The sequence below is a fragment of the Hyperoodon ampullatus genome (assembly GCF_949752795.1).
Source record: "Hyperoodon ampullatus genome assembly, chromosome: 18".
Classification (NCBI taxonomy): Eukaryota; Metazoa; Chordata; class Mammalia; order Artiodactyla; family Ziphiidae; genus Hyperoodon; species Hyperoodon ampullatus.
The window spans coordinates 48131789-48203877 of record NC_136931.1 but is presented as its reverse complement, the minus strand read 5'-3'; the positions used below and the strand labels follow the sequence as shown (position 1 = coordinate 48203877).

The 72089-nt window shown below is 39.7% G+C and overlaps 2 pseudogenes across 2 annotated transcripts; one reads left to right on the top strand and one right to left on the bottom strand.

Annotated features, from left to right (window-relative positions):
* Window positions 1-34516: 34516 nt before the first annotated feature.
* On the bottom strand, window positions 34517-35116 carry LOC307066108 (large ribosomal subunit protein uL22-like; annotated as a pseudogene). Its single transcript has one exon. The product of its transcript is annotated as a large ribosomal subunit protein uL22-like (transcript).
* Window positions 35117-40480: 5364 nt separating this feature from the next.
* LOC307065996 (vesicle transport protein SFT2A-like) lies at window positions 40481-40825 on the top strand (annotated as a pseudogene). The gene has a single exon. The product of its transcript is annotated as a vesicle transport protein SFT2A-like (transcript).
* The last annotated feature ends 31264 nt before the right edge of the window (window positions 40826-72089 follow it).

The window sequence follows — 72089 nt, the reverse complement described above, 5'->3', positions numbered from 1 at the left end:
CAATACTTCTCAAATTTTCCCCTCAAAAAGAAAAAGAGGGAACACTTCCTAACTCATTCTATGAGGCCAATATTACCCTCATATCAAAGCCAGTTATATACATCACAGAAGAGAAAAACTACAGACCAATATTGTTTATGAATATAGATGCAAAAATCCTCAACAAAATACTAGCAAATTGAATCAAGCAGCTTATTAAAAGAATTACTGTATGCACCATGACTAAATGGAATGTATCCCAGAAATGCAAGGCTGGTTCAATACTGGAAAATCCATTAATGGAATACATTATATTAACAGAATGAAGGAAAAAGGGCATGTATGAAAATACCTATAACTGATATCACACTTAATGGTGAAAGCTTTCCCTTCTAAGACAAGAAACAATACAAGAATATCTGCTCTCAACAGGTCTCTTAAACATTGTCCTGGAAGTTCTAGCCAGGGCAATTAGGCAAGAAAAAGAAATAAATGGTATCCAAATTGAAAAGGAAAAAATAAAACTATCTATTCACAGATAATATGATCTTACAGAAAACTCTAAAGAATCCACTAAAAAACCATTAGAGCTAATAAACGAGTTCAGCAAAATTGCAGGATACAAAATTGATATACAAAACTCAGTTGTATTTCCATACACCAGCAATGAACAACCCAAAAATGAAATTAAGAAAACAATTCCATTTAGAATAACATTAATAAGATACTTAAGAATAAGTTTAACTAATGAGGTATAAGACTTGTACACTGAAAACTACAAAACATATTGTTGAAAGAAATTAAAGAAAACCAAATAAACAGAAAAACATCCCATGTTCATGGACTGGAAGACTTAATGATGGTAAGATGGCAATACTCCCCAAAGTTACTGCAGAGTCAGTGCCATCCATATCATAATCCCAATAGCCTTTTTTGCAGAAATGGACAAGCTGACTCTAAAAGTCATATTGTTATTGCAAAGGAATGGCCAAAAATATCTTTTATCTTGAAGAACAAAATTGAAGGACTCACATTTCTTGTTTTCAAAACTTACTACAATGCTACAGTAATCAAACCAGTATGGTACTAGCATAAAGACAGACATAGAGATCAATGGAATTGATGTTGATTTTTTTTTTGGCTATGGTGTGTGGCAGGCAGGATCCTAGTTCCCTGACCAGGGATTGAACCTGGCCCCTGCTGTGGAAGTGCAGAGTCCCAATCACTGGACTGCCAGGGAAGTCCCAGCTCAGTGGAATTGACTTGAGAGTCCAGAAATAAACCCATACATATGGTCAACTGATTTTCAGGAAGGGTTCAAGACTAGTCAATGGGGAAAGAACAGTCTTTTCAACAAATGGTGCTGGGACAATTGGGTATCAACAAGCAAAAGAACTAATTTGGACTTCCACCTCATACTATATACAAAAATTGATTCAAAATGGATCAAACTTAAATGTAGGAGCTAAAACTATAAAACTCTTAAAAGGAAAAATAGGTATAACTTTTTGTGACTTTGCATTATGTAACTATTTCTTAAATATGACAGCAAAAGCACAAGCATCAAGAGAAAAGAATAAATTGGACTTCATCAAAATTAAAAACTTTTACACATCAAAGGACACGAACAAGAAAATGAAAATACAACCCAAAGAATGGGAGAAAATCTTTGCAAATAATATATTCATAAGGGCCTGGGATTATATAAATAATTATTACAACTCAAACACAAGAAGATAAACAATCCAATTTAAAAATGGGCAAAGCACTTGATTAGACATTTCTCTAAAGAAGATATACAAATGGCCAATAAACACATAAAGAGAAGTTCAACATCATTAGTAATTAGGGAAACGTAAATCAAAATCACAATAAGATACCACTACACAGCCACTAGCATGGCTATGATTAAAAACAAAACAAACAAACAAACAAAATATGGGAAATGACAAGTGTTGCTGAGGATGTGGAGCAAGTGGGACCCTCATACATTGCTGATGGCAAGAAAAAATGAATCTATGGAAAACAATTCAGCAGTTCCTCAAACAGTAAAACAGAATGATCATATGACCCACTAATTCCACTCCTCCATATATACCCAAAAGAATTAAAAGCATATGCTCAATGAAAAACTCGTACATGAATGTTTATGGTAGCATTATTCATAAAACCCCAAAACTGGAAACAATCCGAATGTCCGTCAACTTAAAAATGCATTTTAAAATGCTGTATATCCATACAATGAAATATTGTTTGGCCATAAAAAGAATGAAGTACTAATATATGCTACAACATAAATGAACCTTGAAAACATTATGCTAAGGGAAAGAAGCCAGACATAAAAGGGCACATATTGTCTGACTCCTTTTATATGAAGTGTCCAGAATAGGCAAATTTATAGAAACAGAAAGTACATTAGTGGTTGCCAGAGGCTGGGGGAGGGAGAGAATGAAAAGTGACTGCTTAATAGTAATGGGGTTTCTTTCTGGCCTGATGAAAATATTCTGGAATCAGACAGTGGTGATGGTTGTACGACATTGTGAATATATTAAAAACTATTGAATAATATACTCTGAAATGGTTAAAATGGTGAATTTTATGTTTTCTGAATTTTACCTTAATAAAAAAAATTTTTAAACAGAGTGATTCTTTGGAAAAACATTTTAAACAAATCTTTATTTTTTGAAGGTATATACCATATAAAGATGACACAATATCCTAGTCTAGGATTTACTTTAAAATACTTCAGGACTGTGTGTGAGGGAGCAGGGTGGAACAGAGGAAACAAAATTCATCATGAATTGATTACTGAAGCTAGATGATGGGGACATGAGTGTTTGTTACACTGTTCCATTTCTGTATTTGTTTGAAATTTTCCACGTACATGTAAAAATCCAATGTACAAGACAATACTAAGCCCAGTTTTTTACAAGTTTTAAAATACCCATCAAGGGACTTTCCTCATGGTCCAGTGGTTAAAACTTTGCCTTCCAATGGAGGGGGTACAGGTTCAATCCCTGGTCGGGGAACTGATCCCACATGCCTCGTGGCCAAAAAACCAAAACATAAAACAGAAGCAATATTGTAATAAATTCAATAAAGACTTTTAAAAAAATGGTCCACATCAAAAAATCTTTTAAAAAATTAATTTAAAAAAATACCCATCAATTCTACTCCTAAGTATATACCCAAGAGAAATTAAAGTATATGTCCACACAAAGATGTGTACCCAAATGCTCACAGCAGCTTTATTCATAACGAACAAAACCTGAAAAACCTGGAAATAGCCCAAATGTAAATGTCCATCAACAGGTGAATGGACAAACTGTGGTTCATTCAAACAATGGAATACTACTCAGTAATAAAGTGAAGGAACCTCTGAATACATGCAACAACATGGACGCAGACATTGAGTGAATAAAGTTCTATATGAAAGATTACACATTGTGTAATTCCACTTATATGATATTCTATAACTTGCAAAATCAATCTATGGTTTTAGAAGTCAGGATAGCGACTCCCTTTGTGGGCAGTGAGTGGAAAGAAGCATGCAGAGGTCTTTGGGGAGGACTGAAAATGTTCTATTTCTCCATCTAAGTGCTGTTGATCTGTCCTCTTTTCTGTATAAATACTAATAAATGTCATACATCATTAAGCCTGATCCATGTTGTGCACCTCAGCACCCATGCCCTGGCATTCGCCCTGGCCGTGGAAGGCACCTGCATGTGCAGAGCCCAATCCTGGAAGCCTCTCCCTACAGTGCACTTTCTGGTGCGTCTGCAGGTGGACTCTCTGACTGAAGCCCTTCCCACACACGGCACAGGGGTAGGGCTTCTCCCCTGTGTGCACCCTCTGGTGCCTCTTGAGGGCCGAGCGATGCCTGAAGTCCCTCCCACAAGCCTCACACCTGTAGGGCCGCTCTCCCGTGTGGACCCTCTGGTGGATACCCAGGTCCTTGCTCCAGCTGAAGCACTTCCCACAGGCCTCGCACCGGAATGGCCTCTCCCCAGTGTGGACACGCTGGTGCAGGTAGAGGCTGGCTCTCTGGCTGAAGCCCCGGCCACATGTGTCACACACATAGGCCTTGTCTCCTGTGTGGTCCTGCTGGTGTCGTGCCAGCGTAGAGCGTGAGGTGAAGCCCCGGTCACATACCTTACAGGCATGGGGCTTCCTTCCTGTGTGGACACTCTGGTGGATCTGCAGGGCTGCCCTGCGGCTGAAGTCCTTGCCACAGTCACAGCACCTGAAGGGTTTCTCACCTGTGTGGATGCGCTGGTGGATAGAGAGGTTGGAGCTGCGGCTGAAGTCCTTCCCACACACACCACATCTGTAGGGCTTCTCGCCTGTGTGTATTCGCCGATGGATGGACAGGTTGGAGCTACGGCTGAAGTCCTTCCCACATTCCTCACATGTGTGAGGTTTCTTTCCCATGTGGTCCTTCCTGTGCCTTCTCAGAGCAGATTCTGAGTTGAAGACTCCGGAACACTCCATGCATCGGCAGGGCTTGTCTCCTGGAAGGAGCACAGGAAGGTTAAGGTCTGTTGTCCTTTCACTGAAGGCTCTTCCACCCCCGTCATATGGAGAGGGCTTCTCTCCCGTACGGGTTCACAGGTGAATTAGAAGGTTTCTGAGCTGGCTGAAGTCTTGGGCACACTGGGGACAGCTATAGGGTTTTTCTCCTGGAGATACTGGCCAAGAGAGAATCCCATCATTCTCATCCCTGACTCCTGGGACAAAGAAAATTAGATGACAAAAGTGAGCAGAGGTTTTGTCTGAGGCTTCACGGTACTCCTGGACACACTTAGGCAGTACTGGTAAGGCAAAGAAACTTCACTGAGTGAAGAAGTGTTGCTGCTGGTCTCTGTCCTCCTGACATTAGGTTTTTCATTTTTGCTTCAAGGGGAATGGGAAGATATTGGGGACCTTTTCCTTAGTCAAGGAAACTAAATGTTACTAGAAACACCAAGTCAAATTCCATGAGCTACAAATGGGTTAATGTTGTCAAAGTATAATTACCAAAAAGTTAAAAATATAACTTTCATACAATTATGGAGTGAACAACTGTCAAAATTTTAATGAGGAACTAAGAAAATGGTAATGCTGGTTCCAAGTGAATTTGAGGAGCTTGGGCATTTAATGCTTTCATAAAAAAAGATATGTGGGGGGACCTTCAAGATGGAGAAGGAGTAAGACGTGGAGATCACCTTCATCCCCACAAATATATCAAAAATACATCTACATGTGGAACAACTCCTACAAAACACCTACTGAACACTGGCAGAAGACCTCAGGCTTCCCAAAAGGCAAGAAAATCCTCATGTACCCGGGCAGGCCAAAAGAAAAAAAGCAAAAACAGAGACAAACGAATAGGGATGGGACCTGCACCTCTGGAAGGGAGCTGTGAAGGAGGAAAAGTTTCCACACACTAGGAAGCCCCTTCCCTGGTGGAGATGGGGGGGTGGGCGGGGGGGAACCTTCGGAGCCACAGAGGAGAGCACACCAACAGGGCTGCAGAGGGCAAAGCGGAGAGATTCCCGCACAGAGGACTGGTTCCGAAAAGCACTCACCAGCCCAAGAGGCTTGTCTGCTCACCCACTGGGGCGGGTGGGGGCTGAGAATTGAGGCTTGGGCTTCAGAGGTCAGACCCCAGGGAGAGGACTGGGGTTGGCTACGTGAACACAGCCTGAAGGGGCCTAGTGCGCCATAGCTAGCTGGGAGGGGGTCCGGGAAAAACTCTGGACCTGGCTAAGAGGAAAGAAACCATTGTTTCAGGGTGTGCAAGGAGAGGAGATTCCTTCCCTGTCTGCCCACGGAAGGCAGATTACCGCCTAAACAAGCTCCAGAGATGGGCGCGAGCCACGGCTAACAGCTCGGACACCAAAGACGGGCATGAAATGTTAACACTGCTACTGCAGCCACCAAGAATCCTGTGTGCAAGCACAGGTCACTATCCACACCCCCCTGGGAGCCTGTGCAGCCCGCCACTGCCAGGCTGTTGCATTGTCAATTCCAATTACACCTACCGTACCCCTCCCTCCCCACCCCTTGCCCCCTGCCCCCCCCCCCCAGCATGAGTGAGCCAGAGATCCCTAATCAGCTGCTGCTTTAACCCCATCCTGTCTGGGCGGGAACAGATGCCTGAGGGCAACTTACATGCAGAGGCGGGGCCAAAACCAAAGCTGAACCCCAGGAGCTGTGCGAACAAAGAAGAGAAAGGGAAATTTCTCCGTGCAGCCTCAGGAGCAGTGATTAAATCCCCACAGTCAACTTGAGGTACCCTGCATCTGCGGAATGCCTGAATAGACAGTGAATCAACCCAAACTTGAGGTGGCAGACTTTGGGAGCAACTGTAGACTTGGGGTTTGCTGTCTGCGACTGACTTGTTTCTGATTTTTACGTTTATCTTAGTATAGTTTTTAGCACTTGTTATAATCGGTGGATTTGTTTACTGGTTTGGCTGCTCTCTCTCTTTTTTTTTTTTTTTCGATACGCAGGCTTCTCACTGCAGTGGCCTCTCCCGTTGCGGAGCACAGACTCCGGATGCGCAGGCCCAGCGGCCATGGCTCACAGGCCCAGCTGCTCCGCGGCACACGGGATCCTCCCAGACCGGGGCACGAACCCATGTCCCCCTGCATCGGCAGGAGAACTCTCAACAACTGCGCCACCAGGGAAGCCCTGCTCTCGCTTTTTTTTATTACTTTTTAAATTTTTTTATTTTAATAATTTTTTTAAAAATTTTAAATTATTTTATTTAATTTTCTTTCTTTTTTTCTCCCTTTTCTTCTGAGCTGTGTGGCTGACAGGGTCTTGGTGTTCCGGCTGGGTGTCAGGCCTGAGCCTCTGAGGTGGGAGACCTGAGTTCAGGACACTGGACCACCAGAGACATCCTGGCCCCAAATAATATCAATCAGCAAGAGCTCTCCTAGAGATGTCCATCTCAATGCTAAGACCCAGCTCCACCCAACGGCCAGCAAGCTCCAGTGCTGGACGCCCTATACCAAACAACTATCAAGACAGGAACACAACCCCACCCATTAGCGGAGAGGCTGGCTAAAATCATACTAAGTTCACAGACACCCCAAAACACACCACAGGACGCAGCCCTACCCATGAGAAAGACAAGATACAGCCCCACCCACCAGAACACAGGCACCAGTCCCCTCCACCAGGAAGCCTACACAAGTCACTGAACCAACCTTACCCACAAGAGGCAGACACGAAAAACAACGGGAACTACGAACATGCAGCCTGTGAAAAGGAGACCCCAAACAGAAAGTTAAGCAAAATGAGAAGACAGAGAAACATGCAGCAGATGAAGAAGCAAGGTAAAAACTCACCAGACCGAACAAATGAAGAGGAAATAGGCACTCTACCTGAAAATGAATTCAGAGTAATGATAGTAAAGATGATCGAAAATCTTGGAAATAGAATGGAGAAAATATAAGAAACGTTTAACAAGGACCTAGAAGAACTAAAGAGCAAACAAACAATGATGAACAACACAATAACTGAAATTAAAAATTCTCTAGAAGGAATCAATAGCAAAATAACTGAGGCAGAAGAACGGATAAGTGACCTGGAAGATAAAATAGTGGAAATAACTACCAGAGAGCAGAATAAAGAAAAAAAAAAAAAGAAAAGAATTGAGGATAGTCTCAGAGACGTCTGAGACAACATTAAATGCACCAATATTCGAATTATAGGGGTCCCAGAAGAAGAAGAGAAAAAGAAAGGGTCTGAGAAAATATTTGAAGAGATTATAGTTGAAAACTTCCTTAATATGGGAAAGGAAATAGTCAATCAAGCCAGGAAGTGCAGAGAGTCCCAAACAGGATAAATCCAAGGAGAAACATGCCAAGACACATACTAATCAAACTACCAAAAATTAAATACAAAGAAATAATATTAAAAGCAGCAAGGGAAAAGCAACAAATAACATACAAGGGAATCCCCATAAGGTTAACAGCTGATCTTTCAGCAGAAACTCTGCAAGCCAGAAGGGAGTGGCAGGACATATTTAAAGTGATGAAAGGGAAAAACCTACAACCAAGATTACTCTACCCAGCACGGATCTCATTCAAATTCGAAGGAGAAATTAAAACCTTTACAGACAAGGAAAAGTTAAGAGAATTCAACACTACCAAACCAGCTTTACAACAAATGCTAAAGGAATTTCTCTAGGCAGGAAACATAAGAGAAGGAAAAGACCTACAAAAACAAACCCAAAACAACTAAGAAAATGGTAATAGGAACATACACATCAATAATTGCCTTAAATGTGAATGGATTAAATGCTCCAACCAAAAGACATAGACTGGCTGAATGCATACAAAAACAAGACCCGTACATATGCCATCTACAAGAGACCCACTTCAGATCTAGGGACACATACAGACTGACAGTGAGGGGATGGAAGAAGATACTCCATGCAAATGGAAATCAAAAGAAAGCTGGAGTAGCAATTCTCATATCAGACAAAATAGACTTTAAAATAAAGACTATTATAAAAGACAAAGAAGGACACTACATAATGATCAAAGGATTAATCCAAGAAGATATAACAATTGTAAATATTTATGCACCCAACACAGGAGCACCTCAATACAAAAGGCAAATGCTAACAGCCATAAAAGGGGAAATAGACAGTAAATAATAGTAGTGGACTTTAACACCCCGCTTTCACCAATGGACACATCAACCAAAATGAACATAAATAAGGAAACACAAGCTTTAAATGACACATTAAACAAGATGGAGTTAATTGCTATTTATAGGACATCCCATCCAAAAACAACAGAATACACTTTCTTCTCAAGTGCTCATGGAACACTCTCCAGGATAGATCATACCTTGGGTCACAAATCAAGCCTTGGTAAATTTAAGAAAACTGAAATCGCATCAAGTATCTTTTCTGACCACAACGCTATGAGACTAGATATCAATCACAGGAAAAAAACTGTAAAAAATACAAAAACATGGAGGCTAAACAATATGCTGCTAAATAACCAAGATATCACTGAAGAAATCAAAGAGGAAATCAAAAAATACCTAGAAACAAATGACAATGAAAACACAACAACCCAAAACCTATGGGATGCAGCAAAAGAAGTTCTAAGAGGGAAGTTTATAGCAATACAATCCTACCTCAAGAAACAAGAAACATCTCAAATAAACAACCTAAACTTACACCTAAAGCAATTAGAGAAAGAAGAACAAAAAAACCCAAAAGTTAGCAGAAGGAAAGAAATCATAAAGATCAGATCAGAAATAAATGAAAAAGAAATGAAGGAAACAAGGGCAAAGATCAATAAAACTAAAAGCTGGTTGTTTGAGAAGATAAGCAAAATTGATAAACCACTAGCCAGACTCATCAAGAAAAAAAGGGAGAAGACTCAAATCAACAGAATTAGAAATGAAAAAGGAGAAGTAACAACTGACACTGCAGAAATACAAAGGATCATGAGAGATTACGACAAGCAACTCTATGCCAATAAAATGGACAACCTGGAAGAAATGGACAAATTCTTAGAAAAGCACAACCTCCAAGGCTGAACCAGGAAGAAATGGAAAATATAAACTGACCAATCACAAGCACTGAAATTGAAACTGCGATTAAAAATCTTCCAAAAAACAAAAGCCCAGGACCAGATGGCGGCACAGACGAATTCTATCAAACATTTAGAGAAGATCTAACACCTATCCTTCTCAAATTCTTCTAAAATATAGCAGAGAGAGGAACACTCCCAAACTCATTCTGCGAGGCCACCATCACCCTGATACCAAAACCAGACAAAGACGTCACAAAAAAAGAAAACTACAGACCATTATCACTGATGAACACAGATGCAAAAATCCTCAACAAAATACTAGCAAACAGAATCGAAGAGCACATTAAAAGGATCATATGCCATGATCAAGTGGGGTTTATTATAGGAAAACAAGGATTCTTCAATATATGCAAATCAGTCAATCAGTTTGTTAATACACCATATTAACAAACTGAAGGATAAAAAACATATGATAATCTCAATAGATGCAGAAAAAGCCTTCAACAAAATTCAACAACCATTTATGATAAAAACTCTCCAGAAAGTAGGCATAGAGGGAACTTACCTCAACGTAATAAAGACCATATATGACAAACCCACAGCCAACATCGTTCTCAATGGTGAAAAACTGAAACCATTTCTTCTAACATCAGGAAAAAGACAAGGATCCCCACTCTCACTACTATTATTCAACATAGTTTTGGAAGTTTTAGCCACAGCAATCAGAGAAGAAAAAAAAATAAAAGGAATCTAAATCGGAAAAGAGGTAAAACTGTCACTGTTTGCAGATGACATGACACTATACATAGAGAATCCTAAAGATGCCACCAGAAAACTAGAGCTAATCAATGAATTTGGTAAAGTAGCAGGATACAAAATTAATGCACAGAAATCTTTTGCATTCCTAAACACTAATGATGAAAAATCTGAAAGAGAAATTAAGGAAACACTCCCATTTACCACTGCAACAAAAAGAATAAAATACCTAGGAATAAACCTACCTAAGGAGACAAAAGACCTGTATGCAGAAAAGTATAAGACACTGATGAAAGAAATTAAAGATGATACAAAGAGATGGAGAGACATACTATGTTCTTGGATTAGAAGAATCAACATTGTGAAAATGACTATACTACCCAAAACAATCTACAGATTCAATGCAATCCCAATCAAACTACCAATGGCATTTTTCACAGAACTAGAACAAAAAATTTCACAATTTGTATGGAAACACAAAAGACCCTGAATAGCCAAAGCAATCTTGAGAAAGAAAAATGGAGCTGGAGGAATCAGGCTCCCTGACTTCAAACTATACTACAAAGCTACAGTAATCAAGACAGCATGGTACTGGCACAAAAACAGAAATATCGATCAATGGAACAGGATAGAAAGCCCAAAGATAAACCCACACATATATGGCCACCTTATCTTTGATAAAGGATGCAAGAATATACAATGGAGAAAAGACAGCCTCTTCAATAAGTGGTGCCAGGAAAACTGGACAGCTACATGTAAAGGAATGAAATTAGGACACTCCCTAACACCATACACAAAAATAAACTCAAAACGGATTAAAGACCTAAATGTAAGGCCAGACACTATAGAACTCTTAGAGGAAAACACAGGAAGAACACTCTTTGACATAAATCACAGCAAGATCCTTTTTGACCCACCACCTAGAGAAATGGAAATAAAAACAAAAATAAACAAATGAGACCTAATGAAATTTCAAAGCTTCTGCACAGCAAAGGAAACCATAAACAAGACGAAAAGAGAACCCTCAGAATGGGAGAAAATATTTGCAAACGAAGAAACTGACAAAGATTTATCTCCAAAATATACAAGCAGCTCATGTAGCTCAATATCAAAAAAACAAACAACTCAATTCAAAAACGGGCAGAAGATTTAAATAGACATTTCTCCAAAGAAGATATACAGATTGCCAACAAACACATGAAAGGATGCTCAACATCACTAACCATTAGAGAAATGCAAATCAAAACTACAATGAGGTACCACCTCACACCAGTCAGAATGGCTATCATCAAAAAATCTACAAACAATACAAACAATAAATGCTGGAGAGAGTGTGGAGAAAAGAGAACCCTCTTGCACTGTTGGTGGGAATGTAAATTGATACAGCCACTATGGAGAACAGTATGGACGTTCCTTAAAACACTAAAAATAGAATTACCATATGACCCAGCAATCCCATTACTGGCATATAGCCTGAGAAAACCATAATTCAAAAAGAGTCATGGGGCTTCCCTTGTGGCGCCGTGGTTAAGAATCTGCCTGCTAATGCAGGGGAACCAGGTCCAGGAAGATCCCACATTCTGCAGAGCAACTAAGCCCATGTGCCACAACTACAAAGCCTGCACTCTAGAGCCCGCAAGCCACAACTACTGAACCCACGTACCACAACTACTGAAGCCTGCACACCTAGAGCCCGTGCTCCGCAACAAGAGAAGCCACCACAATGAGCAGCCTGTGCACCTCAACGAAGAGTAGCCCCCGCTCACCGCAACTAGAGAAAGCCCACACGCAGCAACAAAGACCCAACGCAGCCAAAAGTAAAGAAATAAAATAAATTGAAAAAAAAAAAAGACTCATGTACCACAACGTTCATTGCAGCACTATTTACAATAGCCAGGACATGGAAGCAACCTAAGTGTCCACTGACAGATGAATGGATAAAGAAGATGTGGCACATGTATACAATGGAATACTACTCAGCCATAAAAAGAAAGGAAACTGAGTTATTTGTAGTTAGGTGGATGGACCTACAGTCTGTCATACAGAGTGAAGTAAGTCAGAAAGAGAAAAACAAATACCGTATGCTAACACATATATATGGAATCTAAAAAAAAAAAAAAAATGGTTCTCATGAACCTAGGGGCAGGACAGGAATAAAGACAAGACATAGAGAATGGACCTGAGGACACGGGGAGAGGGAAGGGTAAGCTGGGACGAAGTGAGAGAGCAGCATTGACATATATACACTACCAAATGTAAAATAGATAGCTAGTGGGAAGCAGCTGCATCACACAGGGAGATCAGCTCAGTGCTTTGTGACCACCTAGAGGGGTGGGATAGGGAGGGTGGGAGGAAGACGCAAGAGGGAGGGGATATGGGGATATATGTATACATAGAGCTGATTCACTTTGTTATATGGCAGAAACTAACACAACATTGTAATGCAATTACACTCCAATAAAGATGTTAAAAAAAAAAAGAAAAAAAAAGAAATTTGCCTCCAATCAAATAAATATTTAAATATTTTCAGTTAAATTATCAGCATAAAAAGTCAAATAATATATATTTTTGAAGTTGCTACCCATCCCTTCATGGATTCATAGGATTATTAATGGCATTTTCTCCTGGCTGACTGGTTCTCACCTGAATAGGAGCTTCTTGGTATTTTTTCCTCCATCCACACATCATCTTCTTGTTCAAAATGGGAAATCATTTCTGGTTTGGACAGCAGATGTCCTGCTTGAGGGGAAAGACAGGTGGATTAGGGCAATATGATGTGGACAAGGACCCTGCCACAAGTCAATCTTATCACTTGGTATTCGTGAAGGTCCTATGAAGACTGGGAAAGGTGAATAAAACCACTGTGCATCAAAATCACATTTTATATTTATATATATGTAGGCACACACACACACACACACATAAATAAACAAACAAACAAATAATTTCTCCCCCAGAGAAAAAAATGGTTCCAGGAGTTCCAGGAACTTCAGTGAAGAGACCTATTTGCAATATACAACAGTAATAATTCTCAGTGGGGTGAACAGGCAGTAATGATTGTGTGTCCACCAAAGAAGCACTGTCCAAAGTGTGGTTTGAAGAGACTTATCAAAAATGCAGACTCCATCCCAAATCCACTGAATCAGTAGCCCTGGTGATAGAACCTAGGGACGTAGGTTTTTCGGATAACCTTTTATTTTAGAGAAAAATAGCAAGAGTGATACACAGAACAGAATGCCTGTAGAACCCTAACCCATAGTCACCAATTGTTAATATTTGGCCCATTTACTTTATTTTCTCTCTCACACAATTCTTTTTTAAACCACTTAAGAGAAAGTTACAGGCCCCATGGCTCTCTATGACTAAATTCTTTCAGTATGCATTTCCTAAGAACAGGGACATTTTTTTCCATAACCACAGTACAGCCATCAAAATCAGGAAACTTAACATTGACGCAGTATTAGTAGCCAGTTCACAGTTAATTTGTAAATGATGCCAATTGTCTCAAATATGTTCCATTTAGCACTATTTTCCTAGATATTTTCTATCTAGAATAAGACACTGCATTTAGTTGTCTTATCTCTTTAGTCTTCTTTAATTTGGACAGGAACTGGCATTTCTTGCCTTCACCTCAGGTATTTCTATGCACTCTCAAATCTGATACCCACTACCATTAAGGGATCTGGAATATGTGGACCCCCCAAATGCAAATCCTCTCAGGATTTACTCTATACAACTGAACCCGAGAGAAAGCAGATGGGTTCAGGTAGATGCTGTTCTCACCCAAGGAGATGAGATTCCCATAGTTCTCCAACATCACTTCTCTGTACAGGTGCCTCTGAAAGGGATCCAGATGCTCCCACTCCTCCTGGGTAAAGTCCACAGCCACATCCTGGAACGTCACCAGCTCCTAAAACAACAAACAAAGTCACCCTCAGACATACCCATTCCCACAGAGGAATGCAGCTGACAAGCATCAGTGACATCTATAAGTGGCCCGGAGAGTTTCCAGGGTCCTGAGTTAGACTAACTTCGGCACACATCCATCCACTTGATTGTGTTATATCATGTAGAAGATTGAAAAGATACATGAGGCACATTTTTTTTAACGCTTCAAGCCCTTAAAGTCTCTTTGGGTGAGAAGACTCGAACTTCAACCACAGTACACCAAAAGCTACACAATTCCAGAGGTGTCATCCACACAACATTCTATGAATCAGAATAAGCTTGCGATTTACTTGGGGAAGGGTCCAGAGAAGGAGTCCAAGGTGGGTTGGGGCCATGAGGGCAGGTACCATGGAGAAAGCCAGTTACCAGCCTTGTGGGATGGTTAAAATGTGAATAGAGGGAAGGGAGGCGGGGAGTTCCAGTTGGCAAGAAAAGTAAGTGGATAGCTGTGTGGGAAGGAACAAGACATAGATGAACAATAAGGACTCTTTGGTTAATAAGAAATGCTATATAGGAAACCTCCCTCTGATAATTATATATTAACAATGTTTATTATGGGCCCCAAATCCCCACTCACACATCCACAATAGAAAGGATATATGAACTCTGGCACAGTCACATGAAAGACTAATATTCAGTACCAATTCCCAAACTGTGGTTCAGGGACCCATGAGGTTCCCCAAGACCCTGTCAGGGGGGTCTGTAAAGTCAATATTATTTTCATAATAATTCTCAAGGCTTACACACTCTCATTCTCTTACAACAATATGGAGGCTACATGTCGTGTGATCTTGCAACTGAGAAAATGTTGAAGCAGATGTGAGATTCCAGCTGTTTTCTATTAGGTCAGACATTAAAGAGATTAGCAAAAATATAAAACATTTCCATTCTTCTTTTTTATTTTTTTTTGTTTTGGAAAATTAAGTATTTTTCATAAAATGTGACATTAACTATAATGTATTAATTTTTGAATGGATTAATAAATATTTTAAATTTTTGTTAGCTTGAACCGCCAATCTGGTAATATTGATAACACACATAATAAAAGCCATTTTTTAAAGTGTAAAGGGGTCCTGAAACAAAAAGTTTTAGAAACTACTGCTATACTGAAATGAAAGTGAACAAACTACATATACATGAAACAATATACATCAATCTCACAACATAATATTGAAAAAAAACAGGCACAAAAGAGTACTGTATGTACTCTTGATTCTATTTAAAAAGTTCAAAATCAGACTAAACTAATCTACAGTACTAGAAGTCAGAATAGTGGCTACCACTGTGGGGAAGAGGGAGTTCTCTACTAGGTAGGGGTTTGTTCAGAGCATGAAGAGAGAGGAGAAGGCACAGAACAGCTATAGATTAATTTAGCCTGTTCTAGAACTTCATATAAATGGAATTGATACCAACTGGGGTTCTTCTCCAATCAATAGAAATTGACTAGAGGCCAGATAAGAAATTCAGGCTAGGCTTTATTGGGGCCCCTGCTGCAGCAAGGGGGAGCAAAAACAAACAACAGTTTCCCTTGCTCCCAGAGTGGGGAAGGCGAGCTGGTTCCTTATATGGGGTGAGGGTAGGGGTGTGTCCAGAGGTCAGTCCAGAGGGGTGGCTTAGGTGTTTTGCCCAACCCTTTGGTGGTGCTGAGTGCAGGGGGCATGTGCAGTACCCTGCTTTTGCTCCCAGCTCTTCAGAAGTGGCAGCTGAGTTTTTTTGGTCTTTTTGTATCTTTTGTCCAGAATTTGCCCCAACATGCATGCAGTTATTTTTAGTCCCTTATAGTTCTTTGTATTTTGTTGCTCAAGGAGACGTTTGTCCAGGTGCAAGCACTGCAGCACTGCAGCTAAAGGTCGAGGGCCCAGCCTGTCTCAGAGTCACATAGTATGTACTCTTTTGTGTCTGGCTTATTTTTTCTCAGCATAATGCTTTTGAGATTCATTCATGTTGTTATATGTATCAGCAGTTGTTTCCTTTTTTTTTTTAATGAGTAGTTCTTAATTATATGGATTAACACATTTTATTTATCCATTTATCAGTTGATGGACATTTGGGTTGTTTTTAGCTCAGGGCTATTATAAACAAAGCTGCTAATAGTCACATACAGATTTTTGTGTGGACATCTATTTTCATTTCTTCTGGGTAAATACAGTGGGATTTCTGGGTCAATGGTAAGTGTGTGCTTAATTATATAAGAAACTCTAAAACTGTTTTCCAAAGTATATTGCACCATTTTGTCACTCCTACCAGCAATGTTCAGACTTTTTTGAGAAACTGAAGTAACATATCTCTAGCCCAGGGCCAGCACAATACACGTGTTATATTGCTCTCCTTCCCCAATCCCCAAAATGAGGTATGTGGGTGATATTTTCAGGGAGAGAAGGTGGACTCTAATTTACCTGTAATTTGGGCATTTCCTCCTCTTCCTGAAAAAGGGCAGAAACCTCAGACGGCAGTGCTGGGTAAGAAGAAAGAAGCAGTGAAAAATGAACTTGGCTCACTGAAGGAGACCAGTATCTTAGTTACCAAGAAGGGAGAAGGGGCATATTGTATTCAGCTGGTAACGCTGGTCCTTGTTTACCATTACCTGACCTTTCTAGGCCCTCCCCTAGAAAGCCTTTTCCTCTCTTTCTACTTTTACAGATGGCCCTTCGACCCAGACACTTTCTCCCTCCCTCCTTGCAAAAACCTACTGAATACCTACTGTGTGCCTTGGTAATGATTTAACTCTCACCTTTCTCCTTACTCTTTGAGGTCACTCCAGCTTCTACATGGTCCCACATCTTGCCCTCCCTGTTAGGAGGGGAATCCCCTCAGCCCCAGTGGCTCTGCTGAGGGAATCTCTCTTCAGCCTCTCCAAACTCCACCTGGAACATCCAGAGGGACTTTCAGGAGGTGTTGTCTCCACCAAAGATGGAACTCCTGCATGTGGGGGACCTCCTGCAGCCTTCATGCTCAGGTAGCTGTTTTGTTCCTGTAGGCAGGAGAGGAGATGTCCCAGCAGCCCAGACTTCAGGCTGGGTCCCGGACTTCTCTAGTTAAGTGAGAGCACAGTTAATAAACTAAAGCACAGTTAAGGTGATAAACATTTACTAAGCATCCACTGTGTACAAGGCATGACCCTACTTCCTAGGGGTACCCAGCTCTGACTTTCTCAGGACTGTAGCTTCACAGGTTGATCAAGTCACAGGGCAGCAAATTCTGCCTCCTCTGTGAAGATTTCCTGGAAACCTCCCACTTTGGGGATACAAATCCACAATTCTCAAAAGGGGAACTGGTGAAATACTTGAATTTCTCTTTTTAGCTATCAGATCAGTAAATGTTTTAAAATCTGAAAACCTTATCACTAGTGAGGCTGTAGGAAAATGATCAGTCTCATATGCTGTTAGAACATAAATAGGTACAGTCTTCTGGGGGGGAGCAATTTGATTGTATCCTTCAAATTGAGGGGGCAGGGAGGGTCAGGAAGCAGGGGTTACAAAAGTGAACCAGGAAACTTTGGGGGGTGATAAGATACATTGATTATCTTGATTGAGGTGATGGTTTCATGAGTGTATAAAAATGTCAAAATTGAATATATTCATATATATTCATGAATATATATATGAATATAAAATTGAACACTTTATGTGCAGTTTATCATGTGTCAATTAATCCTCAATACAAAAAATTCAGTTCACTAAAAAAAGTGTTTTTTATTGTACAGAACATCTTTGGTCCCACACTTCCAATTCTAAATGTCAGACTTGCACAAGAGCATGAAGATATGAATGCAGAGATATTTATTGTAGTCACATTTGTAATATTGAAGAACTTTCAGTTATCTGAAAGTACACCCACACTGGACCACACAATACTGAATATCTGTTAAATAATGAGGCAGCTCTGTATATACTGACAAAGAAAGGCAACTTTAGTGTAACTTTACAGAGAAAGCAGCCAAACTGTGTTAAGATTTACTTTTGTACATTTTTTTTTAAAGTATGAGTATTTTACATAGATGTAAATGATTCTCAATGCATTGGATGGGAAATTGGACACAGGATAATTCCACGTTCAACTCTATATCCAATTGTACTCTTCTATTTACAACAAGCAATATGTTTAACAAGCAAAATATTATGCTATTTTGTTTTTAAACAAATATAAACTACAGAATAAGAAGTGACCTAACAAAATGTTAAGGTGACAGCTGGATGAATTTCAGAGATATTACGCTGAGTGAAGGAAGTACAAACTGTATTTATGCACTTATAGAACAGGCAAAACTAATCAGAAATAGTGGTTGCCTATGGGGGAAACTGGGAGGGAGCACAAAGGGAACTTTATAAGGTGACAGAAATATTCTGTATATTTACTTGGGTGGTGATTTCATTGCTGTGTATGTATATGTAAAAATTCACCAAGATGTACTTAAGATTTGTGCAATTTATTGCATGTAATTTACGTCTCACTTTTTAAAGTTTTTGCAAAAATTTAATAAGTTATGGTGATTCTAAAAAACTCTAATTAGCAAAGTCATGCAATAACACCCAGTTTTTTTGTTTTTTGTTTTTTTGCTGTACGCGGGCCTCTCACTGTTGTGGCCTCTCCAGTTGCGGAGCACAGGCTCCAGATGCACAGGCTCAGCGGCCATGGCTCATGGGCCCAGCCGCTCCCACGGCATGTGGGATCTTCCCGGACTGGGGCACGAACCTGTGTCCCCTGCATCAGCAGGCGGACTCTCAACCACTGCGCCACCAGGGAAGCCCTTGAATATTTTTGTTTCATTCCATCTTCACTGTGATCACCCTGGTCCAGGACACAATCAGTTCTTACCTGGACCACTGTGGCCATCTTCTATATAAGATTCTATTCCCTCCCTGTCCCCATTTTGATATGCCTTCCACATGATAGTGACATCCAGCTTAAGAGATCTGTTCCCTTCCTCTTCAATCCTCAAATAGAAAAGTTACAGTGGAGAAACCTGGCAGACTCAACATTAATTAAGTGATCAAAGTTAGTATCATAAGGAAACAAATCAATATTCTGTGCCAACTGATATGACAAATTGAGGACACATCACTTCTGTGTTTCTCCTGCCAGAAGTGTGTAATCTTAATCTAATCATGAAGAACCAAAAGACAAATCCAATTTGAGGAACATTTAAAACAACAAGCCTGTACTTTTCAAAAATGTCAAGATCAATAAAGACAGAAATGTTATGAAAGTATTCCAGGTTAAAGAAGACTAAAGACATGTAAGGGCAGGGGGTGTGGGGCATAAAGAAACTTATTAGGACAACTGGCAAATATTTATTATTATAAATTGGAGATTAGACAATAGTACTGTATCAATATTAAATTCCCTGAATTATACTATGGCTATTTAAGGGACTGTCTTTGTTTTTAGGAGATGCATGCTGAAATAATTAGGGGTAAAAGACGATGTCTGCAACTTACTCTCAAATGATTCAGAAAATGACAAATATACATATAGAGATGGAATGATAAAGTAACTAGCAAAAAGTTGACAACTGATGAATGTGAATGAAGGGTATACAGGTGTAATTTGTACTATTCTTGCAATTCTTGTCAATTTAATACCACTTAAATTTTAAAATCCATTGCAGTAAGGAAAACAAACAAACAAACCACCTCAACAAGGCCTACAAGCCCTCAAGAAAAGACAATACTTCCCAATGTACACAGTACACACCAGGGCATGTGGAAGAGAGGGTGAACCATTTGTGGACTAAATTAATGGAAAGTAGGGGCAAAGGTTAAGGTGTGCCAAGAGCTCTGATAACGATGGGGGAGGTAAACTGAGGAGAGAGAATGGGCTTTCCTCTGGAGTTCCCCAAAGCTGTGCCACGTTTCATGTTTGTCTTAGAGCCTTGGTGGGCACTTCAAGGCAGTGAACAAACATGTCATCTAACTGGGGACAGGGATTACTGCAGGAAAGAGGTTAAAAATCACTCACTGAGGGTCTTGCTGCCAGGAACCCTGGGGCCATTTTCTCCTCTTTTCACAGATCTCTCAGGGCCAGCAGATTCCAAAGAGGGCAGAATGGGGAGCCAGGAGCAATGAGGACTGAGTCACATGCCAGAAATCTTCACACTCAGTCTCTGCAGATCCACCCTTACCTAAAGGAAAATAAAAGAGCCATGAGCCAACCTTGACCTGAAAGACCAAGGAAAATGTAGAGCATGTTCATCCCGCAACCTCTGCACTCAGAGAGGCTTTGCAGAGTTACAGCCAGGCCTGTGACTTACGAGTCACCTGTGATACCAAATTCACAACTGGGACACCTCCACCTTTAAAAACCTGGAACTATAACTTCCAAAGAGACAACAAAGGAAATACAACTCCCCTACAGCCCTCACTGGCTAACAGTGTGGAGAATTCTCTTTTGCAGATAACTGTGGAGGTGATTATAGGTGTGATATTCCTGGCTTTGCTACCCCAGAGGCAAGTACCCAGGGGAAGGTCATTTAACTCCACAGCACCTGGGAGCTTAGAGAAGCTGCTGACCACTTTAAGCTCTGGGGTTTCTCAGATGCAAAGTGGCAGCAGGCCTTTGGCAATTCATAGAGGGACTGGCTGGGGGAAGAGCCTGGGGGAAGAGCCCACCCCGGTGGCTAGCACAATCTGTCCATCCCTCTGATAACACACCCCTTGGCTCACTTATAGAAAAAGCCCTCTGAGTCAGAGGTGAAGGTGGCCTCACAGGAGCATCTACAACAAAAGGGGGGATCCAAGACTCTGGCCCCCTCCTCAAAGTCCAAGTCACCTCCAAACTAAGGGATGTCAGAACATATTGTCGCCATAAAGACCAAGACTCATGACCCTCACTATATCCCAAACCCAGGGGCACCCACTTCCTAATTCCTCCCCACATCTCCCAAACGCAAGCGTGCACAGATCTAGCTGCCCAGACAAACACCTCAGAATATACAGCCCCAACATGCTCCCCCAGTGGACTAAGAATGCCACCTGCCGTATCAGTAAACAAAGGACGCTGTGGCCAGAAAGCCAGTACCCACTGCAGCCACCCCCAACTGTGAACCCTGAAGGGATTCAGGATGGAGGAAAGCAGGATACTGGCCCTAGATAGCTAAGGTGCACATCAAAGGAATGATTTCAATGAGCCCAGACTCCCGCATCTTCCCATACATAGAAAAGCGCTAAATTCATTAACTGGAGATGTCTGGTTTTTTCCTAATTAACAGTAATCTTTTGATGTTCCGACTGCCTGGTTTTTGTTGCAAACCTCCTATATATCCTGGCTCCCCCCCTTACCTCTTCAGAGCAGTCCCTTAGAGCAGCGGTCCCCAACCTTTTTGGCACCAGGGACCACTTTCGTGGAAGACAATTTTTCCACGGGGTGGGGGTGGGGGTACGGACATGGTTCGGGCGGTAATGCGAGTGATGGGGAGCTATGGGGAGCGGCATACAAAGCTTCTCTCCCTCGCCGGCTGCTCACCTCCTGCTGTGCGGCCTGGTTCCTAACAGGCTGCGGACCAGTACCCGGTGGTGGCCGGGGGGTTGGGGACCCCTACCTTAGAGCTAAGAGGCTGGGTCCTGGGCTTAAGTCCTCAGAAAGCTCACCAAATAAAACATAATTCTCAACTTTTAGGCTGTGCTTTTTTTTTCTTCAGTCGACACCCCCAAATCCCTGGACCCTGCCTCACTGTCCTGTCCCCACCAACCTGGGGTCGCAATGCACCAGCGGAGCCTCCCAAGCCAAAATGGCCGTCATGAGCTGTCCCCTAAATCCAAGGACCCCTGCCTCCAACCCCCCACCTAAGGATGCCGGGAGGCCCACCAACAAAGGGACACGCCATCCCCTTGCTGGTAGTAGATGGGGGTAAATGGTAGTCGCAGCCATCTACCCCCACGTCAATAAAACCAAGAAGCCCCTGCGTCGCTTCTCGGACCCCGCGACTCCCGGACCTTCCGAAGAGGTTTTCACGTTCCCCCTTCGCAGGACCCGGGGACCCCTGGCTATTCCTGCTGTCCTCAGCCAGCGAGGGGACTCACCTCTCTAGGCCCGGAGGTCTTGGGTATGGAGGTCGCCACGGGGCCTTCACCAGCCGCTGTTCCACGGAACCTGCGCGACCTACCCGCGCCGGGGACCCAGAAGGCCCAGCCGGTGGTGCCCGTGCGCAAGCAGAAGACGCGGCCAGGCGGCGGGACCACATCTCCCAGAAGACCTTGCGCAGGTTGGGGCGCTCTCCAAGCCCCTCCCCAAGGCGCGATGGGGGCGTGGCGAGGCCGTCACGTGGGATCATACACCTGGCTAGGACTGGACATGCAAAACCACACGGGTGCCTCCTCCCACCGTCTACAACCTGGAATGAATAAACAAACAAACAAACAAACAGTAATTTCTGTATTTAGACATAGCTACATTTAAACTAATATCCTTTCACATAAATATTTGTATTTCCTTAACCTACTTTTTAAATCACATGTATATTGAACATTAAGGGGTTTTCCATAATATTCTGTAAATTCTACATGCCACTTATGTAATTAATGTTTCTCTTTATCGTTAGGTTGTTTCAAATGACTGGTATTACAGGCCACGGCCACTTGTGTTTGGCAGAGACTCAAAGGCAGGCAGGGGAGTGGCAAAGCTTTATAGTGAAAAAACGGAAGACTTCAGGTATATTTTGAATGGAGGTTATTGGCACAGAGAAGCTGGAGGTGGGCCAACTACAAGCAGTGCAACTTACGTGATTGGTTTGGGGGTGATGGTTTGGCTTTCTCTGGTTGGTTCTGAGTTGGAAGCAGAGGCAAAAAATAGGGAAGCTGGTATTGACCAAGTTCTGACTGTTCTGGGCTGATTGCTGCCAAAGTTGTAGTTTGGTTTTCTGGTTGGAAACCAGCTGTTTACTGCAGAGTTTGTGGGTCAGAGTTCTGTTGTCGTATACGATCTGGTATTGTGTTTGTATATCCAGTCTCTCAAGTTTAGTGGTTTCAAACAACAGCAACCATTTATTATCTTTCATGGTTTCTCTGGGTCAGGAATTCAGAAACAGCCTATCTGGACAGCTCTGGCTCAGATTTTTCATGATAGCTGAACGTGGAATAGTGTGAAGTTCCAGGAGCAACTGGGAGCTGGCTGGACATCTCTTATTTCATGTAATCTCAGGGTTTCTCCAGGTGGTATGTCTGTGTAGGCTAGTTTAAGCTTCTTAATAGCATGATAGCCTCAGACATCTTACATTGCAGCTCAAGGTTCTCAAGGCAAGAGTCCCAAGAAAGATCCAGATGGAAGTTGTAACACCTTTTATGTCTAGCCTCAGAATCACATAACATCATTTCCACTTACTCACAGTTTTAAAAGCCCATCCAGATTCAAAAGGAGGGGACATGGACTCCACTTCCTGATGGAAAAGTGGCAAGGTTCTGGAAGACCACGTGGAAACAAAAATATAGTCATAACCATTTTTGGAAAATACGATCTGCCATAAACTGCAAGCAGATCAAAGCAGAAGAAGAAGTTTTAATTTTCAATCTGCCATGAAGACTGCATATTTATATTACTAAGCTGAAGCCATTTGTAGTAAGTAGAAAAATCATGATCTCTAATTAAATTTTAAGAGGATCAAAGAAGATCTAGCTCCACTGAGCGTGTTTAAAGAGACAATGAGAGACAAAAATGAAGCTGTTTTCTTTTTAGCCTCTTGAGTATTGGGTCCAAAGTGATAATAATTGATAAAGATTATTCTGCACAATTAGGGTATTATGGTTAACTGGGGTCAATCAAAAAAGCCAAAAAGAACTTCCTTAAGTTCACCATGAAAAAGAGATGTGGGACTTCCCTGGTGGTCCAGTGGTTAAGACTCTACACTCCCAGTGCAGGAGGCCTGGGTTCCATCCCTGGTCAGGGAACTGGATCCCTCATGCTGCAACTAAAGATCTCTCATGCTGCAACTAAAGATCCCACATGCTACAACTAAAGATCCCGCAGGTGACAATGAAGATCCCGCGTACCACAGCTAAGACCCAGCACAGCCAAACAATAAATTAATTAATTAAAAAAAAGAAATGTAAGAAAGTTGGTTTAAAACAACAAGCATTTATAGTCATTCACACATCTGCAGGTTGGCAGGGGTTAGTTTTTCCTCGATGGGTTAAGCTGAGGTGATTTGACTGGGGCAACTCTCATTGTCTCTGGACAGTAAGGTAACCAGGGCACATATTTCTCATGGCAGTGGCTAAAAATGAAGAGGGAAAGTGGAAATATACAAAACCTCTTAAGGCCTAGGCTCAGAATGTGCACATTGTCCAAAGCAACTCACATGGCCAAATCCAAAATAAAGGGCAGGGAAACTATATCTCGCATAGAGTGCACTCAAGGCAAGAGTGTTGTGACTGATTGGTTTTTTTCCAGATAGTCGCAATAAGATCTCCCTATCTCACATATTCTTTCAATATGACTTTGAGAAGAAGAGAAATTCAATGGTCCCTCTCCTTGAACTAGTTGAGCCTGTGGTTGGAAATGATAGTATATGACTTCCAAGGGTAGGTCACAAAAGGCAACATAGGTGGGCACCTACTCTGGAGCCCCTGAAGTGATGTGGCCACTCTGCTGTGCCCAGGGCAGGTGAATGGGGATTCCACATGAGAGACCAGTGCCAGACCCCAGGCCCATGTGCCTGGGCTGTGGCTGTGACCTAGAGACACTGCCAGTTCATGGGACCCTCCAGTTTTTGAAGCCGCTACTCTGCTTGAGTTAGATCTCACCCAGCACTCTATCTTTCTCTATGTACTTTGTGCGAATATGTTTTGGAGCATCAGTTAGGAGTCCATGGGTGAAATCTAGCTTTCATTCATGAATGAGGACTTATTCTTTACACAAGTATTTTAAAAGAAAAATCTTTACAATAGCCTCAGTGGTACTTAGTTCTGTTCCCACTACTGCTTCTTCAGAGCACAGGCTCCAGACACGCAGGCTCAGCGGCTATGGCTCACGGGCCCAGCCGCTCCGCGGCATGTGGGATCCTCCCGGACTGGGGTACGAACCCGTGTCCCCTGCATCGGCAGGCGGACTCTCAACCACTGCGCCACCAGGGAAGCCCCTCCACTACTGCATCTTGTTTTGCCCTGTTACAAGTAGAGAGTGACAGTGGTTCTAATTCTGAGCCTGGAAAGGTAAAGATTGGAATACTAGAAAGTCTCAAACTTTGGGAAACAAGTCAACTACAAATGAGAAGAGGAGAGAAAAGAAGAAAAATGAAGGAATAGCAACAGAGTGAAGCAAATGAACTCAGGAATCTTGCTTTTAAGAAAATTACCCAGAAATCCTCCCATACCATGTGTAGCACTCAACATGAGCTTTCATTGTTAAACCCAGCACAGAATTCAGGAGAACATACAGATGCCCAACAGGCATATGAAAAGGTACTCAACATCACTAATTATTAGAGAAATGCAAGTCAAAACTACAATGAAGTATCACCTCACACCAATCAGTATGGCCATCCCCAAAAAGTCTACAAGTAATAAACGCTGGAGAGGGTGCAGAGAAAAGGAAATCCTCCTACACTGTCTGTGGGAATGTAAATTGGTGCAGCCGCTATGGAGAACAGTACGGAGGTTCCTTAAAAAACTAAAAATAGAGTTACCATGTGATCCCACTCCTGGGTATATATCTGGGAAAAAAAACCCTTTAATTTTAAAAGATACATGCACCCCAATGTTCATAGCAGTGAGAGAGGCTGGCACCTGGGACCTGGGACCCTAAACTGGAGTGCTTGCACTTGGACAAATGTCTCCTCCAGCAACAAAATACAAAGGAAACCATAAGAGACTAAAAATAACTGCACACATGCAGAGTCAGGGCAATTATGAACAATAAGATACAAAAAGGCCAAAACCCTGAGGTGCTGGGAGCAAATCTTCCCTGAACATGGCCCAACCCACTGATCGGCTCCTACTCTCACGTATTTAAGGGACCAGCTGCCCCTCCTCGAGGATCGGGCAAGGACGTCTGTTACTTGTTCTTGCTCCCTTGTGCTGTAGCACAAGCCCCAATAAAGCCTTGCCTGAATTTCTCATCTGGCCTCTTATTAATTTCTATTGATTAAAGAGTCCAGGAATCCTGGTCAGTAGCAGCAGCACTATGTACAATAGCCAAGACATGGAAGTAACCTAAGTGTCCATTAACAGATAAATGGATAAAGAAGATGTGGTATATATATACAATGAAATTTTACTCAGCCATAAAAAAAGAGCAAAATTTTGCCATTTACAGCGACATGGGTGGACTTGGAGGGAATTATGCTAAGTAAAATAAGTCAGACAGAGAAAGATAAATACTGCATGATGTCATTTACATGTGGAATCTAAAAAAATACAACAAACTAGTGAATATAACAAAAAAGAAGCAGATTCACAGATACAGAGAACAAACTAGTGGTTAGCAGTGGAGGGGAGGGGCAAACACAGGAGTGGGGGAGTGGGAGGCATAAGCTATTGGGTGTAAGATAGGCTCAAGGATGTATTGTACAACATGGGGAATATAGCCAATGTTTTGTAATAAGTGTAAATGGAAAGTAACCTTCAAAAATTGTATAAAAATAAAAAAATAAATAAAGTGGGGAAAAAAATGGAGCCAGGCGGCCATTGTGGACGTTGTTTCAGACATATTCCTGCAACACTGAGAGCCTGAATTTTTTGAACTATATCAAACTCAAGGACACCACCAGCCAAGTTTTCAAAACCATATCTGCTAGCAGCTGCTAGCTATAACCTTATATTTGTGTGGCTGTGTAACTTTGAAACTGTGTAATCACTTTGAGCCCCAACCAATCCTTGCTTAACAAGCACGCTTTTCGTGCCAGCTCCAATCCTAACTCTTGAAAAGCAATTTATGTAAACTTGTGGGTTTTTGCCTTTATAAGCTTCCTCCATTTTGTAGCCCAGCAGAACACAGTTTAGGTGCTTCTTAAATCTGTATCTCCTTGGCTGCAGTCCTAACAAACCCCAAATAAACACCTCTTCATTTTCATCAGGTCTCCTTTTCTGAAAATTTGGTTAACAGAGGATGAAAGAGAGCAATTTGTAGGTTATAATGAAACAGATTATTGTACAGCTCATGAACACAATCAATAAGTGGTTCTGAAACATGGAAGAATTGAAAGACTAAAGCTGAAACTTGAAACGAAAGATGTTGAAATCTAGGTGATGAAAAATGTGATCACTCAATGGGAAGCAAAGTATAAAGAAGTAAAGGCAAGAAGCGAACAGTTATTGAAAATGCTTGGGAAGGTAAAATGAAGGATAAAGTAGAAATAGTTCTACAAATTAAGAATCACAAAGTATCAAGAATGAACTGACTCTACAGATGACCACTTCATGTTACATTAAAACAAGAAAAATCTAAAGTGAAAGCAAGGGCTTCCCTGGTGGCGCAGTGGTTAAGAATCCGCCTGCCGAAGTACAGTCCGGGAAGATCACACATGCTGCGGAACAACTAAGCCCGTGCACCACAACTACTGAGCCTGCGCTCTAGAGCCCATGAGCCACAACTACTGAGCCCGCATGCCACAACTACTGAAGCCCGAGCGTGCCTAGAGCCCGTGCTCTGCAACAAGAGAAGCCACTGCATTGAGAAGCCCACACACTGCAACGAAGAATAGCCCCCACTTACTGCAACTAGAGAAAGCCCTCACAGCAACGAAGACCCAACGCAACCAAATAAATAAATAAATAAATAAAATACTTTAAAGTGAAAGCAAATATGAGCCACTATCTGACTGCAAATGTATGAAAGGACCTGAGACAGGACTGCCTAGCTAAGCTCTAGTCAACCGCAAAACCATGAGATAATAATTGATGATTATTTTAAACCACCAAATTTGGGGGTGATTCATTATGCAGCAAGAGATAATGGAAACATGGGTGGATTCAGGGAAGTGTGAAGAATTTGTGGGTCAATAATGCATTCTAGCATTCTAGGGAATTCCCCAGTGGTCCAGTGGTTAGGACTCCATGCTTTCACTGCCAAGGACCTGGGTTCAATTCCTGGTTGGGGAACTAAGATCCCACAAGCCACGCAGCACAGCCAAAACAAAACAACAACAACAACAAAACATTAAACCAAAATCTGATTAAAGCTTTAGCTCTATCAGTTTTTAAGAAATACCAGGGACAGAGGAGCATGAGATGAAACCGAGGGAATAGAGTCAGCAAATTTCATACTTTGGGAAACTCCTGAACAAATTACCTGGTTTTCATGAATAAAGAGTTGCAAGAAGAAAGAAAGGGAGGGGAAAATCTTTTTTAAAAGATTAGAAAACAAACCAACCAGTTGCAATGTATGGAATTTCTCTGGATCCTGATTTCCTGATTTGAACAAACTGCTAAAAAAAGAAAAAATAGGAACCAATCAGGAAAATTTGGACCCTCACTGGACATGTGATTATATAAAGGAATTACTGTTAATATTTAGGTATGATAATGATATTATGATTATGTCATTCAAAAAGTCGTTCTTGGGGGCTTCCCTGGTGGCGCAGTGGTTGAGAGTCCGCCTGCCGATGCAGGGGACGCAGGTTCGTGCCCCGGTCTGGGAAGATCCCACATGCCGCGGAGCGGCTGGGCCCGTGAGCCATGGCCGCTGAGCCTGCGCGTCCGGAGCCTGTGCTCCGCAACGGGAGAGGCCACAACAGTGAGAGGCCCGCATACCGCAAAAAAAAAAAAAAAAAAAAAAAAAAATCGTTCTTGGGGCTTCCCTAGTGGCACAGTGGTTGAGAGTCCGCCTGCTGATGCAGGGGACGCGGGTTCGTGCCCTGGTCCGGAAGGATCCCGCATGCCACGGAGCGGCTGGGCCCGTGAGCCATGGCCGCTGGGCCTGCGCGTCCGGAGCCTGTGCTCTGCAATGGGAGAGGCCACAACAGTGAGAGGCCCACGTAATGTAAAAAAAAAAAAAAGTTCTTATGTTCCTTCTGCTAAAGAACTCCTTTAGTATATTGTTTTATTGGTTTTCTGCTAATGATGAATTCTTTGGAGGGGTTTTGGGGGGTTTGGGGAGTCTTTTTATTTTGCCTCCATTTAAAATACTTTTTTGTCATGCAAAACTTTAAAAACACACAAAAGTAGAGAGACTAATATGTTTGTTGTGTAGCCATCCCCCAGATTCAACCATTATCAACTCATTGCCAATCTTGTTTTATCTATTCCCCTACCCACTCAACCCCTTCCCCAATTATTTGAAGCAAATTTCAGACAGATTTAATTTTTCTTATAAATATTTCCATAAATATATTTAAACATAAGAAGTGGTAGCATAAGGTAGCTTTGTGGGGATTAAACAGTTTTGTATATTGTGGCTACATGAAACTTATACCCTTGATACAATTATATAGAACTACTACCACACACATAGAAATGAGTGTGCATAAAACTGGTGAAAAGTGGTTAAATTTTGTGGGTTGTACCCATGTCAATTTCATGGTTTTGATATTGTACTATAGTTATGCAAAATATTACCTTTGAGGGAAAATGAGTGAAGAGTACATGGTATCTCCCTATATGTGTATTTGCAACTTATTGTGAATCTAAAAGTATTTCAAAATAAAGAGTTTTTTAAGAACACAGATCAAAGAAAATTTTATGGTTGAATTTATTAAATTATTTAAATTATAATAAAAATAAAATGTAAGAAACTTAATGGGACAAGGTAAAGTTTATAGGGAAATTTGTAGTCGTAAATACACATATTAGAACAGAAGAAATGGTGAAAATCAATGATATGAGAATTTTACAGCAAATTAAACCCAAAAATAGAAAAATACATAAAATTGGAAACGTCCACACAATAGAGAGTATCAAGAAAGCAAAAAGTCATTCTTTCAAAAGAGTAATAAACCACAAAGACTGATCAAGTGAAAAAGAAAAGGCACAAATAACCAACATCAGGAATATAATGTGCAACGTAATCTTAGAAAGAGTAAGATTATACTTATTGATCTGAGGGAATGTACAAGTTAGACTTGCTTGAGCAAAGCAAGTTAGAGAAAATAGTGCATAGCCTGATGCCATTAAAAAATTTGAGGGCTTCTCTGGTGGTGCAGTGGATAAGAACCTGCCTGCCAATGCAGGGGACATGGGTTCCATCCCTGGTCCAGGAAGATCCCACATGCCACGGAGCAAGTAAGCCCGTGTGCCACAACTACTGAGTCTGTGCTCTAGAGCCCATGCTCCGCAGCAAGAGAAGCCACCGCAATGAGAAGCCCATGCACCACAGCGAAGAGTAGCCCCTGCTCGCCACAACTAGAGAAAGCCTGCATGCAGCCACGAAAACCCAACACGGCCAAAAATAAATAAATTTTTAAAAAATTTTTAAAAAATTTGAACAAAGACAAATCAGATATGTGTGTAATGTTGGTAGGAGCAAGAAGAAAGGTGTGAAAAGTAAATAAGCTTTGTTGAAATTGTACATAGGTCTGAAAGAATTGGGGTGGGTGCAGATATTATTTATGTGTTTTTTCATTTTTTACTAGTTGTGGCTAAAATTACTCTTGTAATTTTGGTAGAGGAATATAATAAAAGATATATTAAAAGTGTATACATGTAAGAAAAAAGAAAAGTTCTATTTCTGACAGCACCTATTCAAATATTAAAACAGAACTAGAAACAAAGCCAGTGCTGAACTGAAATTCCAGATACATTTTCTGTCTTTTTAAAGTCTTTAATTCTTGGAGATTTTTCTTCCTTAGACTAAAAATAACTGGTTTTCTCAAACATTTTTAATGAGGCAATTTAATGTATATCACTTATTCTTGTAAACATTACCATAATTCAGTCTCTCATAAGATATGACTGGAGGAGAAGTTACAGAGGAAGGAAAGATTTATGACATCTTTGGTGAGAGGCATTTCCTTCTGCAGAGCAGGACTAACTAGAGACTTTCTACAGAATCTAATATTACAGACTTGGAAAACTCCTAACCCCAAATACTACCTACAATAATCTCCTAAACTTTACTTTTTACTCATGTATTTTAGTTAAGTAAACATTTCCCAAGTGTGTTTCTCACAAACGTTAATGAAAATTAGGAGGAAAAAGTTGAACTCTGGGGTTTGTTGTGGTCCATTTCTGAACTTTTCATTCTACTCCACTGACCTATTTGTCTATCCTTTGCAAACACCACAGTCTTTATTGGTTTATCATAGCTCTATAGCAAGTCTTGAAATCAGATACAAGTCCTCCAATTTGTTCTTTTGCAATACTAATTTTGGCTGTTCTAGGTCTTTGGATTCCTATACAAATTTTAGAAAACTTCTATCAATTTAAAATAAAAAGCAAGCTGGTATTTTGACTAGGATGGCATTGGAATCTATAGATAAATTGGGGGAAATTTTATTAAAGACATTGAGTTTTCCAATCCACAGCCATGGTATCTCCATCTATTTAGATCTTATCGAGGGAATTCCCTGGCCACCCAGTGATTAGGACTCAGCACTTTCACTGCCAGGGCTGGGTTCAATATCTGGCCAGGAACTAAGATCCCACAAGCTGCGTGGCGTGACCACACACACACAAAAAAGAGAGATTTTGTCTTTTTCCTTGGCAATGTTTTGTAGTTTTCCATATAAAGTCTTTCATATCTTTTATCAAACTTATTCCTAAGTATTTTATACTTTTTGATACTATTATAAACTGATTTTTGTTTCATTTTACAATTGTACATTGCTAATATAAAGGTGTACATATACGGTCAACTGATTTTTGATAAAAATACCAAAGCAACTCAATGGAAGAGATGAAAGTCTTTTTTAACAAGAAGTGCTGGAACAACTGACTATTTATGTGAGGAAAAAAATGAACCTTAATCTATGCTTCCTACCATACACAGTATTAATTCTAGGTGAATCATACACCTAAAGTTAAAACCATTGAATTCTATTTAGCTCGGTGTTAAAGAATATTATCTGTATGTTATTCCTTTGACAATACCTGAATCTTACTTTATAGCCCAACATGTAGTCTTAGTGTTTTCTATGTCATTGAAAAGCAAGTGTATTGTGCTGATTGAGAGTACCATTAAATAAATGTCAATTAGGTAAAGTTGGTTGATAATATTTTTAAAATCTTTTGCATTTGGGTTTTTTCCAGATTCTTATCCAACCAAAAAGTCCTAAGTATCTTTAGGCTCTACTAATTTCTTTTTATCTCTGCAAAGTCTCTTCATCTGTCAGGCCTACACCTTCATCCATCCCTATCCATACCCACACCATGCACCGCATCCAAGAATGCAAAGTCATGGAGCAATCTGTTTACCTATCAAGGGCTTATTTTTATCAGGAATTCATTTCCCTGCTTCCACCACTTTTATTTTTTTTTTATTTTTTTATTTTTTGCCGCACGGCATGTGGGATCTTAGTTCCCTGACCAGGGATCAGACCTGTTCCTCCTGCAGTGGAAGCGTGGAGTACTAACCACTGGACTGCCAGGGAACTCCCTACGACCACTCCTAGATAGTCCCATAGGAAAGTATGATTTTTACCTTGTCCAGGTTTTCTTGGTATCATGGGAATGAACACCTTTCATATTCTATATTCAAATTGACATGAGAGTTGAAATTCTGTGACTGTTTTAACAACCTCCTTCCCACCTCTCACTACATCCTCATACTAAATGCATGGCAATGATTGGATTCATTAGCTGTTTTAAAGACTCTTCAAGTGACAAGTAGACAGGGTATAAATAAATGAATGAATGAATGAAGGGTATAAGTGAATGATATTGCAGCAGGTAGGATAACTCAAGTTTATTTGTAAAATATATCCTGTTCTGTCAAATACTGATAAGAAAAGAAGGGTGCAGCTAGAATATATTGAGGCTTGATAATATATTTTCATTTACAGTGCTTTAGTTATTTAAACTCTAGAAATTCCATGTGAATTATCTTGTGTTGTATTCCAAGAACGCCTTGCTATCCAAATCTATTTGGTTCCTGAGTTAAAATACTAAGGAATACTATGCTAACTAAATCAATTTGATTTCCAAGTTTCAGAAAGTGAGCAGCAAGTTTGAATAAGGATTTATTAGAAATGTTTTGTTCCAAAATTCAGATTGTGACAAACATTTATCTCCTTTCAGTAGATTACTAGATTTGATTTGCTAATTTTTAACATTGCATATTTTCATAACTGATTTTGGGCATATCATCTTTTTGTGTTCTCCTAGTAAGTTTTATCTTTAGGATTACTACAGATTCATAAAAACAGGTAACTTGCTACCTCAGTCTATGTCTTGGAAGAGTTCCTAAAACATTTCATAGTTTCATCTATATCTAATTTGGTGTCTCTAGTGTAGCTGTGTGACATTGTTTTTTTAATTTACTTTATTTTTGTTTTTGGCTGCGCCTTGAGGCTTGCAGGATCTTAGTTCCCCAACCAGGGATTGAACCCTGGCCCCCAGCAGTGGAAGCGCAGAGTCCTAACCATTGGACCACCAGGGAGTTCCCATGACATTTTTTTGGTTTAATTTTAAAATGTTCCTTTTGGAAAGGAGTCTATTAAGATTTTACACTTCTTCTCTAGTCAATTCTGATATCAAGTCAATCCAATTTCTTTATAAAAATCAGACACTTTGTCCAGATTTTCAGATATATTATAAAAATGTCTATAGTACTAACTTTTAAGTTTTTTGAGATAAAATTCATATACCATAATATTCACCCCCCTTTTAAATATTCACCCCCCTTTTAAAGTATACTGTTCAGTGGTTTTTATTATATTCACAAAGTTGTACAACACCATTAATCCCAGAACATTTTAATCACCCAGAAAGATAGTGTCCTTTCAAATTTAAATATGTAGTCATTTCAATGTCTCATTCACAGTGCTGTTCATTCGTCATCTGTACTCCCCCACCTGAATCACTAGTTTGTCTACTTTTTTTCAGTCAAATAAATTTTCTGTTTTAGATTGTTCACTTGTTTCTGTCATTTATTTCTGCATTTTATAACTAATAATGCCTTTCTCTACCTGATTTAGATGTATTTTTGCTTGTTTTATCTCCCTGGGTTCTATACTGATTATATTTATTAATGATCTTTCTAGTTTTTTTGTTTTTTTGGTTTTTTTTGCTGTACGCAGGCCTCTCACTGTTGTGGCCTCTCCCGTTGCGGAGCACACGCTCCGGACGTGCAGGCTCAGCGGCCATGGCTCACTGGCCCAGCCGCTCCACTGCATGTGGGAATCTTCCCAGACTGGGGCACGAACCCATGTCCCCTGCATCGGCAGACAGACTCTCAACCACTGTGCCACCAGGGAAGCGCTCTAGTATTTTTTTTTTTTTACTTTTATTTGCATTTATTTTTTTGCGGCATTTATTCCCAGGCCATAAGTTTTTGTTTCTTCAGTTTCTTCTGGCATATCTTTTTCTTCTGGGCAACCTCCTCTTCTGGTTTAGGAACAGTCTGTTCTTTTTCAGTAAGGATCACCTCAATGTGGCAGGGAGAGCTCATGTATGGGTTGATCTGACCATGAGCTCTGTAAGTCCTGTGCTGCATCTTGGGAGGCTTTGTTCACCTGGATGTGCTCAATGACCAGAGACTCTACATCTAAGCCCTTAAGTTCAGCATTACTCTCTGCATTTTTGAGCATGTGCAGTAAAAATTCAGCACTCTTTTTGGGCCACCGACTCTGCATCCAGCCCGTGTTGGGCCTGGGCACACCTACCACCTCCACCTTTGTAACGACAGAATAGCACACATTGCTTCTTTAAAGTGACATCCTTCAGATACTTGGTGACTTCTCGGATATGCATACCCTTAATGGCCTGGGCAGTTTCACGAGTGTTCTTAAAGTGAACACCAAGATTTGAACCTCTTGACTTGCATGATTTTGTGGCATTCTCTGGGCCAAGTGAATAGCGAACCATTTTTAGAGGTCATCTCAGGCTGCTTCCCGGAAAACTCTAGTATTTTAATGTATGCATGCACACTGGGTTATAAAACTTCCAATAAAACTTTGGCTGCCACTCACAGGGTTTTTTAAAAAATATTTATTTATTTATTTTGGCTGGGCCAGGTCTTAGCTGTGGCACACAGGATCTTCGTTGCGGCATGCGAGACCTTTAGTTGCGGCACACAGACTCTTAGTTGTGGCATGTGGACTCTTAGTTGCAACATGCATGTGGGATCTAGTTCCCCGACCAGGAATTGAACCCTGGGCCCCTGCATTGGGAGCACGGAGTCTTACCCACTGGACCACCAGGGAAGTCCCACAGGTTTTTCAATTGTGTTCTCAAATTCATTCACGTGTAAATAATGTGTATATTAAGGTTTTAGTTCCTTAACCCATGTTAATCAAGAGGGGACACTAAATTAATATTCAGATATTTGCTGGCCATCCTTTTGTTACTGTCTCCCCCATTCTGGTCAAATAATGTGCCCTGTATATTTTCTTTTTTGGGAACTAATTATTAGGAAAAATATTCTTATCTCTTCCTGCTTATTTGACTGTGCTTTCAACTACCCATCATTGTATCCACAGGGTATTAGTCTTTGTGCAGCATAGAAAATAGTCTGAATGTAGACTACCCATGCAAACTTTTTTTTTTCCCTTTTGAAATTTCATGCAGAATAATGAGTGATGGGAAAAGCTTTCCTATGTTCATTACACTTATTTCTCTTTTTTCATTATTAATTTTTGGATTTAGACAAAAGTAAACAACATGGTTAAAATCCTTTCCACAAATAATAATGACAATAATTATGAAAATGGGTGTATCAATGCTAATAGTGGACAACTTTTACTAAACATTTACTACATGATAGGAAAAGTTCTAAACACTTTATTAACTCATTGAATCCCCACAATAACCAATATATAGAACGTGATTATATTTACTAATACATAAAAAATAAAATATCACTAACATATATAAGTAAAAAGTTTTAAAAACCTGGAAGCATAAATAATACCGGTAACAGTAGTTAATTACCTTTCTAGTATGAGCTTAGGTTTAGGGTTGATGAAAAGGAATAAACAGTTTATAAAGGAGAAAATATGGATAATTTCAGCAACTAAAATAGATGTTTTAAAAGGAAAAAACCAAGCATCCAAAGATAAATTTTGGGTCATATTAGTCAGGGAAGATTTTATAACTGAAAACAATTAGATGCAACCATAACATGAATAATAAATAAGGTCATTTAAAAAAGTCATTAAGTACATTGATAAAGATAAAAATCTATATTTACTGAAATGGCAATCATATTTTGTAGCATTATAAAAGCCAATACGTGTACCAGGTGAAGGTGCAACATGTATACCATGACTACATTTTCTTTAAAAACAAAGTCTGGTAGGATTTGCTCTACCAACTTGAGAGTCATCATCTATAGTTCGTATGATTACAATTAACCTTGGCTTTTTTAAATTTCTAGTTTCTGATATTCTGTTTTATAATAAAAAATATAAATTTGTGAAATGAAACAAAAAGACTAACAGTGACTTCAAAAAAAGGTTATATTGTGGGCTTCCCTGGTGGCGCAGTGGTTGAGACTGCCTGCCGATGCAGGGGACACGGGTTCGTGCCCCGGTCCGGGAAGATCCCACATGCCGCGGAGCGGCTGGGACCATGAGCCATGGCCGCTGAGCCTGTGCGTCCAGAGCCTGTGCTCCACAACGGGAGAGGCCACAACAGTGAGAGGCCCGCGTACCGCACAAAAAAAAAAAAAAAAAAAAAAAAGGTTATATTGTAATTAATTCTACAAGGAATTACAAAATACAAGGTCACACAGTTTAAACAGTGTGATGTTGGTATAAGCACAAGTATATATATCAGAGAAGAAAGCATAGCCTTGAGACTCAAGCAAATATAAACAGGAATATAATCTATCTCCAAGTAGGTAGAAGAAAATAATAGGAAAGGAAAAAATTGTTGAACTGCCGTTAGTACAAGATGGGGTGGGGGAAGTAAGGGGGAGGGACAGGCAAATGTCAATTTAGAATCCAAATTCATAACTTAGAGTAAAATATATTTGGATTAAAAAGAAATATAAAATAAAATTAAGAAACAAAAAATAGTGAAAGAGGGTAACTATCACACATGAATTTTTGTTGTTGTTGTTTAAAATATCAGGAAGGTGACAAGAGCTTTAGTTTTTATTATTCATCAGTATGAATTCCCTGATGACGAATGAGATCTGAGCCACTAATAAATGCCTTTCCACATTCCTTACAGTTATAGGGCTTTTCACCAGTATGAATTCTGAGGTGTCGAGTAAGGTTTGAGCATTTATTAAAGGCCTTTCCACATTCATTACATTCATATGGTTTTTCATCTGTATGAATTCTCTGATGTTGAAAAAGCTGTGAGTTCTGAGTAAAGGCCTTCCCACATTCAAGACATTCAAAAGGTTTCTCACCAGCATGAATTCTCTGATGCTGACGAAGTTGTGAGCTCTGAGTAAAAGCCTTCCCACATTCCTTACAATCATAGGGTTTCTCCCCAGTGTGAATTCTCTGATGATTAGTAAGTGCTGAGCCACTACTAAAGGCTTTGCCACATTCTTTGCACTCATAGGGTTTCTCACCTGTATGAATTCTCTGATGCTGTACAAGCTTTGAGCTCTGAGTAAAAGCTTTGCCACATTCCTTACATTCATAGGGTTTCTCACCTGTATGAATTCTCACATGTTGAAAAAGTTGTGAGCTCTTAGTAAAGGCTTTCCCACATACTTTACATTCATACGGTTTTTCACCAGTGTGAATTCTCTGATGGTCAATAAGATTTGAGCAATAACTAAAGGCCTTCCCGCATTCCTTACATTCATAGGGTTTCTTACCGGTATGAATTCTCTGATGTTGAGAAAGGTATGAGCTACAGCTGAAGGCCTTTCCACATTCTTTACATTCAAAGGGTTTTTCACCAGTATGAATTTTCAGATGTCGAGTAACATGTGAGCCACAACTAAAGAATTTCCCACACTCCTTACATTCATAAGATTTTTCGCCAATATGAATTCTCTGATGTTGAAGAAATTGTGAATTCTGACTAAAGATCTTTCCACATTTCTTACATTCATATGGTTTCTCTTCACTGTTAATTATTTGATGTAGAGTAAAGAATGTCTGTTGAATAGATGTGGGCATGTATTCATGAGTGAATATTTCTTGGCTGAAATGCCCATTTTGATATCCCACTTGTCTTTCAAAGTGGTTTCTATATTCCAAAACATCTCTAAAACTGGAGTATTCAAGGCCATGCTTTGTAAGTCCCATCATCTCCCTCTGGCATGATTCTATTTCATAAACTTCCTTCTTTAGCGATAATAACTTGGTTTCACACATTGATTCCAGATCTGAAAGAAAATAAAATGGTAAATATTCTTCCCCCACCTCATTTGTGAAAAGTTAAACTTTTATAATAGACATGGAAAAATTAAAGTGAAAATAATATCTGGTAGTGAATGACATGGAGTTCTCAAGTATATCTGTTTAATCTGAAAAATGGACAAGAAATGCACAAAATTAAGGAGATATAATGCAGGAAGCAGCAGGAGGAGACTAAGGAAATAGGAAACCACAATGATTCTCAAATACTGATGTGGATCAGAATCATCTGGAAAAGTTGATAAATATATAATGCTTGGGCGTATTAAAAGATGACTAGTTATATATACATCTCTATGAGCTTGTATGTACGTGTATGTAAGAAACAGAGTACATCATCATCATACTATATATATTACAAAAAGTGAACAATTTGTTACCTCCATTAAAGGTCTACTGAGAGAAATAAACACATATAGGGGGAGATTCTTGGGCTCTGTGATATAATAAAAGTATAAATTTGATCTTTGTCCCCAGTTCCTAACACAGAGCATCAAAAACCCTTTGAATTTCCTGAGTGATAGCAGTGTTTTCATTATGCTAATGAGGTGACTCATGGTGGACCCCTAGATAGTTTCAGGATGGGGAATGGTCACTAGAAAGACCCAGCATATGATTAGAGGGTTGGGACTTTCAGCTGCTTGACCTCTGGGGTGGAGAGAGAGGCTAGAGATCAAGTGGCCAATGCCTTAATCAATCATGCCAATGTAATTAAGGCCTAATAAAAACTCTGGACACCAAAGCTCAATGGAGATTTCTGGTTGGTAAACACACTGAGGCGCTTCACCGGGAGGGTGACACACTTTGACTTCACAGGGAGAGGGTATGGAACCTCTGCCTCCAGAAGCCTACCCTAACTCATCTGATATGTATCCTTTACAGTAAAACTGCAATTGTAAGTATAGAGCTTTCCTAAGTTCTGTGAGTCATTCTAGCAAAGCCTGCAGGGGCCATGGAAATCCTGAATTTATAGCCAGTTGGTCAGAAGTGTGGGTGGTCTGAGGAACCCCTGAGACTTGCAGCTGGTGTCAGAAGTGAGGGCAGTCTTGTGTAAGACTGGCTGTTAACCTGTGGGGTCTGAGCTAACTCTGGGTAGTTAGTGTCAGAATTAAACTGCAGTACACCCACTTGGGGATAAAACAAAATAGGGTCCATAATAAATGGCATACTAGATGCAATTTAAAAGCGATTACAGAGGGTCAGCCAGATGGGGGAACAGCCTAAGATAAGTCAATGAACTGATTTGATGTGAGTGGCCGATAGGGAAGACTCAGAGCATGCTATGTGCTGGGGATTCAGTGAAAATACTGTTTGCCTTGGAATTCTGTGATGCTGATCTTGGGACAAGAGAGAGACTTGCTCATGTACCACTGCAGTGACTGAGAGGGGAGACTGCTGAAGTTTAAGGCAGACAGAGAGAAAAAAGACACAGTGCAACAGCAAAGGAAACACTAAACAAAATGAAAAGACAACCTATGGAATGGGTGAAAATATTTGCAAACAATGTCACCAACAAGGGCTTAATTTCCAAAATATACAAATAGCTCATACAGCTCAATATCAAAAAATCAACTCAATCGGGACTTCCCTGGTTGTCCAGTGGCTAAGACTCTGTGCTCCCAATGAAGGGGGCCCGAGTTCGATCCCTGGTCAGGGAACTAGATCCCACATGCTGCAACTAAGAGTTCTCATGCAGCAATGAAGATCCCACATGCTGCAACTAAGACCCTGTGCAACCAAATAAATAAATAAATATTTTTTTAAAAATCAACCCAATCAAAAAATGGGCAGAAGATCTAAACAGACATTTCTCCAAAGAAGACATTCAGGGGACTTCCCTGGTGGCGCAGTGGTTCAGAATCCGCCTGCCCGAGAAGGGCCGTGGCGGCCCGGGAGCAGGGCCATGGAGAAGCTGCGGCGAGTCCTGAGCGGCCAGGACGACGAGGAGCAGGGCCTGACTGCACAGTACGTGCTTTTTAATGGGACCCGTGAAACAACTGAAGAAAATGTTTGAAACAACGAGATTGCTTGCAACGATTGTTATGCTTTTGTGTTTCATACTTACCCTGTGCGCTGCTCTTTGGTGGCATAAGAAGGGGCTGGCCTTATTATTCTGCATATTGCAGTTCTTGTCAATGACCTGGTATAGTCTGTCATACATCCCGTATGCAAGAGATATGTACTAATTTAATTGTGGAGGAAAAAACAAATACTTAATTGCAGTCTTAAATCTGACCGATTTGGAGGAATATTCTGTTGAGGCACAGCTTTGTTTCCTTGTGAAATTTGGAAACATAGGTTGCGTATGAAAAACAGAATTGTATGCCTGATATGAACAGTGAAGGAAATTGATACAAATTCTATTTTTATCCAGTTTCAAATGGATGATTCTTTTTGATGAACACTTAAAAGGAGAAAAAGCAAAGCAAGGTCAACTAAAGGAGAGCAGGCTTAGAACAGGAGCACAGAGGGATGCGGTAATTAAATGCTGTTCTTTGCTGAGTTAAAAATCAGAAACTCTTTGAAAAGACCATTTGAAAGCTGATGTTCTGTTTTTGGTGAAGTATACTTTTCCTGATACAGTAATCACTCCAAAAAAACAACTTCACTGACCATTTAAGACCATTCTGTATACTGATAAAAACTACATGCTAATTAAACTGTTAAGTGCTTGTGACGTTAAAAAAAAAAAAAAAAAGAATCCGCCTGCCAATTCAGGGGACACGGGTTCGATTCCTGGTCCAGGAAGATCCCACATGCCATGGAGCAACTAAGCCTGTGCTCCACAACTACTGAGCCTGTGCTCTAGAGCTTGCAAGCCACAACTACTAAGCCTGTGCACCACAACTACTGAAGCCCGCACACCCTAGAGTCCGCATGCCACAACTACTGAGCCCATTAGTTGCAACTACTGAAGCCCACACGCCCTAGGGCCCATGTGCTGCAACAAACTGAGCCCACGTGCTACAACTACTGAAGCCATGCACCTAGGGCTCTTGCTCTGCAACAAGAGAAGCCACTGCAATGAGAAGCCTGTGCACATCAATGAAGAGTAGCCCCCCACTCGCCATAACTAGAGAGAAAGCCCATACACAGCAATGAAGACCCAACACAGCCAAAAAAAAAAAACAAAGAAGACATTCAGATGGCCAACAGGCACATGAAAAGATGCTCAACATTGCTAATCATCAGGGAAATGCAAATCAAAACCACAATAAGATATTACCTCACAACTGTCAGAATGGCCATCATCCAAAAGTCTACAAATAATAAATACTAGAGAGGGTGTGGAGAAAGGGAACCCTTATACACTACTGGTGGGAATGTAAATTGGTACAGCCACTATGGAGAATAGTATGGTGGTTCCTTAAAAAACCAAAAATAGAGTTACCATATGATCAAGCAATCCCACTCCAGGCATATATCCAGAAAAGATGAAAACTATAATTTGAAAAGATACATGCACCCCAATGTTCATAACAGCACTATTTACAATAGCCAAGACATAGAAGCAATGTAAATGTCCACTGACAGATGAATGGATAAAGAAGATATGGTGTGTATATATATATACATACACACACACATACATACACACACAATGGAATATTACTCAGCCATATAAAAGAATGAAACAATGCCATTTGCAGCAACATGGATGGACCTAGAGATTATCATACTAAGTGAAGTAAGTTAGACAAATACTGTATATCACTTATACGTGGAATCTAAAAAAATGATACAAATGAACTTATTTACAAAACAGAAACAGACTCACAGACCTAGAAAACAAACTTATGGTTACCCAAGAGGAAATATGGGGGGAGGGAATAAATGAGAAGTTTGGGATTAGCAGATACAAACTACTATACAGAAAATAAACAACAAGGTCCTACTGTATAGCACAGGGAACTATATTCAATACCTTACAATAAACTATAATGAAAAAGAATCTGAAAAAATATATATATGTATAACTGAATCACTTTGCTGTATACCAGAAACTAACACAACATTGTAAATCAACTATACTTCAATTTAAAAAAAGAACAATATAAGGGAAAAATAATTCTCAGGAGTTTCTTACAAGGATTGTAAAAAAAAATAAAATAAAACACAGTGCAAGATACTACCATGGAAAGATGACAGGAGTAAGAAGCAGATTGATGAGAGCTGAGTCCCAACACTGAGAGTTACTTACTATAGGTTCCTAGGCAATTATTTAACCTTTCTAGTCCCCATTTCACCTGTAAAAGGGAGATAATCCTTAATTCATGATTACTAAGAGCATGAGGAAAAGTGTAAGTGAATGTCTTTGAGTAAAGTGTTCAGTATTTGATAACTATTATTTTAAAGGAATTTCTTACCCAAAATGGAGATTTTAGGCAAATTAAACAGTGTGAAGATGTCAAAATGGAGCCTATTAGAACATCTCAAGCCAGAAACAGGGAATTCATTTCAGCATGTTCTTTTTCCTCCTACCTCCATAGGATCTTTCAGCAACTTTCATCTAGTTAAGCTCTTCAGTAGCTTTTCTATCTCCACTGCCAATACCCTATTCCAAACCAGAATCATCTGTTACTCAGACCACTCAAGTAGCCTCCTAACCCAGATTCCCACCAAGTTCTCACAGTCTTTAACCTCTTCAGGCACAAAAATGACATCTGGCCTGGACTTCCACTGCTCAAAATCCAAACTCCTCATAACCACTGGCAAAGGCTGAATAATGTGGTTCCTACTTGTCTCTCCAATCTCGACTCACACTCCACTCATGCTTGCTCTTGGGGCCCAACAATGCTGGCTTTCTTTCAGTTCTTCAAACACACCAAGTTTTCCCCTCCTAGAAGGGCCTTCACAGGGGTTCTTCCCTCTGCCTGGAGTTTTCTTCTTTATTAACACATTAAAGAGTAAGACCTAGCAGTGAGCCTAATACTATAGTAATTCTGAAATAGTGATGAGCATAAATGGTATTTCAATATGTCTACAGCAACAATAAAATGATATGAAAATATCTGTGATTTCCATTCATGTCAAAGTCATAGGAACTACTAACACTACTACGGTTTGTTGCATATACCATAACAGGAAGAAACGCTAAATTTCAATTAGAGGATACTAAATATAAAGATGCATTTTTTTCTTTTCATCCAAGTTCATGAACTCCCTCAATTCTATCCAAAGGAATCCAAATCATTGGCCAGCAGCTATAAGGAAGACTAGTACTTGGAGGGGAGGGGCAGTGCACACGCATGCAGACATGCACCCACGCGTGCACACACACATATACTATTTTGGGAGTTGTAACAGAAAACATTTAGATGAGTCGAAGAAGAAGAAAAGCTAGCAAGGAACTGAATCTAAAATATGGGTAAAAGAGTGTTCTTTGTGGGGGATGTGAAGGGCACCTTCTACTTGAAATTAAGAGGGGGATGGAGAAGAGTAGTAGAAAGAGCAGTAAGTGAGGGAAGGAATGAAACAGGTCATTTGTAAACTCGTGCTAAAAAGACTTAGTTTTTCCCACAGGCCTACAGTTGTTTTTTTTTTTTTTTTTTTTTTTTGCTGTACGCGGGCCTCTCACTGTTGTGGCCTCTCCCGCTGCGGAGCACAGGCTCCGGACGCACAGGCTCAGAGGCCATGGCTCACGGGCCCAGCCGCTCCGCGGCGTGTGGGATCCTCCCGGACCAGGGCACGAACCCGTGTCCCCACAACGGCAGGGGGACTCTCAACCACTGCGCCACCAGGGAAGCCCAGGCCTACGGTTTTGATGGGAGCTTCCAAGATAACATCTCAAAGGCGCTGTTTCTTCACTGATCAACTGAGTTATTGCCTGTAGTGCCCTGCTTCTGTCCAATCATTTCTCACTCACCTGAACACAGGCCTCTTGTCAGCTCTCTGCCAATCATCCAGGGCTCTTTCCCCTGTTCCAATAAGGAGATAACTTGAGGCTTAGGAATGTAAAGTCCTGCTCACAAGAAAAGATATGGAACATGGTTATGCTGTGGGTAAATCAGATCCAGAAGTAAGATCCAGTCCCTTGATGATCAAGGAAGAGATGCCACTACAGGAACAGTCAAACAAAGAAGATGAAGCTCAGCCACAGCCAATTGGAGCTGCCCATTTCCCACTCTTCCTTTTCATTTCAGTTCAAACCATTTACTTGGGAACAGGGAGCAGAAATTCAGCTGGTAGCTCGAAAAGCAGCTGAGAAATTCACTGTGGAAGAAACAGACATTCCAGAGTACTCAAAATTACTGGGAGACATGCCCTTACCCACTGACACCAGATTGCTATAGTTCTCCAACATCACATCTCTGTACAAGTCCCTCTGAGCAGGGTCCAGGAATTCCCACTCCTCTTGAGAGAAGTCTATAGACACATCACTGAACATCACTGATCCCTGAAACAACAGACACGTGTATTATTTGTGTAACAAAAAGAAATATTTCAGAGACTACTGTGCTTATATTTGGGAGTAAAGCAAAGAGCAATTATACTGGTGTCACTAAGAACCAGAATCTTTAGATCCTAGAAATAGGTGCAAGAGTTGTCAGTTTATTTTGTATTAAAAAAAATTCCTCACTCAGTCCATAGAAAAGGCCTAGAAACAATAATTAACCCAGTAGCAATGAGCATCCCTAGTGTCTAGATTTTAGTCTCTAAGTATCGCATTCAAATAAAAGTAACCAAAGTTGGGAAGGAGACAATTTCAGAATTGAGTCAAATGCACAGGATGAGTCTGAACATTCTGTTGTATCAGAAAACAAGAGAGCTATCAAAAACTACTAGAATCATGTTAAAAGGACTCAGGAGCCTACCTGAAAAGCCTCCCATTGGCCAAAGACAGAATAATTTGAGGATCAAATGTAATGGACTGATGAGATCAAAAATGTTTAAATCCATGAGCTCATAATAATATTGAACAAAAAATTACTAGCCATCTTTGTAGGATTCTAAGAAACCAACTCATTATTTTTAAAACTGGTAAATAATGGTAAGCTGTGACAAAGCGAGACAGAGGCATGGACATATATACACTACCAAATGTAAAATAGATAGCTAGTGGGAAGCAGCCACATAGCACAGGGAGATCAGCTCGGTGCTTTGTGACCACCTAGAGGGGTGGGATAGGGAGGGTGGGAGGGAGGGAGACGCAAGAGGGAAGAGATATGGGAACATATGTATATGTATAACTGATTCACTTTGTTATAAAGCAGAAACTAACACACCATTGTAAAGCAATTATACTCCAATAAAGATGTAAAAAAAACCAAAACTGGTAAATAAGGGGTAAGAATCAAACATTCGTTCCCATACAAACTGTCCTTTAGGGTAACCAAACAGTTGATGAGACATTTTACTTTACAGATAGTACTCTACCTAATCTATGAAGAAGGAATGACAGAATTTAGATATCATTTTGCAACCTCTAATGAATAAATAAATCTAGACAATAATCATCACTGGTGGCTAACATTACAAAAGGAAAGAGAACCAGAAATAATATGTCCCCTAATGGAATCACACATCACCACCTAGGAAATATTCCTGACAAAAAAATCCCAACTGAATCTGATCACATTTCTAGACCTAACTACTGACTCTCAGGAAACACTTAAATGATACCAGAGAGAAGAAATCAGCAAAATCCAAACAGTGGACAAATGAATCTGTTTTTCTTTCCCAACAACAACAACAAAAACTGCACAGAAAGAAAAGAGATGGAAGGGGTACCTACAAAGTAAGAGACTGGAGAGACATATCCAATTGCAGTGCACAGTCCTTCTCTGGATTCTAATTCAAATAAATGATTTAAAAAGTAGACAGTTATGAAAATTTGAACACTGACTGGATATTGATATTAACAAATGATTTTTAACTTTTTCAGATGCAATAATGGCATAATGATTGGTTTTTGTTTGTTTGTTTGTTTTTTTGCGGTACGCGGGCCTCTCACTGTTGTGGCCTCTCCAGTTGCGGAGCACAGGCTCCGGACGTGCAGGCTCAGCGGCCATGGCTCACGGGCCCAGCTGCTCCGCGGCATGTGGGATCCTCCCAGACCGGGGCACGAACCCGCGTCCCCTGAATCGGCAGGCGGACTCTCAACCACTGCACCACCAGGGAAGCCCAATGATTGTTTTTTTAAAAAAATAAACCTTATCCTTGAGAGATACATACCAATTTGAATTTGCTTCCCAAAAAATCCTGTGTGTGGGAGTGAGGTTAAGGGAGTGTGCATGGAAGAAACAAGCAGAGGTATGGATGAAACAAGATGGACTGTGAGTTGATACTAATTGAAACTTAATGGTGAGCATATGGTAGTTCACAAGACTACTTTTCTGTGTCTGGAATTTATTATAACAAAGCTTTCTAAAGAAGGTTCTTCTGAGACCTCTGATCTCAACAATTTATGAAGTGGCTGAACTCACTATACTCATCCATCATCCTTATCCTTATTTCTGAGATAAAGAAAATTGGTGGTTCATTTGGAAATTCCTCATGACTCACACTTCCTGTTCAAACTTAAATTGGACTTCTTCATGGATACCCTAAAAGAGTCAGAGAGATCTGTCTGTATCAGCTACCAACCCAACAATCCTTGAAGCCCCATAAACCAGGAGACCTTGCAACACTCTAACATTTGGAGCTACCAATACCACCTCCCATCCTATTTTACTGGAGAATCCTGATCTGTAGAGATAATCTTGGCTTTTCCTTGTTTGTCTCAGCTAAGCAACTCATACCTCCACCTCGTCAAATCACTGCCCAGACAGGACAAGTTTATTCTACAAATCTACTCTTGTTTCCTTTAAGAAAATGCATTTCTTCTCCATCATAGTCCCTCGGAGAGGGCTGAGAAAAGAGATGCTCAATTATTTACCGAATGAAAATATTAAAACTGAGTCAAAAGAAGAGGAGCACTTAGGAATGATAATCGGATTATCTGACTAGAGTGAGAGGAAATAGGGACCAGGACCTGAAGGAACCCTCAGAGCCAGAAATGTCAGGAGAAAGAAAGCAAATGCTCACATGCTCTTTAAAAGAAAAAAAATTTTTTTTTTTCTTAGAAAGAACTGAATGTCAGGAAGGTAAGAAAGAGCATCAACTAACTCACCTGGGCCATGGCTTTCAGTATTACAGGAGATGATCACTCCTCCTTGGGGCTGTTCTCCTGGAAAAGGATAGTGTTCTGAGAAGGCAGGCCTGGGGAAGCAAAGAAATGCTCTAGAAACAATACTGGCTTTACAGCTTTCAGACTCTCCAGGCAAAACTACCTCTACTTCCCTTGGTCATAGGATATAACTCTAGTGAGTGGGAGTATGGAATAAATCCCCCTCCTATCTCAGCTCCAGAAACCCCAGGCTTTATCTGCAGTAAGATGGATCCTGGCTAGTCGATCCAAAGAAACACAGGCTCATATTGCCTCTCCTTCACCCAAGCAACCCAGGTTCCTGTCTCAGCCAGTGATTCAGGGAAGACCTTGCCCCATCTCAGTGCTGTTGTTGCTCTGAACCCAAGACAGCGCTGCTGTGACCTGCCCTGAGCAGATCCCTCCTCCGCAGCCCTCAGGTCCCCAAGCCAGACTCACCTAAATGGTGCTTTTGGCCAGGACCACAGTTCAATCTAATTAGAAGGACTAAAGACTTCCCTAATCAAGTCTCATTTCCCAAGCCTGAGAAAGTCAAATTCCCCCTACCACACCCCTGCACCCATACCCACACTGAGGCACTTCTCATCCTTATGTTCTAGCTCTGACTTGTTAAAAAAACAAAACAAACAAACAAAAAACTTTGCTTATATGTTTTACCCACACAAAACAGTCAAAATGTCAACTTTTCTAGCTCTGGGGTAAGATCTTTCTTACCTATACATATTTATATAAATTTCTCTTTTTTAATTTTAATGCTTTCATTTGGTACATTTAAATCTTTAATCAATTATTATTTTATTTTGGTATAAAATTATTTGGTAAAAGACAATGGAATAAGATTAGCAATTATAATTTTATTTTAGTATAAGAAATGAGTTAAGAATCCTATTTCATTTCCCCCCAGAGAGGGCTACCCTGGTTTACCTAAAACACATGTGAATAATATTTCATAAGACTTAAAATGCACCATTATTTTATATGCCACTAAGAAAGAAAGAAGCTATTTAAGACATAAGCTGATTTCAGGTATGTTGAAATGAGAAAAAAAAGTGACCCTTAGAATAGATGACTATGGAATATATTTTCTCTACTGATTTAAATGCTACCCTTATCATAGATGATACATGTTTGGATTTATTTGTGATTCTATTTTGATTCAGTGATCTCTTTATTATTTTGCCAGTACCACATTCTCTAAATAATTTAAAAATATGTTTTAATGTCTTAATAAAAGCCCCCTCCACTACATACCAATTAGAATGGCCAAAATCCAGAACACTGATAACACCAAATGCTGGCCAGGATGTGGAGCAACAGGAACTCTCATTCATTGCTGGTGAGAATGCAAAATGGTACAGCCACTTTGGAAGACAGTTTGGCAGCTTCTTACAAAATCAAACATACTCTTACCATATGGAGTTGAGAATACCTAGTGGGATGGAGAAGAAGTTCGGGAAAAGGAAAGAGAAGCAATCATCAAAGCTATCTCACTGCAAACTCCTAGCTCAAGGAGTCAGAAGGTTAAACTTTTTCTTTAAAGTTTATGGTATTGATTAGTTCAGTGAAATGGACACTGTTTATTATCTAACACTGACTGAAAACCTTATCCATGGGCAAGAAATCAAATGGCCCACAGAGAAGCTTGATAGTAGAAGTTATGGGAAAGAACAAAGCAATTGTTTTCTAGTTGTTTCCTATGGAGTACTGCTTTTCTAATAGATTTAGGGGAAAAAATGTTAAATAATACTGTTGATAGTGCCTTCTCCCTGATTTTATTACGAAGGCTTCTAGTATTTCACTATTAGGCATTAGGTTAGTTTTTTGTTTTAACTTTTTAATACAGAAATTTCCAAACATACATAAAAGTAGAATTTAAATAGTATAAAAAACCTCCATGTACCCACTAACTGGCTTCAACAATTATAAAGTCACAGACAATATTGTTTTATCTAGATTCTAATCCACTAATTTTTATTGAGATATACCTCACACACCATGTAAGTTACTCATTTAAAGTATATAATTCAATGTTTTTTAGTATATCACCACAATCCAATTTTAGAACATTTTCATCTCCCCTAAAAGAAATCCCATTAAGTCAATCCCAGGACTTCCCTGGTGGTGCAGTAGTTAAGAATTCACCTGCCAATGCAGAGGACACGGGTTCGATCCCTGGTCCAGGAAGATCCCACATGCCACGGAGCAACTGAGCCCGTGAGCCACAACTACTGAGCCCACGTGTCACAATTACTGAAGCCCATGCACCTAGAGCCTATGCTCTACAACAAGAGAAGCCACTGCAATGAGAAGCCTGCACACAGCAACGAAGAGTAGCCCCCAATCGCTGCAACTAGAGAAAGCCCGTGTGCAGCAAAAAAGGCCCAATGCAGCCAAAAATAAATAAATAAAATAAATTTATATTAAAAAAAGAAGAGTCAATCCCTATTTCCCTTCCTCTCCCAGCCCTAAGCAACCACTAATCTATTTTCTGCCTCTATGGACTTGCCTATTCTAGACATTTCATATAAATGGAATCATACAATATATGGCCCTTTATGACTAGATTCTCTCACTTAGCAAGTTTTCAAGGTATATCTGTGTTGTAGCATGTATCAGAACATCATTCCTTTCTATTGGCAAATAATATTCCACTGTGTAGATAGATCACATTTTGTTTATCCATTCATCATTTGAAAGGAATTTGAATTGTTTCCATTTTTTGGTTACTATGAATGGCTATGAACATTCATGTACAAGTTTTCATGTGAACGTTTTCAATTCTCTTGGGTATATACCTAGAAGTAGAACTGCTGGGTCATATGGTAACTCTAACTTTTTTAAGAACTACCAAATTATTTTCTAAAGTGTTTGCCCTATTTTACATCCCACCAGCAATGTCTCCAAATCCTCACCAACACTTCTTATTGTCTGTCTTTATTATCATAGCCATCCTAGTAGGTATGAAGTGGTATCTCATTGTGATTTTGATTTACATTTTCCTTATGACTAATAATGTTGAGTAAAGTTAGTTTTTAAGAACCCAATTCTTTAGAATGCTTTTCTAATGTAATTTCCATTGCAGTTCATTACTTTCCCAAGGGCATTCCACTCATGGTGGAAGAGATAATAACTCTATTTCCTAGTAAGGAAAAGGAATTGATGGTGGCATAAACATTCTGAGCGGCTAATGGGAAAGGGGAATCAGCACATCTTTGCATGGTTTGGGCAAGGAGAATGGATTGGGGAAGAAATTAAGACAGAAAGGGCTTAGGGCCAACAAAACTGGAGAGACTGATGCTCATCGATTTTCTCTTGAGTAAACTCTAGTTAACTTTTTCATCTGCACCACCCAAATTACTTTAGTTCAGAATAAGTCTGCTCAACACACCAAGTGCTTATCTTGCAAAAACACTATCTGTATTCTAACTTTCCAACTCTTACACCTGCTCATTTTTAGGCTAATAGAGTCATAAAGAAAGTTAATAGCCTTATGAAGTCATAGGATCACCACTGCAGTATTCAATCACTGTATAATGAAGCTAATATTTAATAGCTTCAGGTACTTGTCATGCCCACAGTCCCTTTCCTGAGGAAGGAGGCACCCACCTGAGTGTAAAATTTCTTTTGTGTTGTTTTATCATTTTAAAAAAAAGCATTTTTTGCTTTTTATTCCATAATATATGTTTATTGTAGAAATGTCTCAAATTTAATTACCTCCTCAATTAATTGCTACTCCCTTGCCCCCAGTCATCTATCAAAGTATGAGAAAATTTTGAATGTTGAAAAAAAATCACTTAACATAAGAAAATTAGAGAAAAATAATGTGGACACAAAACCTTAAAAATAAAACTTTTGAGCTCTTGCATCACTTAAAGTAGCCCAACAGTGGCAGCACCGTTGCCCAACAAACTCTCAGGTATAAGAGAGATCTCCTGTTTTGGGTCTTTTATTCATTTCCAAGAGGAAAAGAAGAAAAGTGAAGATGAGAGAAAAAAAAAAAAAAAGAAAGAAGGAAAGAAAAGAGGGTTCCTGGATAATAGCTGACTGCATGTCGTAGAACAGAAAAAATTTTTCTGGAGGTGGGGTTTAGATCTGGAACCTTCTGCTGTTGCCAAAAGGTAAGGCTATTTTCAGAAATATCAGGTGTTGCACTAAAAGGACGCCTTTTAAGAGTCTCCTAAAAGGGTCTCTTATTGGCCAAGTAATGAAAATTTATGCAATAACATACTATAATACTTCTCCTGCCACTCCTCCTTGTACTATGATGGAGTCTATGACAACTATCAGTTAATTGATACACTGGAAAATGTTGTTAAATCCATAATAACATGTGAGAGAAAAACTGTTATAAAGTCCACAAAAGAAGAAGGTGAATAAAAATAGGATTTTAAAAAAAACTATTTATAATTAGTGAGTGATTACCTTTGTGGGTTTCTTTATCATCCTATTGTTTATATTTCTGGTAAAAGGTGCTTGTTTCCATCTGCATAGTCTGAAAAGTATAAATGTAGCATATTTCGAGAAAGCCAGTTAGCTCCAGAAAAAGGTAAAACTGTACCAATATCAGGAAGGACCCATCATACCTGCAGCCTCACACAATAACCCAAGATAGAAAAGGTATTCCACAGTTAGTGAGCACCAGTGGACACACAAAAAACCAAGTAGAAATGGGGTAAAATAAAATAATAAATAAGCTGAACGTTCCAAATGAGAGCTCACTGCATACTCAATCCATTATCACCTAGGAAATGAACATTTTATTAACAATATTAAACCTTTAAAAATTATGTAGTGATATTAATTAGGAAGATTTAAGTTTTTTTAAAAAACACCACTAGGACTTCCCTGGTGGCACAGTGATTAAGAATCCGCCTGCCAATGCAGGGGGCAGGGGTTTGAGCCCTGGTCTGGGAAGATCCCACATGCCACGGATCACCTAAGCCTGTGCACTAACAACTACTGAGGCTGCGCTCTAGAGCCCACCAGCAACAACTACTGAGCCCACGGGCCACAACTACTGAAGCCCGTGTACCTAGAGCCTGTGCTCCGCAACAAGAGAAGCCACCGCAATGAGAAGCCCGCACACCGCAACAAAGAGTAGCCCCCGCTTGCCACAACTAGAGAAAAGCCCATGAGCAGCAACGAAGAGCCAATGCAGCCAAATATAAATAAATAAATAATAATTTTTAAAAAAGAAACTGAGTTACAAAATTTAAAATCTATACTAAAAACAGAAATCAACATGTCTGATGAAGTTGAAAAGGTACTCAGCTTAATGATCACCAGCTCAGGTTCTAATGCTCTTATACTGTACAACCTAGTCCCAGGTACTGACTAAAAACTGGGAGCTCAGCTTTAAATCTATCCTGTAGTGTTTTTTTTTTCCTCATAACTAATTTGGTAATTTGTGTCTTATCTCCCCTTTTTTCTTTATGTTTTTATAGAGGTTTATCAATTTTTATTGATTCCCCAAAATAAACTTTTGGAGTTATTAATTTTCTCAATTATATATTTACTTTATATTTCAATATACATAAATTTATATTGAGTTCTTATTATTTCCTATTTTTTTTGCTTTCTTTGGGTTTAACTTAGTATTAAGTTTTATTTCCTTAACTTCTTGAGATGAAAACATAGATCATTAATTTTTCAACATTCTTCTTTACTAGCGTATGCATTTACAGCTATATATTTTCTTTAGGTTTAGCTTTAGCAACACCCCACATTTTGATGTTATATTTTCATTATCTTTCAGTTCAAAATATTTTTAATTTCCATTGCAATTTCTTCTTTGATTCACCAGTTATTTATAAATACAATTGCTTAAATTACAAACATTGGGATATTTCTAAATATCATTCTGTTATTGACTTCTGCTGAATTCCACTGTGGTCAGAAAACATACAGTATTATTTCAATCCTTTTAAAGTTATTGAGATTCCTTTTATGGTCCAGCACATGATCAATTTGGATAAATGTCTCATATGCATCTGAAAAGGATATATACTGTAGTTGTAAGGTACACTGTTCTACATATATCATTTAAGTCAACTTTGTCAATCACACTGCCCAAATATTATATAGCTTTACTCAGTTTCTATTGCTTGTTCTACCAGCTATTGAAACAAGTGTTAAAAATCCCCCACTATGATTGTGATTTGTCTACTACTTCTTTTACTTCTGTCAAATACACCTGAAGTCATTTTATTAAGGTCTATGTATTTAGAACTGTAATATCTTACTAGTAGTCTAAACTTTTTATTATGAACTATCGTTCTTTATCTCTAGGAAAGCTTCTTGTCCCACAGTCTAATTCCCGTACAGTAAGAGTGAGTCAGGAGTGTAAATTGATACAACTATTTAGAAAAACTGTCAGTATATATTAAAGCTGAATATTTGCATAACCTATGCCACAGAAATTTCACTCCTAGGGATATACCCAACAGAAATGCATTCATATGTGCACCAAAAGACATGTGCAAGAATGTTCGTAGCAGCCTTGCTCATAATAGGCCCAATCTGAAAACAGCTTAAATACCAATAGATAATGGAAAGGATAAATAAATTGTGGTATGTTCATACAATGGATTTTTAAGCAACAACAATAATAAATGACCTATACTACATGAAGCAACATGGATGAGTCTCACATATTCATACTACATAATATTATTAAATAGTACATTCATAATACATGTAAAATATAATGATGAATAAAAAGAAGTCAAGCACAAAAGAGTGGATATTGTGTGATTCTACTTATATAAAATTCAAAAACAGGTAAAATTAATCTATGGCTATAGAAAACAGAATAATTGTTATCTTCGGGAGAGGTGGGTAGTGAGTGGATGGAACAAGAATCGGGCTTCTAGAATGCTGGTAATGTTCTACTTCCTGATCTGATTTGAGCTCTGGTTAAACGAATATGTTCATTTTCCAAAATTCATCAAGTCATACACTTTCATTTCTGTACTTTTTGGAATGTATGTTATACTTTTAAAACCACGTGATATATCAGAAGATTCATCAAAAATTAAAATACCAAGTGACCAAGTATTAGAACACAGGATGACTATGCTTATAATCTGACGGTAAGAATTTAACTGGTACAACCGTATTGAAAATCAGTCCGGCATTATCTAGGAAATTTGAAAATACACACGTATCTTATGGCCCAGCAATTCCATTGGTATGTTTATACCCTAGGAAAGCGTGCATATGTGCACCAGGGTACTTATAAAGCAAAAAGGAAACCCCAGCGCACCTTGTATTTGGCTTGGTCAACAGCCATTCCTCCTCCTCTGGGGACCTCTCTGAGAAAAGCAGAGCTGAGGAAGGAGAAAGGAATCATGAAATACCAGGCCCTTCTTGTGGCTTAGACTGATCAGATCAGAGGTTATCCTGGACCCACACCTGCCACCCATGGAGAGAAAGGATAGAGAGAGGTCAGAGGAGTCTAGGCTGTCCTGAGCATTACTGGTTTCAGAAGGGGAAAAGTCTGCTGCCCACGACCAAAATCTGTCCTGACCTAACATATCAACCACTGGGACATACACACTGTTATCCTGGCACAATTACAGGCACCCTCCAACCGCACACTCAGTGCCACAAAAAGTTACATGATCACACTCACACATGCTCACACAGTCAGACATCAGTACACTTAGTACTGCTAACATTCATAAAACCACAATCACACGCAGCCCTCAGATAACACAGCCATAGCAACATAATCACAGATTCTCAGCACTCCCCACCGCCCCAACACACACAATGATACAAAATTGTATGGACACACACAATCTCAGTCCCACTACGGAGGCACAGTCACACATACACACACAGAGCCGCACACTTTCACAGTCACACACCACAACGAGGATATCCAGTCACACCTGCACGCAGAGCTCCGCGCGCATGGTCAGTCACAGTGACACACCCACCACAGGGATATACAATCACACGCGCACACAGCGCGCACAGTCACATAAGGTCACAATCGCACACATGGAATCCCACACTTCACCCTCCCCCAGTCTTATCAAATCATACAGGCCCGAGACTCCGGACCCGCCTGGACCGTCCCTTTAGACCACCAGGGGTGCACCTCCAGAACCTACTCGAGCCCCCAGGATCTAGGCTGCTCACCTTGCACTTCCCCTTCCCCGGAGGCCTAGGGTCCCGCAGGCGAGTGAAGGGTCAGCCCTATACCCGCCACGGTGTCTGGGAAATGTAGTCCGGAGCCAGATCCGCTCGAACAAGATGTCTCTCGACCCTCGGATTTTCTGCACAGCCTGGGCCAAGCCACACTTCTTCTCCCCTCTCGGAATTGCTGCCAGGAGGCTGGAGATCCAGGTACAGTCCCCACACCCCGGAGACAAGCTTCCTCCTAGGGCCGGGCGAATCTCAGGGAACCATAAATTCCCTGAGAAATAGAATAATGTCGCGGGATTCGCGCCGGAAGTTGATTGGAGCCGCAAGAGCTTCTGGGAAATGTAGTCTAGAGCTGGAATGGGTGAGGCGCCCGCCCACGTAGAAGGTTGTCTTGGTTGGCTGCTTGCACAGAGCTTGCCGCAGTGAAGGACAGAGTGGCGGCCAGGCCTATTCCAAGAGTTGTAGCTCACTCTGAGAATATTCTGGACTGACTGACTAAGGCGTTATTTTTGCCTTCCTCCGTGGATTACCGTGGTGTGGGACCTATGCTGATCGGGGAGCGGAAACCTAGGGGTCTCAGACCCGAACCACACCAGGGAAACTGAAGGAGAGTAATCAGACAGCCTGGAATGGGGCTGATGGGGACGGGTTATCAGGAGCATCCAGCAGTGTGTTTCCTGGGGATGGTAGTGCTGACTCTGATGATGGCCCCACTGTGTTAAGTCCATAGGTGAAATTGGATGAGTTACCTCATTTTCTTCATCTGCAAAACAGTGATACTTCGGGGTGCATGTTCTGGTACCATCAGTTTTATTTGCCTTTTGGAGAATCAAACCAATTCGTCTGACACAGTTTCAAACTTGTGTTTTATAAATCATATCTCTGTTCCTTGTATGGCTGTGGATCCCACACCCTTCCATGCCTTAGGGATCTTGTTTTCATGGGTACAGTTTGTCTAACAAGAAAACGCAGAAGGCTGCAAATAAGAAAAGAGTTTATTTGGTGGGGTGTTAGGAATTGCACTTCGGGAGACAGATTTGGGTAAAACCGAAAGAGTGTTCCAGAAGAGAAAGAGTCAGGGGCTTATGAAGGCAAACCCCACAAAGTTATTAAAGTTGTCTGGAAGGAATTATGATTAACTCTGACTGCAGGAAAGGAAATATTTGTCCTTAAGGGATAGGCTGTCACTGAGTTATTTTAGGGGAAGTGTCTTCCAAGCATCTTGAGTTTCTGGAAGTTGAGATTCCATCTAGGCTAAGGCATGCATGTCATACTTCCTCCATGGCCTCCCAGCTACATTTTAGAGAGCTCTTTTCATAATACCGACTCCATTTTGATTTTCCTTTCACAAATTTCTACCTCCCTTTGCAGAGTTTAGAGTTATATTTTATTCCTCTCCAGTCTTCCATGGTTTGATCTCTGACTCCCCAAACTCAGGGGGGAGGGAGGGGAAGGAAGGATTCATTACAGTAGTACAACAGCTTAGATATGAATCTTATCCCTTTCACCTCTTGGAAACAATTAAAAGTCACAAAAAGGGACTAAAACAGAAAACTCCAGTTTCTCTGAAGTTCGGAGAAAGGAAAAGCCCATGAACTCCAAAATACACATGAGCACTTCCCAATACAATTGATATTAGGTAAAAGCATGCCAAAGAATGAGGACTGGTGAACAGAAGTGAGAGTGATGCTTAGGAGCTAGTAAATCCTATTAGAGAAGACTCCAGATATGGGGGGAAAATCATTTCAGGAAGAATAGGTGCTTATCTTGAAAGATAAACAAGTTTCTACTCAATAATATTTAGCACCAGAAATCAGTGGAACAAAGCCAAAAGGATAATCAAGAGAGTGAATGCCAATTATTTTTGTTCACAATCAAGCTGCAATTCAGGTATAGATATAATTTAGGGTCACCCTAAAATGAGGATGTGAATTAGGGTGACTTGAGAACCAGGGACAGTAATATAAAGGATAAGGTGGTTTATTTTAGTAGAATAAACAGGATGATGATTAATATGTAAAAATAGCTAAAAACAAAACAAATGAATAAAAAAGACACTAAAATGTTATGAGTGGAAGAAGATGGAGGAAGTAGATAGAATGAGTAGGACCTGATGGAGCAAAGCTTGCAGGAGAAATTCTTAGACAAGAAAGAAGAGTATGGATGCAGCAATTACAGAGGTGAGGGAAGAAAAGAACTGTGGGGAACAGAGTAAAATGTGAAATAAAATGCCTTGTTAGGAAGATTGTATGCTTCAGATTATGACAGGCCTGAGATTCAAATCCCAGTTCTGAAAATTAACTATTTGTGACCTTGAGCAAATGACTTGTGTTCTATGCACAATATCATCAAAAATCTTGATAAAAGTATCTTTTTCTCATGAACATGATATGGGTCATGGAAAACGTGTGGATTAGTTTATACAAAATAAATGCTCAAAAGCTATTGAACACTTCTCAACTAATTCTTTGAAGGCAGTATCACCCTGATGCCAAAATCAGACAAAGAAATTAGGAGAAAAGAAAACTAGAGGCAAATACAATTTATGAAGACAGACACAAAAACTCTCAAAAATTACTAGTAAATGGAATCTAGCAACATATAAAAAAGATTATATGCCATAGGACTTCCCTGATTGCACAGTGGCTAAGAATCTGCTTGCCAATGCAGGTGATATGGGTTCGAACCCTGGTCTGGGAAGATCCCACATGCCATGGAGCAACTAAGCCCGTGTGCCACAACTACTGAGCCTGTGCTCTAGAGCCCTCGTGCCACAACTACTGTAGCCCACTCACCTAGAGCCTGTGCTCTACAACAAGAGAAGCCACCGCAATGAGAAACCCACGCACCACAACGAAGAGTAGCCCCCGCTCGCCACAGCTAGAGAAAAACCTGCGTGCAGCAACAAAGACCAAACACAGCCAAAAATAAAATTTAAAAAATAAAATAAATTAATTTTTAAAAGATTATATGCCATAAATAACCAACTAGGATTTATTTCAGGAATACAACGATGGTCCAATATATGAAGACCAATCAAAATAATACATCATATTAACAGAATAAAAACAAAGCCCATATGGTCATCTCAGTAGATTCAGAAAAGCATTTGATAAACCCAATAACATTTCATGATAAAAAAAAACTCAACAAACTGGGAATAGAAGAGAACTTCTTCAAACTAATAATGACACCTGTGAAAAATGCACAGCTAACATCATAGTTGATGGTAAAGGGCAGAAATTTTTCTCTTGTGCTAAGTGCGATAGATTGAATGTGTCCCCCCAGAATTCATATGTTGAAACCTAATCCTCATGTGGTAGTATGTGGAGGTGGGTCCTTTAGGGTTAATTAGATTATGAGAATAGAACCATCATGAATGGGATTGGTGCCCTTAAGAAAGAGACTTCAGGGATCTCCCTTGCCCCCCTACCATGTGAGGACACAGCAAGAAGATAGCTGTCTGTGAATCAGGAAGTGGGCTCTCACCAGATGTGGAATTTGACAGCACCTTAGTCTTGGACTTCCCAGCTTCCAGAACTGTGAGAAATAAATGTTTGCTGACCCATAGACTGGGTCACCCAGTCTATGGTATTTTTGTTATAGCAGTCCAAAAGGACTAAGGCAATCAGGAACAAGCCTGTTCAAGAATGTCCATTCTCCCCATTTCTACTCAACATTGCACTGGAGATTTTAGACAGGGCAATTGGGCAAGAAAAATAAATAAAAGGAATCCAGATTGGGAAGGAAGAAGTAAAACTCTGTTCACAGATGCCATGGTCTTATTCATAGAGAATCCTAAGGGATCCACACAAGTGAATGCACCAAGGTTTCAGATTACACAATCAATATTCAAAAATCAATTGTGTTTCTATATGCAAACAATGAACAATCCAAAAATGAAATTAAGAATACAATTTCATTTTATTCAAAAACTATTTAGGGATAAACTTAGTAAAAGAAGTGCAAGATGGTGTTTACTAGAAACTATAAAACTTAGTTGAAGGAAATTAAAGAAGACCCTAAAATGAGAAAACTTTCCCATATTCATATATTGGAAGATTGAATATTGTTAAGAAAGCAATACTCCCCAAACTGATACACAAATTCAGCACATTATCAAAATCCCAGCCTGATTTTGGTAAGAGTTGACAAGCTGACCCTAACATCCATATGGATTGAAAGGGACCCAGAAAAGCAAAACAAAGTTGAAGGACTCACATTTTCTGATTTCAAAACTTACTACAGGGCTTCCCTGGTGGCGCAGTGGTTGAGAGTCCGCCTGCCGATGCAGGGGACACGGGTTCGTGCCCCAGTCCGGGAAGATCCCACATGCCACGGAGCGGCTAGGCCTGTGAGCCATGGCCGCTGAGCCTGCCCGTCCGGAGCCTGTGCTCCGCAATGGGAGAGGCCACACCAGTGAGAGGCCCGCGTACCACAAAAAACGAAACAAAACAAAACAACAACAACAAAAACTTACTACAAAGCTACAGTAATCAAGACAGCGTATTCTTGGCACAAAGTATAGATATCTAGCATTGAGAATGCAGAAACAAGCCCTTATATTCACAGCAATTGACTTTTCAACAAGAGTGTCAAAACAATTTAATGGGGGAAAGAATAGTCTTTTCAACAAATGATGCTGGGACAACTGTATAGGCACACACAAAAGAATGAAGACTTTTACCTCACACCATGTATAAAAATGGACTCAAACGGATCACGGATCATAGATCGAAATGTCAGAGCTAAATCTATAAAACTCCCAGAAGAAAACATAGGACTAAGTCTTTGTAACCTTTGGGTTTCACATGGCTTCTTTTATATGCAATCAAAAGCACACATGACAAACAAAAACAGGTAAATTGATTTCATCAAACTCAAACAATATTGTACGTCAAAGGACACCAGTAAGAAAGTGAAAAGACAACCCACAGAAAATATTTTCAAATCATATATCTGATAAGTAATTTTTATTCATGATATATGAAGAATAGTTACAACTCAATAAAAAAACAAATAACCCCAATTTTTAAATGGTCAAAGTATTTGAATAGTCAAACATGCAAATGACCAATCACCACATTAAAAGATGCTCAACACCGTTAGGTGTTATTTGTATTAGGAAAATGCAAATCAAAACCAAAATGAGATAGTATCTCACCCACACTCAGATGACTAAAAATAAAAAGTTTGTAAAACTCTAGAGATTTATCAGCATCAAACCTAGTATTTTGAAGTCTTTTTGTTACCAGTCGTCATTTTAACCCTTCCACCATCCTGAAAAGGTTTACACGATATCTGAAGAGTCAAATGAATTAACGATGTAATTTTTTTAAAGGGCTCTCACATAGAAAGGATAAACTTTTCTCATTTTCAACAGTTTTTCCCCACATTGTGGACCTGACAATTAGGACAGTCCTTAACCACCTTGAACTTTTTGGCACTCATCAGTCATGCCTGATAAATTCTCAGCGTTCCTTTTTTTTTTTTTTTTCTTACCTCCTGAGTTATACCAAGAAGGTGAGGGAGCAAGACTTTGGGGTTATCAAGTGGTCACCTGGGAAGCAATAAAGATGGTCTGGTGGAAAGATGCCCTGTCAGACCCCAAAGTTTATGGATTTGGAATCTAGCCTTGGAGAAAGGAAACATTAAAAAAAAAAGTCAATAAATAAAATCCCAGAGAATACTGATCAATTGACAAAAATAGAAGGAAAAATAACTGAGAATGACAAATGGCTGCAGCCTTAGCTGTGTTGAAGGCCACCCAGGGACCATTTGATTTTTTTTAGCTCCTACAGAAGTGAGGAAACTGACAAGAGTACAGAATTTCTGTACTTGTTGGAGCCTAATCTTGTTTTTTCAGTTGCTTATAGACATGAAGAGCCCCAAGACGTCAAAAGAGACCATGTGAATAATAGGAAGCTTTTGAGAAATAGAGATTCACACTCTGGTGAGACAGCCATGTCTTCCACACATGTCCATATATAATCTAGCCAAACAAAACATTTATTATTTTAACTTTTTTTTTTTTTCAGTACGTGGGCCTCTCACTGTTGTGGCCTCTCCCGCTGCGGAGCACAGGCTCCAGACACGCAGGCTCAGTGGCCATGGCTCACGGGCCCAGCCGCTCTGCAGCATGTGGGATCCTCCTGGACCGGGGCACGAACCCGTGTTCCCTGCATCGGCAGGCGGCCTCTCAACCACTGCGCCACCAGGGAAGCCCTGTAGTATTTTTAAAGCATATTCCAGACACTACAAATAAGTTTTTAAGTACAAACAATATGTTTCAACGACAGTGTAATTAAAGCTTTAAAACTCTAGTTTTTAATAATAAATTAATCTTATTGAATTTCTGTGTTTGTAAGTATTTATTTTACCATCACGGTTGTAGAGTTATACATAGATAGGAATAAATAAGTACTGACACAGCTGAGGTTTTTGTGGTAACTATCTCCTCTCTCTGAATTTTAATTTCTCTAGAACTCAATATTGTATTAGTCTAACATCCCAAAGATAATTAGGAATTTTTGAAAATATATTTTGGATATCATAGTAAAGAACACAGTCACTGTTGATATAAGAATATATCAAAGAAAATAGCACTTTAAAACTTAGATACATAGTGTAACTATAACTCTATAGATTCATATAATTTGCACTATTGAGGTTTACAAGAATCAACTTATAAAAATGAGTTATTTCAACCACAACTCAGTCTAGTTGTATACCCACACTTATGCATATCTATACTTATGTAATCCTCAATATTAGTGCATGTAATAACTTTTCTGGTGATAAGGCAAGTGAGTGGTAAGCATGTTCCATTTAATTTAGGCTTTTCTGTTTGCAACAGTGTAGTCTTCTATGAACTAAAATGTTGTTTTATCTCCCTGCCTCTGGGAGAAGAGCTTAAAGAGAATGAATGGAACTATAATTATCAGGGCATAACATTATTAAAGCAGTGAATCAGAAACATAAACGTTTTAGCGGTTATAGGTAACATCCACAGGATATAGCAATGATCTCAGAAGGTAAGACCCAATGTCCTTTAGGACTCACTTGTGAAAACTAACAATGGCCAAGACTGTTTTATGGCTTAAAAGGCTATTGATGTTCTCTACAGCTGCAGCAGAGGAGGGTCATCGGTTTTTCATAATCTTTAAGCATTTATCCATGGATTTCCTTTTATTATCAACTTGAAAAAACATGTTGGAAAAAAACGAATTTTTTAGAATATGTGCTCAGATACTCTCACCAGCCATTCTCTATTTTTATTAGAACATTGTCACATTTTTTTAAAAGTTAGTTTTAATAAATTATTTTCTCGAAATAGCATATAGTATGAGTTTAGTCCAAATTGCCTTCTTGGGACTTCCCTGGTGGTCCAGTGGTTAAGAATCCGCCTTCCAATGCAGGGGACACGGGTTTGATCCCTGGTCGGGGAACTAAGATCCCACTGCCTCGGGGCACCGCAACGAAGACCCAGCGCAGCCAAAAAAAAAAGAAAAAGCGGTACACGGGCCTCTCACTGTTGTGGCTTCTCCCGTTGCGCAGCACAGGGTCCGGACGCGCAGGCTCAGCGGCCATAGCTCACGGGCCCAGCCGCTCCGCGGCATGTAGGATCATCGCGGACCGGGGCACGAACCCGTGTCCCCTGAATCAGCAGGCAGACTCTCAACCACTGCACCACCAGGGAAGCCCAAATTGGCTTCTTATCAAGCAACATTTATAGACTAATTCTTCCTTTACCATTATTATGGACTATTGCTTTAAGCATTTATTCTTAAACAGATTAACTTTTCAGAGTCAAGTTTCCTGTTCCTCTGGTCTGTTAGCTTTTATCTCTTTCCTCTCTGCCTCAAAAAACATTCTGTTCTTTTTTTACCATCAGTTAATTTGGTAGAAGTAAATCCCTGTTCTTTACGGAAATACTATAGCATTATCCTTTTTTACTTTTAAAATTAATAAATACTTAGTAAAATATAAGAAAATGCAAACTTGTACCAACTAGAGAAAATTGCAGGTTTGCAATGTGCATACTTTACTGTATCATGGACAACTTTTCTTGTTTATAAATATAAGTCTGGATCACAAATTTTTAGTTTCATAGTATTCTGTTGTATGGATTTGCTATCATTTATTTAACCAAAATCCCAATTATAAACATGGAGATTGTCTCAAAAAATTTTTGCTATTAAGAATAAAACCTCACCACTTCACACCCACTAGGATGGCTGTAATAAAGAAGATAATAGCAAGTGTTGACAAGGATGTGGAAAAGTTGGAAACCTTATACACTGCTGGTGGGTATGTCAATTGGGGCAGCTTTTTTAGAAATCTGTTTGACAGAACTCAAAATGTTAAACATAGAATTACTATTTTACCCAGCAATTATACTCCTAGGTATTTACACAAGAAAATTGAATGTGCTCAGAAAAACTTGTACACAACTGTTCATTGCAGCATTATTCACAATAGCCAAAAAGTAGAACCAACCCAAATGTCCATCAACAAATGAGTGGATAAATAAAATGTAGTGTAACCATACAATGTAATGTTATTTGTCACTAAAATGAAGTACTGATACATGCCACAATGTGGATGACCCTTGAAAACATGTTAATTAAAAGAAGCCAGATAGAGAAGACCATACTGTACAATTGCATTCATATAAAATGTCCAGAGCAAGCACACAGAGTAGATTTTTGTGTCCAGAGACACAAAGTAGATTAGTGGATGCCTAGGGTTAGTGGGTTTGGGACAACAGGAAGTTACTGCTGAACAGTACAAGTTTATTTTGAGGATGATGAAAATGTTCTAAAATTGATTGTGTTGATGGTTGTATAACTGTGTAAATACAACTTCTTTGGTGGTCCAATGGTTAAGATTCCGCCCTTCCACTACAGGGGCCGTGGATTTGATCCCTGGTCAGGGAAGTTTCACATGCTGTGCAGTGTGGCCAAAATAAATAAATAAATAAATAAATAAATAAATAAATAAATAAATAAATAAATAAATAGCTGTGTAAATATACTAAAAACTATTGAATTATTCATGTTAAGTGAGTGACTCGTATGGTATGTGAATTATATCTCAGTAAAGCTGTTTAAAATAAACACATGAACTCCATTACTCTCTTGGATAAATATTTGCATCCTTTTATGATTTTTTAAAATTAAAAAAATTTATTCTTAATTACAAAAGGAATACATACATTCTTATTTGTAAAAACAGAGATATTACATTTAAAACAAAAGTACTTTGATTCACCATAACAATCCCAATCACTTCTTTAGAAGTTGTTGGGACTTCCCTGGCGGCTCAGTGGTTGAGAATCTGCCTGCCAATGCAGGGGACACAGGTTCAAGCTCTGGTCTGGGAAGATCCCACATGCCGTGGAGCAACTAAACCTGTGTGCCACAACTACTGAGCCTGTGCTCTAGAGCCCACGAGCAACAGCTACTGAGTCTGCATGCCACAACTACTGAAGCCCACATGCCTAGAGCCCATGCTCCGCAACAAGAGAAGCCCACACACCGCAATGAAGAGTAGCCCCTGCTCGCAGCAACTAGAGAAAGCCCGTGAGTGGCAGCAAAGACCCAACGCAGCCAAAAATAAATAAATATATTTATTTTTTCAAAAAAAGTCGTCACACTTGACGTTTGGGTATGTACCCTTCCACAAACATTTTTCTACATGCTTTGGTACATAGACATATGTCTAAGGAAAATCCTTGAGTTGTGATTTCTCTGTGTGTGTCTGTGAAGTTTGCCTTTTTCTTTCAACAGTTTCTTGGAAAATGTCATTCTTAAATGTGTGCAAGTATATATACGTCATTATTTTTAACTTCTACATAGAATACTGTGATTTATTTAGCCCTCATCTCTCTGATGTACATGAGTATTGTTTCAGTGTTTTGCTGTCCTCAGTTTCTGAATGCTTGCCTACTTGTGCTTCTGTGGCTGCTTCTCTCAGTAGATAAGGAGAAGCTGGCTAGTGGGGTAGTTGGATTACGTATTTTTAAAGTTTTAACTGATTGCCAAATTTTCCATGGAGTTGCCAAGCTAATTTTCATTTGTGCAAGCAGGATATAAAAGCATCCTGTAATCCACAACCTCCCTGATACATGACATACACTTTTCTTAATTTTGGCTAATCAATCTCATTTTCTTTTGTATCTTTTCATGAAGTTGGCCATCTTTTCATATGTCTACCAGCTATTTGATATGCCTCAGTGTAGTTCTATTGTTTTTTGGTGTGTGGGTTTTCTGGGTTTTTTAATTTTTTGCATTTATTCTGCTTGGTATTCTCTGAGCATCCTGGATCTGTGGTAGTTTGGTGTATGTCATTAATTTTGGAAAGGTTTTGGCCATAATTACTTCAAATAATTCTACTCAGCTCTCTCTACTCCTTCTGGTATTCCACTTACATGCATGTACTACCTTTGAAATTGTCCCATAGTTTTTGGAAGTTCTGTTCTGCTTTTTGTTTGTTTTCTTGTTTTGTTTTTTATTTTTGGCTACATTGGGTCTTCTGTTGCTGCACACGGGCTTTTCTCTAGTTGCATCAAGCGGGGGCTACTCTTTGTTGCAGTGCGCGGGCTTCTCATTGCAGTAGCTTCTCTTGTTGTGGAGCATGGGCTCTAGGCGCGCAGGCTTCAGTAGTTGTGGCACGTGGGCTCAGTAGCTGTAGCTTGCGGGCTCTAGAGAGCAGGCTCTGTAGTTGTGGCACACGGGCTTAGTTGCTCTGTGGCATGTGGAATCTTCCCAGACCAGAGCTCGAACCCGTGTCCCCTGCATTGGCAGGCAGATTCTTAACCACTGTGCCACCAGGGAAGTCCTCTTGTTTTGTTTTTAAATTCATTTTTCTCTTTGCATTTATTTTGGGACGTTTCTATTGACCTATCTTCAAGCTCACTGATTCTATCCTTGGCTGTGTCCAGTCAACAGACAAGGCTATCAAAGGCACAAAGAGTCATTTCTGTCACAGTGCTTTTTATTTCTAGCATTTCCTTTGACTATTTTCCTAGAGTGCCCATTTCTCTACTTACGTCACCCACCCGTTATTGTACATTGTCTACATTTTCCATTAGAATCTTAACATATTAGTTATATTAAAATAGCAGATGATCTCAACATCTATGTCATATCTAGATCTGTATTCCTCCTCAGAAAGATTGTGTATCTTGAGGCTCTACCACAATAATCTATCATTATTATATAGAGCCCTACTGGTGTGGTGGTAAGGTGGGGGGGGATGGGTAATATTCTATAATTTTCCAGTTAAATCTCAATCTTTTTAGTGGGCCTAGGTCTCCAGCCTGTGACTTCACAAGTGTTTCTTCATGGTTTAAACCTTCGTTCCCCTTTGGGGAGACAGGAAGGCTAGAGGGGGCTAAAGTAAGAACTCCAGCTGGAATAAGTCTCTGATAAAGTTATGTTTGTTGTTGTTTGTTTTGGAGAGCTCTCTGTGTGCATTCGCTCTGCTAGACTCATGACAAGATCTTCCTCAGATCCTTACAGTGAGAACCTAGTGGGGTTTCAGAGGTAAGACCAAAGAAAATGTGGGACACCCCTAAGACTGTAGTTCTCAGGAGTTTCTTGCTCTCATACTAGTCTACATCGGCATCCATCAATTTGTCAAAATTACTATGTACGTGTGCCTACCAGTTTATGGCTCCAGTGGCTTCTGCTCCAGGTAAGCAGATCTGGTTACAACACTCTGGATTTGCCTATATCTCTCTAGATCTCAGGGTGATGGTTTGCCCTGTAGTCTCAGTTCTCTCATGGGTCCCAGAAAATTACTGATTTTTGGTTTATTCAGCTTTATCTTGTAAAGTTGGGAGTGTTGACTTCCAAGCTCTTTTAATGCTAGAGCTGAACTTTACCAGCTATTTGTATTTCTCTTTTCTAAACATTTTGTGTTCATGCCTTTACATATATATACACACACACACACACACACACACACACACACACACACACGTGTGTATATATGTATATATTTGTGGGGTTGGGTTTTTGCTTTTTCTTATTGAATTTATATTTCTTTTACATTCTAAATATGTTTTTCTCTTATATATGTTGAAAATATTTTTTTCTACCTTAATTGCTTAGTTGCTTAGATGTCTCTTGTATGTAATATTTTGATGTATTCTGACTTATCTTGTTTAGAATGGTCTTTTCTTCTTCATAAAGTCATATAATTTTATAGTACTTTTTAATCTTTGTGTTACTTTTTATTTTGAAAAATTCAAACATGGAAAACTTGAAAGAAAAGTCTTCTGACATATATCCACTACCTATATGCAACAATTATTAACATTTGGTATAATTATTTCCTCTGTATGTTTATGCTTGTGTGTGTAAACATCTGTGCAAAAAACACCAAACAAGAAGTCATTTCCCATTATTTTATTTTATTTTATTTTATTTTCTGGCCACACGACGTGGCATGCAGAACTTCCCCAACTAGGGGTCTAACCCATGCCCTCCCTCCACAGTGGAAGCATGGAGTCTTAACCACTGGGCCACCAGGGAAGTCCTCCTATTATTTTAACTGGATAAAATTTAAATATTAACAATAGTTCCAAATCCCCAAGCAATTTCCTAAAATGCAAGTGAAACAGAATACAATGCCTGTAAGTAACAAGCTGTCATATTAGGATTTAAAGTGTTTAACACCTTACTTCCTCATCACCAAGCAATTGATATGGCTATGTGTCGGCTTTGTTGACCCTTGGCACACATTTTATATCATCTACACATCATTGATAGGGTACCATTTGTATTTACAGTGTACATAAAGGCTTTCCCCATACATCATTTTGTTACTTTCCTAATCATTGGCTGGAAAATGTTGTATTGGGAAATAAATATGTTCTATGAAGTTTAGGTATTAAAAAATGAAAATCAAAAGGAATTAGAATCCTAGAAAACTTTAAATGGCAGATTTTCTGTGAGGTGTGCTGACTGATTTGAATAGTTGCAAACATCATCACTGTTCACCCCTAAATATTTCATCATGTATTTGTTAAGAATAAGGACATTCTCCTATCTAACCACAATCATATTATCACATCTAAGAAAAATCAGAATAGTTTTGTAATATCATCTAATATTCAGTCCATGTTAATATTTTTCCATTTGTGCCAAAATTACTTTCAGAGTTTTTCTTTAAAAAGCCTTTTTTTCTTTTCTTGTTTTTTAAGGCAGGACAGGGTACCAGAAGTCAGTCAAGATGCATGCATTGCATTTAGTTGTTCTTTTACTTTATCCCTCTTGATCTAGACCATTTTTTTTCCATGATACTAATTTTTAAGAGTCTGTGCCAGTAGTTTTAACAGAATATTCCACATTCTGAATTTTTCTGATTCTTTACTTAAAGTATTCTTTAACTTGTTCCTCTGTGATCTATATTACCTGGAAGTTAGATCTAGTACCTAGTTTAGATTCAGGTTAAACATTTTTTGTAAGAATACTTCAAAGGTTATGTTTGGTATTTTATATTGCATCACATTTTCCACCTTTAGTAGAAAATATAGGTAAATATCTTAAAGACCTTGAAGTGGGAAGGGATTTCCTAAGTAAGATGAAAAAATAATTGACATAAGAGAAAAGAGGATAAACATTACTGAATTCTCAGGTACACATGATTCTGTTTCAGGTTTTTATATTCTCTTTCTATTTGAATTTTTATATAAAATACCCTGTTTTTAAAGTTTAGTTTTACAATTCAATATCTAATAAAGTCCCCCTCTTTTCCTTTCATCAGAATATTCTTAGCTATGCTTCATACATAAATATCCTTGTACATCCATTTTTAATCACCTTGTCAAATATTATAAAAATTCCTTATGAGATTTTCATTGGAATTACCTTGAATTTATATTTAATTTGGCAAGAGTTATGCTTCCCTTCCATAAATGTGGGATATCCATCCCTATATTGAGATTGTTTTTGTCCTTCATTAGGATTTTACAGTTTTACACATGAAAGTATTTGAAATCTCCTTTAAGAGTTATTTCTCAGAACTTAGAACTTTTTTAGTTATCATAAATGAAATGTTTTTTGTTATATTTTCTGATTATTGCTGACATACAATTAATTTTTTACAGTTGATTATTTTTAATACTTCCATTCTTGCCAAATCAGTTTATTAGTTATATTGCTTTGTCATTTGTTTTCCTGGGGTTTGCAATTTTTGATACGTCTTATTTCCTTCTCTTGTCTTAAGTACCCAGGCTCCTTTCTTACTGCTCCACTATCTTAACATGTAGCTCTGACAAGGACTCCCTCCTTGACCAAAAACTTTTGTTACCGAGTCCAAGCTCTCTCTGCTCGCTGCATGACAGGCCAATAAATCGGAGATGAGGTGTTGAGACAAGGAATATGACTTTATTCGGAAAGCCGGCAGATTGAGAAGATGGCAGACTAAAGTCTCAAAATAACCATCTTATTGGGGTTTGGGTGCCAGTTTCTTTCATAGCACAGAGAGGAGGAGGAGATGAGGAAGTAAAGTAAAAAGGCCATAAGTTTTGCAAATATCACCCAGAATGGCCAGCCTCGGGGAGGGGATGTATTAATTTCTACTTTCTTGTAGCCATCCACAGGTGGAACAGGTTCCGGATGTTTCCCTGAACTAAGGCAGTGTTCCCCAGGGCAGGCCATTATGTACAGACAGTATCCTTTTAGTGAACAAAAGCAGCAGAAAGCAAAGATTAAAGCAAAAGAAACAGAACCAACGTGTACTCCAACTCTTCCTTGTTACACTTTAGCGAGGCTTCTCTGAGCCCTCTTCTGGAATAGACCTTATCCTTGGCCTTCTGTCCTTGGCCTGCTGAACCCAGTTCAGCAAGAAGACTGCCAAACCAGTTTAACAAGAATCTCCCCAACTCTTGATACCTAACCAAGTTCCTCTTAGTAATTTTCCATCCACTGACTCCCTCGACCTGCCTATTAGCTATAAATCCCAAGCTGTCCCTATTATATTTGGAGTTGAGTGCATTCTCTCTCCTACTAGAATAGACTCGACCCCTATTGCAATAGTCTGGATAAAGTCTTCCTTGCCTGTTTAAATTGTTCAGTGCAATTTTTCTTTGACCCTTCCATCCTCAAGGTCACCTCATGATCTGAAATCCTATTGCCACTACAGCAAACACATACGCATTCTGGGAAGGAGGAAGGAAGAAAAAGGTTGTAGAGGATAAAAAGTGTTGACTTCTAACTTGGGTCCCCTCTCTTCAAGCAGCCCTCTCAGGAAATATCACAGAAAGTAGTACACAACACTTTTGCTTCCATCTCAGGGACCCAAACTTAATCACATGGACACACCCAGCATCAAGAGAGGCAGGATAGAGGCGCCCTGGTGGCGCAGTGGTTGGGAGTCCGCCTGCCGATGCAGGGGACGTGGGTTCGTGCCCTGGTCTGGGAGGATCCTGCATGCCGCGGAGCGGCTAGGCCCGTGAGCCGTGGCCGCTGAGCCTGTGTGTCCGGAGCCTGTGCTCCGCATCAGGAGAGGCCACAACAGTGAGATGCCCGCGTACCGCAAAAAAAAAAAAAAAAAAAAAAAAGGAAAGGCAGGATAATCCTTCAGCTGAGCACATTGCTGCTTCAATTAAAATCTGAATTCTGTTATTTAGGATAAAAAAGATAGTATATTGGGTAACATGTAGCTGTCTCTGCCACAGGCGGTGGGATTGAAATTAAGTAAACCATATAGGGGTTATTATAATTCAGATAAGAGATAATTTATGTATTTTTTTCCAGCCTTATTGAGATATAATTGACATATAACATTGTGTAAATTTAAGACGTACAACGTGATGATTTGATACATGGATATATTGAGAAATGATTTCCATGATAAGGTTAGTTAACACATCCATCACCTCACATAATTACCTTTTTTTAAATGTGTGTGTGGTAAGAATATTTAAGATCTACTCTCTTAGCAAATTACAAGTATACAATACAGTATTGTTAACTACTGTCTTTACAACTCCCACTCATAGTCCCCCAAAAGCAGGGGATGGGGGTGGGGATGTAATACAGTGCTGCAGTGTGCAGCCCTCTGTTACCCTGCACCTCATTACCAGACAACAGTTACCCCGAGACCAATAATGCAGATGGTTAGAGCAGCATTAGAGGTTCTGCTCAGCCACTGGTCAGTGCCGCAGTGGGCCCCTCCCCCAAGCAAGCAACTGTCA